This window comes from Mytilus californianus, unplaced genomic scaffold, assembly GCF_021869535.1.
Source record: "Mytilus californianus isolate M0D057914Y unplaced genomic scaffold, xbMytCali1.0.p SCAF_3, whole genome shotgun sequence".
Lineage (NCBI taxonomy): Eukaryota > Metazoa > Mollusca > Bivalvia > Mytilida > Mytilidae > Mytilus > Mytilus californianus.
The window spans coordinates 112,847,533-112,909,115 of record NW_026262679.1 but is presented as its reverse complement, the minus strand read 5'-3'; the positions used below and the strand labels follow the sequence as shown (position 1 = coordinate 112,909,115).

Here is a 61,583-nt window from a genome sequence, read left to right as displayed (position 1 = left end):
TATGTGCCTTGTGATGGAGGAGGATCTGGATCGGGTTTACAGAATAGAGAATAATGGGCAAAATCTACCCAAAAATTGGACAAAAAATTGAGAAAATAGGACGAACAAATATAGAACAGAGAATAATGGGGTGCTAAAATTGAAATAAATAGAGAATAATGTCCGAAAAAATATAAAGAATAGTTAGAAATAGCTTAAAAATTTAAGTAAACAGAAAAAAAAGACACCCAAATCGGGACCCTCACGAAGGTTTATTCAGTAGATTTTGACTTTGATTGTTACCATTTTGATGATCTTTCTGTTAGTCCATTTACTTGCACTCAGTGTCTTGGCAGTTGTCTGGTTGAATTCGCCCGAACAATGCAAGAACTGTATTTTTGCCATGTGGTTGTCTGTTTTTTTTTGTTTTTTTTTCCTCTTCAATTTACTGTTTTTGGTGGTACAGTGGTCAAGGAATGTACCACTCTTTTTCATTTGGCGTTCCAAATGAAAACCCAGGGTTGTTTAAACATAAACAAAAAAAAATGTTGGCAATGGTCGCTATAAATAATAGTAATTTACATGCGATTGTTTTATATAGACTCTATATGCAGAGGAACAAATGACGTAGGTTCTCGTCGGACTGTACATATTTTGCAACAATCCTTTCTTTTAATTACTAATTTGGTTACCTAGTGTGAGAGTAAAATCTAGACGAAGTTATTGTATTTGAAAGTGGCATTTAGTACAAGTTAAATAATTCAAATATCTTTAATAAAGATAAGGCAATTAAATAAAAAAAAACAGTCCGAGTGTTACATACATGTCATCATTGTGAACGTTTTTCTTTCGAATATTTTCATTAATTTTCATGTTGAATTTTTTTCAACAGATAACGTAGAAAACTGTTGGCAAGCACACAGTCAAACCGCAGTAGTGATAGATAGGCAACTATTATTATCCAACCATAGCAAAGATTGGACACTTTATGGTATGATCATTTTTCTTCACCACGTTAGCATAGCATCCATCCATTATTATCTCACAGTCATCTGGGAAATCTGTCGGTGTACCTGCAGTCCTGTAAATATGTACACGTAAATGAGTGATCAATTATTTTGAATTATTGTCAAAATTCTTCTGATTTATCATCAAAATGACATTATATTGGATCAGTTTTTAATAATCCTGAACAGTTAACAAAGAGGTTACTTATATGAATTTATCATTATGGGGTATGCGTATTTTATGGTGTTTAAAATGACATTTTAATTACCATCTTGCTACACGTCTAAACTAAGTTGTGGCATCACATGCATTAGATATCACATTAAATAATGCATTTTGTTAGTGCTGTTGGGTTGCTGTCTCTTTGACATATACCCAAATCTCTTATTCTTCTTCAGTATATCAATTCATCATTTTCATTTTTGACAATTAAAAACATTGTTTTTCAAAGATTACAAATAAAAATGATGGTATTATGTAGGCATGACGTAACACATGTATAGCATACTGATGGTAATACATACGAACAACTACTGATTGTAATACATACGAACAACAACTGATTGTAATACATACGAACAACAACTGATTCCAGCAGAATCACAGGTACAATCTACACAATCAGGAGTCCACACTGTTATACTTCCTCTCGGAGGAATTAGGTAGCCTATCTTATCATGGTAACACCCTGTAATCAGAACATAACTTTATTCAAAAGCCATTGGAACATCCCACAAACAGTACATACCTCTTTTTAAAAGAAGTTCGAACATCCTATCAATTGTACATCACTTTTTTCAAAAGACATTTAAACATCCTACATATAGTACCTAGCTTTATTAAAGACATTCGAACATCCTACAAATAATACATAATTATTTTTTCAAAGTACATTCGAACATTTTACAAACAGCAGCGGAGGCGACCTCTGTTTTTCGCCTTGGAAATTTCATGTAAAATTTGCGAAAAACTTCGATTTCGTTTTTGTGAACTGAAAATGTCAGAGGTTCATAACGTGGAAAACCGGTCAGTTTCATAATCGCAAGTATTTTGCAGTTTAATAACGTTATTAAATAGTCTTTATACAGAAACAAACTTTGTGGTAAATTTTTAGGTTAGTTGACGCTCTCAAATATTAAAATATAGACCTAGCGACGGGCCCCGTGTATTACTTTTTTTAAGAAATCTTAAAAAATACATAATCGAAAAGTTGTAAAAAGCAACCCAACCCTCCCGGAGCACCTGATAATACCACAGTCATTTGGTAGGTTTCTCATTTAGCTCAGTCTATTCAGTTTTCTATGTTGGTGTTTGTAGACTACTGTTTGTCTTTTCGTCGTTTTTCGTTTTTACCATGGCTTAGTCAGTTTGTCTTTTCGTCGTTTTTCGTTTTTACCATGGCTTAGTCAGTTTGTCTTCGACTTATGAGTTTGAATATCAGTCTGGTATCTTTTGCCTCTCTTTATTCTTTATTAAGTTTCCAATGTTTCTTTTGTCGTTTACCGTCCCTTTTTTCCTGATTTCGGCCATTGTCTTGAGATGTTCCTTTGTTGATTTACGAATTCTAATTACAAATTGAAAACTGCCTCTTTTCTTTGCATTCAAACCTATCATTTATGTTTTAATCCTCATACTGTTTGCTAGCACTAATTTTTTTTGTTTACCTAAGTATTTTATCTCAAAAACACTTCAAACGGAATTCCAGAAATGACTTACCTTTTTGTCGTATCATAAAACAAGCGCCCGTACACAGTCTAAAGGAAACAGTTAAAATACCTAGCAAAACAAAAACCTTCATACTGTTAGATGCAAGTGTTAAAACAGATGAATAATGTTTATTTCCTTACATCGTTTTATTGCGTTTTGGGGTCACATATAATCCAAGTTTATTCGAAATCGAGTGGTGTTATTCGTCTTAAATACGTTATCCCTATTGATGTTAGTTTTAGTTACCTTTATTTATTGATAAGGTTAAAAATAAAGAGAACTATTACAAAAGTACTATTTTGTGATTAAACTGTGCAGCATTGACTGCTTGCTATCTTATTGGTGTTTACCAAACACCCCCCTTTTTTATTCTTTTTATGGAAAAGAAAGAGGTAGAGCACCCCGATTTTATTTCACAACAGGGCCCATTTTCATAAAGTCTTCCATTCTTTACTATAAGAAGTTTCACGTGTATACTTTAAGGTTTTCAAAACAATATTGGGTATTTCTGAATTATTTGCCAAACAAATGTAATTTTGGTAGACTTTAGCAAATGCTGAGTAATTATCGCAAACATGAATGACAAGGAAATTATTTACCAAAAACAAAATTAGTTAATATGTTTGGTCTTTCAGATATAAACTAATTCAAGTTGGTTAAGAATATCCTTCGATGCAATACAAAAAAAAATATGCTAAATTTATAATTTTGTGTAAAAAAAAAGTCGTCAGCAACAATTCAAACTGGCCTGATCTCATTCTTTAATACTTGATTTTTTAAGGAATTAAACCAGTGAACCAGGATTTTGATCTTATAAGGGCATTTGCCAGATTGTTTTTATATTTTTGTGATGTACTCTGCTATAAACCACATCTTGACGTCAGATGTTCTTCACATCAAACTATACCTTAAACCTGATGTTTTTAATACCAAGTTAAATGACGCTGGCAAACATAATATACTATTGTCAAAGATCTCTTCACAAAAAAATCTTACGACTAAAATTGATCGTTAGTTATCCTGAAATGTTCAAGACTTAAGAGATTTTTTTCTCGTAAGATTTATTGTGAAATTGGTCGCTTAATTGTCCGAGATTGCACTAACGTCTGACATCCATTTAAGTTCTGATTGTTTTTGTTCCTTATAAAAATGCGACGAATATTATACATGACAATTATGTGTTAAATATATAAGTACTCGGTAATCAGTAAGGTGATAAGCGATAAATGTGAAAACGCATCACACGCATTCTCACATGAAGCTTGCTACCAAAGTTCAGGAAACTCTGATTTATAGTTCCTCTGGGACGTACGGACGCAAACAAGTATACATCCTCCTTCGGTGCGAGGGTAATATAATAATATAATGTTTGTGCATTTTCCTAAACTTTGAACCACACTTGGTAATCATGATATTACATCATCCTAAAAATGTTGATAATATGAAAGAGAACCGCTTGTCAAAACGGTTTCATTGTTTTTAGAATTTTCTCATTGTAGTTTTTCAAATAAATCGCCCAAAGTTTTATTCATTACTTTGGCATGATAGTTGGCGACGCGGTCAAAAAATATAGCTTAGGCAGCCCCTTTATACTGCCACATTTGTTTGTCCTTAAATGTTAAGATCGTTAATTTAATCAAAATTTCTGAAATATTATTATCGGATGTCGCAATTTTAAAGCAAGACATGTATCGTAGTGTTTTGCTTTGATCATTTTTTAAAATTTCGTTACAAAAAACACACACAGAAAAACACAAAAAAAAAAACAAACTAACATGATACCCTTTTATACACGCAGATTATGGGCTAGCTTTTTTCTTTGGTTAATTTTCTTAGTTGTGCTAGTCTATTTTGAATTGTCTGCTATTATCAGAAATAATCTTGTTTTTTTGCTTTGTATGTTATCAAGCACCACGTGTTTATTTCCCTAACAAATTCAAGTAAAAAAGTCCACAAATCATCGGAATCCTATTTGACAGCTTTATGGTGTGGCTGGTTATAAGCTGTAATAAACAATTGAGAAAATTATTGTGGTCAAAAGAGAAAATAAGAATAATACTTTTGACCGAAATAAACCATGATGTAAAACTCTTACTGCCGATTGACACTGCACCAGATGTAAGGGCAACTCATTTTATTTTTCCAACAAATTGGTGTACAATTCTCAGAATAAATATAGTAGTTATTAGTATTTTATTGATAGAAATAAGGTACGTATACATGCAATGACATGTTTTTACTTTAAACATATAGAAATAAGGTACGTGTACATACAATGACATGCTTTTACTTTAAACATATAGAAATAAGGTACGTGTACATACAATGACATGCTTTTACTTTAAACATATAGTAATAAGGTACGTGTACATACAATGACATGCTTTTACTTTAAACATATAGAAATAAGGTACGTGTACATACAATGACATGCTTTTACTTTAAACATATAGAAATAAGGTACGTGTACATACAATGACATGCTTTCACTTTAAACATATAGTAATAAGGTACGTGTACATACAATGACATGCTTTTACTTTAAACATATAGTAATAAGGTACGTGTACATACAATGACATGCTTTTACTTTAAACATATAGAAATAAGGTACGTGTACATACAATGACATGCTTTTACTTTAAACATATAGAAATAAGGTACGTGTACATACAATGACATGCTTTCACTTTAAACATATAGAAATAAGGTACGTGTACATACAATGACATGCTTTTACTTTAAACATATAGAAATAAGGTACGTGTACATACAATGACATGCTTTTACTTTAAACATATAGTAATAAGGTACGTGTACATACAATGACATGCTTTTACTTTAAACATATAGAAATAAGGTACGTGTACATACAATGACATGCTTTTACTTTAAACATATAGTAATAAGGTACGTGTACATACAATGACATGCATATAGAAATAAGGTACGTGTACATACAATGACATGCTTTTACTTTAAACATATAGAAATAAGGTACGTGTACATACAATGACATGCTTTCACTTTAAACATATAGAAATAAGGTACGTGTACATACAATGACATGCTTTTACTTTAAACATATAGAAATAAGGTACGTGTACATACAATGACATGCTTTTACTTTAAACATATAGTAATAAGGTACGTGTACATACAATGACATGCTTTTACTTTAAACATATAGAAATAAGGTACGTGTACATACAATGACATGCTTTTACTTTAAACATATAGTAATAAGGTACGTGTACATACAATGACATGCTTTTACTTTAAACATATAGAAATAAGGTACGTGTACATACAATGACATGCTTTTACTTTAAACATATAGAAATAAGGTACGTGTACATACAATGACATGCTTTCACTTTAAACATATAGAAATAAGGTACGTGTACATACAATGACATGCTTTTACTTTAAACATATAGTAATAAGGTACGTGTACATACAATGACATGCTTTTACTTTAAACATATAGAAATAAGGTACGTGTACATACAATGACATGCTTTTACTTTAAACATATAGAAATAAGGTACGTGTACATACAATGACATGCTTTCACTTTAAACATATAGAAATAAGGTACGTGTACATACAATGACATGCTTTTACTTTAAACATATAGAAATAAGGTACGTGTACATACAATGACATGCTTTCACTTTAAACATATAGAAATAAGGTACGTGTACATACAATGACATGCTTTTACTTTAAACATATAGAAATAAGGTACGTGTACATACAATGACATGCTTTTACTTTAAACATATAGAAATAAGGTACGTGTACATACAATGACATGCTTTTACTTTAAACATATAGAAATAAGGTACGTGTACATACAATGACATGCTTTTACTTTAAACAAGTCATATTTTATTGTCAAAAAACAAGAAAATGACTAAGGGCGCACAACTGAGATTTTTCTTCTTCTATAAATTACGAGGTCCGTTACATTCGTTCAAATAAAAGGCTTTTAGTTTTTTTAAATACATATATATTTGTTGATAATTTTATAAGAAGTTTTTTGTTATCAGTATATTCAAATTAGATATGAAACAGCACCTCTTTCGTTTAAAATGGTAAATTCGTTGAAATAAGCAGGACATTTACAAATATCGGGACTTTATCTATCAAAATAAAACGGTTACCTTACTAAGTCTGCATGCTAACATGGTATTATTAGTAACATAGTGCGAAGCTCTCGCCCCATATTTAATTTACTGACCCCATGTATATCGTATTAGGTCACTAGCACACTGTGTAACGAATTTATCTTACCGACTATCTTAACATGTGGCATTTAGACTAGTGGCCTATCAAAGTGATCAAGTCTTCAATATAAAGACCCCCAAGGCTGACTGGGGAATAGAAGTATGGTCACCATTGGTCTTCCTCCGACCGGCAGTAAAACCCGTGCTAAAGAGTGGCGTCCGTTTGGCTGTGCTGGATGTACAAATTTGCAGCCACGTCCGGTCAGAATGGGGACGTTAAATCCGATGCCTCGTGTAAAGAGAGTGCCACGTTCTTTGCACGTTAAGAACCCTTGCAACAACTCTTTGAGGGGTCCGTAGGTGACCTGTTGCAAGGCTAAATTTCTGTCCCTATCCAATATACCCTCATTTCCCGTGGCAGTCTAAATTTCTCCGACCTTAATCCCGGACGCCCCTCTTACAGAACCTACCTATTGTATTTATTGTGAACTTGTTCTCGTCCTGAATATGCATGAAATATTTGCCACTGGACGTTAAGCAACCAACAATCAATCAATCAATCAATATAAAGAACCCAATTTCATTGGTATATACAAAAACAAATGCCAACAATAACAACTTGTTAGCTTTTAATGTGTTTTCTGCATTTATTTCATCGTTCATCATCAATTTCTTCGTTTGTTGAAACTTAACATTACCACACTATGTAACTAATAATATGCAAATGCTATACAAATTTATAAGCACGAGACATGACTTGCCTGCTTTGTCGATCATGAATGAATTTAATGCTGGAAATCTTTAAGAACTACAGATTTCAAACACAATTAACATTATCAATAATTAACGAAAATGAGGTCAAGGTCTGATGAACCCTGAAAGTCAGACATGTCACAAATTACGATTTTCCCAATTGGTTATAGAATCTGAAAAACGAGCATAACCACGAAAACTTAATATTGATCATTGAAAATGAAATTAATGTCAATGTCATAAAATTGACATATTGCAGACAGTATCTGAGAAACAGACCTAACCACGAACACGTAATGTTGACCAATGAACCAAGAAAATTAGGTCAAGATCAGATGAACCCTGCTAGACAAACATGTACGTCTCACAATCATTCCAAGTCTCAAATATTGTTGATATTTTGCATGAAGAATCTGTGAAATGGACCCAACCGCGAAAACTGACAAATGAACCATGAAAAGAGGTCAAGGTTAAATGAATCTTGTGTGATAGACATGTACATCTTAATCATTCCATATCCCAAATATAAGTGATCTATTGCATAAAGTATCAAAGAAATGAACCCAACTACGAAAACTTAACATTGATAAATGTATCATGTATCATGGAAATGAGGTCAAGGTCAGATGAATCCTACTAGACAGACATTTCCACATTACAATTATTTAATATCCAAAATATAAGTGATATATTGCATATAGTATCAAAGAAGTGGACCTTACTACGAAAACTTACATTTTTCAATACAACGTGGAAATGATTTGATTTGATTTTTGGTGTTTTAACGCCACTTTTAAGCACCGCTTTTGGGCTATTTCGTGGCGTCCAGTTTTTATTGGTGGAGGAAGCCGGAGTGCCCGGAGAAAACCACCGACTTTCGATAGGAAAACTGATAATCCTAGTCAATTGAGATTGGAGTCGAGTGCACCCGCACGAGCGGGGTTCGAACTCACAACCTGTGTTGACTGGCTAGTGATTACAGTAGTAATTACTTAGACCACTCGGCCACCGAGGACCTTCCAACGTGGAAATGAGGTGAAAGTCAGACGAACCCCGTCAGACAGGCATGTACATGTGCCTTACAATGATACTATATACAGCATATAGTTTTCCTATTAAGCATTTAAATAGAAAATCATGTCTGAAACAGTTTTTTAAGCAGTTGGCTTGCTTAACCATGAAAATGCGGTCGACAATGGGCACATGCTAAGTCTATGTCTCACATTCTGTGACTTTCACTGCAGATGAGACATGTCCATTTCAGTTGATATACTGATTTATCAGATACAAGATAATAGCTCACTACTTTCAGGGAAAATTATGAGTTGCACTTTTTATAAATGCAAGAAGAACTAGCTTTTCTTCAAAAACTTTCTAAGGTTTTTAAATTTCTTTCGAACAGTAGTGGCAATATTTGACGATATGTCAATTTTCTACCAGTGCACTTTGATAATACAGTCTTGATTGTTATATATCCAACATGTAATAGGAATTGGTCCTGGAAACTATTTTGTTATAAGCTTTCCAGATTTTTCATTTTCAGTAATACTGACGAATTTTAATATGGAGTCTGTTCTGCAACCATTATTTTTAAGAATATCAGTAACATTTCATTTGTACAAATTGCTAACTTTGTTTAACCTTTCAAGCATTTTAAGCTTTATTTATTTTTTTGCCTCATTTAAGCTGACTTTATACTCTACATTGCATTATTATTTTCTAATAAAATCCTTCCTTTAATCACTCAGTAGCCTCCAACTCTGGTTAAATTAAAATAATTAAATCTGTTATTTCATTATCTTGTAATTTGATTTTATGTCCAATTTCCTACATTTTTTTAAAGACAAAGAACTGAACCTTAAAAAAATAAATGAAAAACAAACAAGAATGTGTCCATAGTACACGGATGCCCCACTCGCACTATCATTTTCTATGTTCAGTGGACCATGAAATTGGGGTCAAAACTCTAATTTGGCATTAAAATTAGAAAGATCATATCATAGGGAACATGTGTACTAAGTTTCAATTTGATTGGACTTCAACTTCATCAAAAACTACCTAGACCAAAAACTTTAATCTGAAGCGGGACAGACGGACGAACGGACGAACGAATGGACGCACAGACCGAAAAACATAATGCCCCTCTACTATCGTAGGTGGGGCATAAAAAAGGAAAACAGAGAGTGTGTCTACAGCGGTGTTTTGCATTTGTGCCAATCTGCACTTCATTTACGCCAATATTTCTTTTCATTTGCGCCAATGTTTTTTTTTCATTTGCGCTAATTTACAGGTAAACACAAGTCTTCAGATATACAAGTTGATATAATAACAAAAATATAGAAGTAGGATTTCGAGCAGGATAAGTTTATTGTAAAAGTTTCTAAATCTATTTTTTAATCAAAATGTAAATGTTTGAGTAAAACTGTGTGCGAAAATTCCATCTCTTCAAAACAGAAGTGTTTAAATCAACAATTTATATAGTAAGATTATATAAATCCTTGATGAGCTCAACATGTATGTATGCACAGAAACATATACGATGAACATGAACTCATTGAACACCACTAAATGAAAAATTAATAATTGGCGCAAATGACAATAAATTGCTTCGCCGAGCGCAGCTGGATACGATCGCAGAGGTCCAACCCTGAACAGTTGGGGCAAAAATGGACACAATATTCGTGCTTGATACAGGTCTGAATTTGGACTGTAATTAAATATTTGACACATAATAGGTTTCGGACACAGAATAACTGTAGTCAAAGAACTTAGAATTGGTTAAATGATTTGAATTTATATTAATTTTTTTGCTTTTGTGCAATACACTATGCTGTTGCGAATTGACCCCCCCCAAAAAAAAAAAAAAAAAAAAAAATTACCCCCCCCCCCCCCCCCCCATTTTTTTTTGCAAAAAAAAATATATGAAGAAATTTTCTTTTTAATTTCTGAAATCTGAAATGAGAAAAAAAAATGTCCCTCCCCCCACAATTTCTTTTTTACCCCCAATTTTTTTTTCACCTTTCCCCCAAAAAAATTCTTTCCCTCAAGATATGGTCATTATCTCAATTCAATTTTCCAATGGAGTTTACAACCATAATTACTTATTTAAATACATCATAAAAGTCTTAAAATAGAAAATGACATACATAATCATGTCTAAAATTAATTTTCCTATATCAGCATTTTTAATAGTAACTTCTAAAAATAAATTGACAACTTATCACCTCAAGACAATATATTTATTTATTTATACATAATTTAAAAGCAGTGTAAGGGAGGTAATCCAAACACAAAACATTGTACTTAAAAGTAATTGCGCATTAACAAGGAAACCCTTGTTTTCCCCCTTTTTTGCCCCCAATTCCTAAACGGTTTGAGCCATAACCCCCCAATGCCAATTTTAACCATCCCTTTGTGGTATGGAAACTTGTGGTATAATTTCAGAGAGATCCATACACCATTCCACAAGTTATTGTCTGGAAACTAGAAAAATGCTTATTTGGGCCCCTTTTTGGCCCCCAATTCCTAACCTGTTGGGACCATAACCCCCAAAATCAATCCAAACCTTCCTTTTGTGGTCATAAACCTTGTGTTTAAATTTCATAGATTTCTATTTTCTTATACTAAAGTTATTGTGCGAAAACCAAATGTCTTCGGATGAGGATGACAACGACATGATACCAATATACGACCGCAAAATTTTTTGCGGTCGTATAAAAATTATATTTTCAATATTGGCGCAAATGTCATACACCTGTCTACAGGGTATGATTTACCTGCTACACATGCAACACCTACCATGCTAATCCACTCAGTAAAGATGTCACAAAAACGAATAGGGCACAATCAGTAAATTTACAGATCAGCTGATAACTGTGGTATGTTGCAGTGGTATCAAAATCAAAAGCATTTTCGATTAGGTTCTTAAGAGGTAAGCTATCATCCAAAAACTCAGCTCTATTTTTGGTCTTTTCTAAGTATCTGTAACCTTGACCTTGGAAATGTAAACCTCAAACCCATTAAGTATCTCTGGTATAATATGTGATCATATATAAAATTAGGTATTAGTGTTACAATGTATCGTCCTAAACCCTTTTCTGCACTGTTATGGATCTGCTACACATTGTGTGTGAACTATTTTAGGTTCTGTGGCCTTGACCAGGGTTTGTTTAACATCTTAATCTATTGGGATCTTTCTCTTACTGTATGTGACTGTATATCAATTAAAATCCATTGGGATGTTCCTTTCATTAAAGCTGATGAAACATATAAGTTTGATTCCAATCCCAACAACTGGTCTAGTACCAGTTACTGTCCTAAATAAGCAGTTTTTCTCAACACTTTAAAACAGGAACTCTGTTTATAAACATTGTTGTAACATATTGAAAAGGGTTATCAAAAGCAATGTTTGCATCAAGCCACCAAATATATAAAAATCTCCACTTATTCTGAACATTAATGTGATATTTTGCTGTTTTGTGACAAGAGAAGAAGATATGTCAATTTCACCAAACATTTATCATTCTGTCCTCTTCTTCTTGTCACTTCATCTGATCTGATCATGAAATCATGTCACTTGAAATCAACAAATTACACTGTATTGAAGAGGTGAATAGAATTGGATTAAAAAAATTCAAAAATCTTTTTTAATTCTATTGAAATAAATTGCTTCGCCGAGCACAGCTGGATACGACTGCAGAGGTCCAACCCTGAACAGTTGCGGCAAAAATGGACACAATATTCGCGCTTGATACAGGTCTGAATTTGGATTGTAATTCAATATTTGACACATAATAGTTTTCTGACACAGAATAACTTAGAATTGGTAATATGATTTGAATTCATATTCAATTTTTTGCTTTTGTGCAATACACCATGCTGTTGCAAAATTGACATCCCCCCTTTTTTTTTCAAAAAAAAAAAAAAATTGAAGGATTTTCTTTTTGATTTCTGAAATCTTGAGGAGAAAAATTTGTCCCCCCCCCCAATTTTTTTTTAACCTCCCCCCCCCCTTTTTCCAAAAAAAAAATTCTTCCCTCAGTCATGGTCATAATTTCAATTCAAATTTCCAATGGAGTTTGCAACCATAATAACCCATTTAAATACATCATAAAAGTCTTAAAATAGAAAATGACATACATAATCATAGCTTAAATTAATTTACCTTAATCAGCATTTCTAAAATTATCAAAATAGTAACTTCTAAAAATGAAAAGTAGTGTAAGGGAGGTAATTCAAAGTTGTGTCAAACACAACTTTGAATTACCTCCCTTACACTGTAATTTGTACTTAAGTAATTGTCCTTTAACCAGGACACCCTTGTTTTTGCTCACTTTTTTGCCCCTAATTCCTAAACGGTTTGAGCCACAACCCCCCAAAGCCAATCCTAACCATCCCTTTGTGGTATGAAAACTTGTGGTATAATTTCAGAGAAATCCATACACTGTTCCACAAGTTATTGTCATGAAACTAGAAAATTGCTTATTTGGGCCCCTTTTTGGCCCCTAATTCCTAAACTGTTGGGACCATAACCCCCAAAATCAATCCCAACCTTCCTTTTGTGGTTATAAACCTTATGTTTAAATTTCATAGATTTCTATTTACATTTACTAAAGTTATTGTCCGGAAACCAAATGTCTTCGGACGACGACAACGACGTGATACCAATATATGACCGCAAAATTTTTTGCGGTCGTATAAAAACTGTGTGTTCTTAAGCGAGCTTTGATATTACTTTGTCTGTAAATGGTAAGTTTACTAAACTCAACAGGGCTATAAAGTGAAGATGTCATGCCAGTGTATCTTCTTATATATGTAGTGTCATGTTAAAAATCAGTAAACTAAATATTTCTAATCTTAATCAGATCAAACAAAACCAAGTTTTTAAAATGGCATAAAAGTATCTGTCTGAAGATAATTGCGTTCTGCCGTATTTAAGAAATGCAACCATTATTGGATAAAATGCCAGGTGACAGTCACTTGTAACTGACGATTACTGGTCCTTGATCAGTTAGGTTCTACTGTAATCATTCCCGAAAACAAAACTGACCAACAGACTGACAAGCAGATAGGTAAAAAACATAACACCTCTGCTAATTTGTATGAACAGCTTGTAGGAAACACAAATGCTTTTATTTTAATCAGTTATATAGTGTAAGGACAGCCGTGAAATGTTCACAAAAGAAGTCATGTCAGAAAGACATTTAATAACACAGAATAATGGACGTTGTGATAGACAAACCAACAAATATATTTCCATTCATTCAATCTGATCAAAATACAGACCCAGTGTCCATGCTTTGCTTACAAGGATCTGAAAATACTTCGTTTTACGTTCTGTTTTGGTAATTATCACATAACTTATTAAGCCAATGAAATTTCAGCCTTCAAATTTTGAAGGTATGCATCATTACCACAAAGCCAGGGGATCACGAAAGGTCTCTAAAAAAGAAAGTAGAACAGAGCGTTGTCAGATCCTTTTAAGCAAAGCGTGGACACAGTATCTGTATTTAAATTAGATTGCCATTCATTCTCAAATAGTACCAGCACATTTAATAATTTTATTCCTTATTAATATCTCAGTATCAAAATGTACATTTACATAACTTGTTGTTCTATTCAGAAAATGAACGACAAAAACATTCAATCTATGGTACGTCACGTCTGTCTGACTTTTGCAGTGTTCATTAAAGCTTTGTTTGTCAGTAGAGATCTTAAGTTGGATGATGGTTCTGGGAGTTTTGATCCTGAAAAAGGAAATAACACTATGATAATGTTTAAGTTTCATTTTCATAAAAATAAATAAAGCTAATACATGTATAATTATACAGTGAACAGATAACAGTGACATACATAGTTTTGAAACATTTGTTATATAGCTTGACACTTTAAATTACATCTCACTAATTTTTCAGTGTTTTTTAGTTAACTTAAAACACATTTAATCTATTCCAATTAAATAAAGGTTGTACCAAATGTTTAATCGTACATTTTCAAATCTGATTTGATTCTTTAGAAATAACTTGTTGGAAAATTGGAGTATACATGTTCAAGTACAACAAGACCTGCTCTAAAGTCACACTTCAATTCTTTGGATGTTTATATTGATTTAACTGTAGTTTACAGGTTTTTGACATGAAGACAGCTACACACATGGATGCAAGGAATATGCAAAATAAATTTTATCATTTTTTTTTCTTGAATGACAGTATTCAACTAACAGCTGTGACTACATTTGAGCTGCGATGGAAAGAAATTGACCTTATGCAAATGAAAATTTAAAATACATCTGTTAACTTATTTCGGGTTGGAAAAATTTCAATGCAACGTCTGTAACTGTTTGAAAATTGAGTTGACACAAGAACCCTACAAATTCATCTTTCATTTCGTGTTTGAATGTTCCAAAATCGATCAAAGTCTTCTACATGTACATACTTGCATAAGGTCGATTTTCTATCCAATGCAGCTCATTTATCTTAGCTAGCTCTCTGTAGTAGTGGGCAGATTTTGACACTGCTTTCCAAATAATATAATGGGCTGTCTTTTATTTACTTATTATAGTGAGTGGTCATTCTGTTGGTACTGTGACTAACTAACCATTATTTATGACAATTTTTAGAGATGTCACTAAATAATTCACCATTATTTTTAAAGACAATTTTAGGAGCTGTGACTCACTGGCCATTATTTATGATAGCTTAAAGAGCAGTGACTAACTCACCATTACTTTAGACAATTTCAAGAGCTTCGACTTACTCACCATTATTTTAAGACAATTTTAAGAGTTGTGACTAACTCACCATTATGTAAGACAATTTAATGACCTGTGAATAACTCACCATTATGTAAGACAATTTAAAGACCTGTGACTAACTAACAATTAAGTAAGACAATTTTAAGAGCTGTGACTAACTAACCATTATTTATGACAATTTTTAGAGCTGTGACTAAATAATTCACCATTATTTAAGACAATTTAAAGAGCTGTGTCTCACTGGCCTTTATTTAAGATAACTTTAAGAGCTGTGACTAACTCACCATTATTTAAGACAATTTAAAGAGCTGTGACTAACTCACCATTATTTTAAGACAATTTAAAGAGCTGTGACTAACTCACCATTATGTAAGACAATTTAAAGAGCTGTGACTAACTCACAATTATGTAAGACAATTTTAAGAGCTGTGACAAACTCACTATTATTTTAAGACAATTTAAAGAGCTGTGACTAACTCACCATTATGTAAGACAATTTTAAGAGCTGTGACTAACTCACCATTATTTTAAGACAATTTCAAGAACTGTAACTAAATCACAATAATTTAGGACAATTCTAAGAACCGTTCGACTAACTTACCATTATTTGAGACAATTTTGAGAGCTACATGACTAACTCATCATTATTTAAGACAATTTTAAGAGCTGTGACAAACTCACTATTATTTTAAGACAATTAAAAGAGCTGTGACTAACTCACCATTATGTAAGACAATTTTAAGAGCTTGTGACTAACTCACCATTATTTTAAGACAACTTCAAGAGCTGTAACTAAATCACCATAATTTAGGACAATTCTAAGAACTGTATGACTAACTAACCATTATTTGAGACAATTTTGAGAGCTACATGACTAACTCACCATTATTTTAAGACAATTTCAAGAGCTGTAACTAAATCACCATAATTTAGGACAATTCTAAGAACTGTATGACTAACTAACCATTATTTAAGACAATTTTAAGAGCTGTATGACTAGTTGTAGGATCAAGGGTATCCATTTCTACTGCGTCAGCATTTTTATTGATTTCGAATTTAACCCATCTGTATCCATTACAACGTTTAGAACCAGGACAGCTTTGTATTAAGTTTTGTGTAACTGGATGTGATAAACCAAAGAAATCAGCTCCTTTTCCTGTTTGTTCTAAAAATTCTAATTTTCTGAAAGCAGAAAATATTGCATGGTTACACATATGATTGTTTTTTTTTCATTTCATATCCTTAAGAACAGTATCAGAATTGGGGTACATTTACTGTTGATATTCCCATTTGTTTCCAAGTTGTGCAAAATTTTATTACAACAGTTCCTACTTTACAATTTTTTTAACCATTGTCACCGCCTGGTCTTTTATTTTCTGAGACATTTTCTTACTGTTAACTCAACTATTAACAAATTCTTCCAGATAGTTATAAATTTAGGCACTTTTTGTGATATATATATATATATATATATTTGTATTCAATATTTTTGTCTACAGAGAACATATATTTCAGTAAAATGTGTTGTTTACATGGAAATCTTCTTGTACCTTTATTTTTTGTAAACTATGCAAAACATTCAATGAACCATGGCTGAAGGTGCAGCGCCAAATAATCTCCAAGGAAATGAGATGTGACAATGCTAATACAACTGCATACCAAATACCATTGACTTGTCATAATTGGTTCCCCTTAAACTGATCTTATCACAAACTTTAACATGTAAAGTAAGCAAAAGTTTCAAAGTTAATAGACCATGGCTGAGGGGCAGGGCAAGATAATCTCAATGGAAAGTCTCCTTTTTGTCAAGCCTTCGACTTTTGTCGAAAAAGTGAGACATAGCGATCCTACATTCCGTCGGTGTCGTCGTCATTGGCGGCGTCCATAAATATTCACTCTGTGGTTAAAGTTTTTGAAATTTTAATAACTTTCTTAAACTATCCTGGATTTCTACCAAACTTGGACAGAAGCTTGTTTATGATCATAAGATAGTATCCAGAAGTAAATTTTGTAAAAAAAAAATTCCAGTTTTTCCGTATTTTACTTATAAATGGACTTAGTTTTTCTGCCAGTTATCATGACATTCACTCTGTGGTTAAAGTTTTTAAAATTTAAATAACTTTCTTAAACTATCCTGGATTTGTACCAAACTTGGACAGAAGCTTGTTTATGATCATAAGATAGTATCCAGAAGTAAATTTTGTAAAAAAAAAAATCCTGTTTTTCAATATTTTACTTATAAATGGACTTAGTTTTTCTGCCAGTTAACATTACATTCACTCTGTGGTTAAAGTTTTTAAAATTTTAATAACTTTCTTAAACTATCCAGGAATTTTACCAAACTTGGACAAAAGCTTGTTTATGATCAAAAGCTAGTATCTAGAAGGAAATTTTGTAAAAATTTATTTCCTGTTTTTCCGTATATTACTTATAAATGGACTTAGTTTTTCTTCCAGTTAACATTACATACAGTCTGCAGTTAAAGTTTTTAAAACATTTATTAGATTCATAAACCATCCTGGATTTTTACCAAACTTGGACAGAAGCTTCTTACAATCAAAAGATAGTATTTAGAGGAAAAGTTTTAATAATTTTTTCCCCATTTTTGTTGACATAGCGATCTGAATTAAGGGATAATCATCAAACAATGTAAAAACTATCTTCTTTATCTTTATCATTTGTTCATTCAATCAATTTATGTTTCAACTCTTTTATAAATCTACAGATTTGATTCCATACTGTATTCATTTTTACAAGCATAACTTTTTTCATACATTTCAAACGTTTTATTTCATTAACTGTAAATCTATTATGTGCATTCCCCTATCACACTGAAAACATAGATAACAGCAAAAGTAGGCGAGACACTGGGTTCCGTGGAACCCTTACGATTTTTTTTTTAAACTCGTCAAGCAGAGACAAAAAGAAAATTACGACAAATATTATTTACTGATTGTTGCTTTTTTATTGCCTAGTGGCAAATGTGTCATGCATATTTAGAACAATTAATAATATTTAACCCCTCCCTCAAACCATTTAAAAAGACCATGAATATGAAAATCTTCTTTGAACTTAACTTCAATGTCATATTTATCATACCAGCACTTACTTGTTTTTCTTAACTGCTTTAATGAGTTGATTATGACAATCAGAGATTGATTTGCTATAAAACACAACACCAGGACTTTCTTCTGATGCTATCTCAAACTACAAATACAAACAAACTATTAAATACAACACCAGGACTTTCGTCTGATGCTATCTCAAACTACAAATACAACAAACTATTAAATACAACACCAGGACTTTCTTCTGATGCAATCTCAAACTACAAATATAAACAAACTATTAAATACAACACCAGGACTTTCTTCTGATGCAATCTCAAACTACAAATACAAACAAACTATAAAATACAACACCAGGACTTTCGTCTGATGCTATCTCAAACTACAAATACAACAAATTATTAAATACAACACCAGGACTTTCTTCTGATGCAATCTCAAACTACAAATACAAACAAACTATTAAATACAACACCAGGACTTTCTTCTGATGCTATCTCAAACTACAAATACAACAAACTATAAAATACAACACCAGGACTTTCGTCTGATGCTATCTCAAACTACAAATACAACAAACTATTAAATACAACACCAGGACTTTCTTCTGATGCTATCTCAAACAACAAATATAAACAAACTATTAAATACAACACCAGGACTTTCTTCTGATGCTATCTCAAACTACAAATACAAACAAACTATTAAATACAACACCAGGACTTTCGTCTGATGCTATCTCAAACTACAAATACAACAAACTATTAAATACAACACCAGGACTTTCTTCTGATGCAATCTCAAACTACAACTATAAACAAACTATTAAATACAACACCAGGACTTTCTTCTGATGCTATCTCAAACTACAAATATAAACAAACTATAAAATACAACACCAGGACTTTCGTCTGATGCTATCTCAAACTACAAATATAAACAAACTATAAAATACAACACCAGGACTTTCTTCTGATGCTATCTCAAACTACAAATACAAACAAACTATTAAATACAACACCAGGACTTTCTTCTGATGCAATCTCAAACTACAAATATAAACAAACTATTAAATACAACACCAGGACTTTCTTCTGATGCTATCTCAAACTACAAATACAACAAACTATTAAATACAACACCAGGACTTTCGTCTGATGCAATCTCAAACTACAAATACAACAAACTATTAAATACAACACCAGGACTTTCTTCTGATGCTATCTCAAACTACAAATATAAACAAACTATTAAATACAACACCAGGACTTTCGTCTGATGCTATCTCAAACTACAAATATAAACAAACTATTAAATACAACACCAGGACTTTCGTCTGATGCTATCTCAAACTACAAATATAAACAAACTATTAAATACAACACCAGGACTTTCTTCTGATGCAATCTCAAACTACAAATATAAACAAACTATTAAATACAACACCAGGACTTTCTTCTGATGCTATCTCAAACTACAAATACAACAAACTATTAAATACAACACCAGGACTTTCGTCTGATGCTATCTCAAACTACAAATATAAACAAACTATTAAATACAACACCAGGACTTTCTTCTGATGCTAATTCAAACTACAAATACAAACAAACTATAAAATACAACACCAGGACTTTCTTCTGATGCTATCTCAAACTACAAATATAAACAAACTATTAAATACAACACCAGGACTTTCTTCTGATGCTATCTCAAACTACAAATACAACAAACTATAAAATACAACACCAGGACTTTCTTCTGATGCTATCTCAAACTACAAATACAACAAACTATTAAATACAACACCAGGACTTTCTTCTGATGCTATCTCAAACTACAAATACAACAAACTATAAAATACAACACCAGGACTTTCTTCTGATGCTAATTCAAACTACAAATACAAACAAACTATAAAATACAACACCAGGACTTTCTTCTGATGCTATCTCAAACTACAAATATAAACAAACTATAAAATACAACACCAGGACTTTCTTCTGATGCAATCTCAAACTACAAATACAAACAAACTATTAAATACAACACCAGGACTTTCTTCTGATGCAATCTCAAACTACAAATACAAACAAACTATTAAATACAACACCAGGACTTTCTTCTGATGCTATCTCAAACTACAAATATAAACAAACTATAAAATACAACACCAGGACTTTCTTCTGATGCAATCTCAAACTACAAATACAAACAAACTATTAAATACAACACCAGGACTTTCTTCTGATGCTATCTCAAACTACAAATATAAACAAACTATTAAATACAACACCAGGACTTTCGTCTGATGCTATCTCAAACTACAAATACAAACAAACTATAAAATACAACACCAGGACTTTCTTCTGATGCTATCTCAAACTACAAATACAACAAACTATTAAATACAACACCAGGACTTTCGTCTGATGCTATCTCAAACTACAAATATAAACAAACTATAAAATACAACACCAGGACTTTCTTCTGATGCAATCTCAAACTACAAATATAAACAAACTATTAAATACAACACCAGGACTTTCTTCTGATGCTATCTCAAACTACAAATATAAACAAACTATTAAATACAACACCAGGACTTTTGTCTGATGCTATCTCAAACTACAAATACAAACAAACTATAAAAAACAACACCAGGACTTTCTTCTGATGCTATCTCAAACTACAAATATAAACAAACTATAAAATACAACACCAGGACTTTCTTCTGATGCAATCTCAAACTACAAATACAAACAAACTATTAAATACAACACCAGGACTTTCTTCTGATGCAATCTCAAACTACAAATACAAACAAACTATTAAATACAACACCAGGACTTTCTTCTGATGCAATCTCAAACTACAAATATAAACAAACTATTAAATACAAAACCAGGACTTTCTTCTGATGCAATCTCAAACTACAAATATAAACAAACTATTAAATACAACACCAGGACTTTCGTCTGATGCTATCTCAAACTACAAATACAACAAACTATTAAATACAACACCAGGACTTTCTTCTGATGCTATCTCAAACTACAAATACAAACAAACTATTAAATACAACACCAGGACTTTCTTCTGATGCTATCTCAAACTACAAATACAAACAAACTATTAAATACAACACCAGGACTTTCTTCTGATGCTATCTCAAACTACAAATACAAACAAACTATAAAATACAACACCAGGACTTTCGTCTGATGCTATCTCAAACTACAAATATAAACAAACTATTAAATACAACACCAGGACTTTCTTCTGATGCTATCTCAAACTACAAATACAACAAACTATTAAATACAACACCAGGACTTTCTTCTGATGCTATCTCAAACTACAAATACAACAAACTATTAAATACAACACCAGGACTTTCTTCTGATGCAATCTCAAACTACAAATATAAACAAACTATTAAATACAACACCAGGACTTTCGTCTAATGCTATCTCAAACTACAAATACAACAAACTATTAAATACAACACCAGGACTTTCGTCTGATGCTATCTCAAACTACAAATACAACAAACTATTAAATACAACACCAGGACTTTCTTCTGATACTATCTCAAACTACAAATACAAACAAACTATAAAATACAACACCAGGACTTTCTTCTGATGCAATCTCAAACTACAAATATAAACAAACTATAAAATACAACACCAGGACTTTCTTCTGATGCAATCTCAAACTACAAATATAAACAAACTATAAAATACAACACCAGGACTTTCTTCTGATGCAATCTCAAACTACAAATATAAACAAACTATAAAATACAACACCAGGACTTTCGTCTGATGCTATCTCAAACTACAAATACAACAAATTATTAAATACAACACCAGGACTTTCTTCTGATGCAATCTCAAACTACAAATATAAACAAACTATTAAATACAACACCAGGACTTTCTTCTGATGCTATCTCAAACTACAAATATAAACAAACTATTAAATACAACACCAGGACTTTCGTCTGATGCTATCTCAAACTACAAATATAAACAAACTATTAAATACAACACCAGGACTTTCTTCTGATGCTATCTCAAACTACAAATATAAACAAACTATTAAATACAACACCAGGACTTTCTTCTGATGCAATCTCAAACTACAAATATAAACAAACTATTAAATACAACACCAGGACTTTCTTCTGATGCTATCTCAAACTACAAATACAACAAACTATAAAATACAACACCAGGACTTTCGTCTGATGCTATCTCAAACAACAAATATAAACAAACTATTAAATACAACACCAGGACTTTCTTCTGATGCTATCTCAAACTACAAATACAACAAACTATAAAATACAACACCAGGACTTTCTTCTGATGCTATCTCAAACTACAAATATAAACAAACTATTAAATACAACACCAGGACTTTCTTCTGATGCTATCTCAAACTACAAATATAAACAAACTATTAAATACAACACCAGGACTTTCGTCTGATGCTATCTCAAACTACAAATACAACAAACTATTAAATACAACACCAGGACTTTCTTCTGATGCTATCTCAAACTACAAATATAAACAAACTATAAAATACAACACCAGGACTTTCTTCTGATGCTATCTCAAACTACAAATATAAACAAACTATAAAATACAACACCAGGACTTTCTTCTGATGCAATCTCAAACTACAAATATAAACAAACTATAAAATACAACACCAGGACTTTCTTCTGATGCAATCTCAAACAACAAATATAAACAAACTATTAAATACAACACCAGGACTTTCGTCTGATGCTATCTCAAACTACAAATATAAACAAACTATTAAATACAACACCAGGACTTTCGTCTGATGCTATCTCAAACTACAAATACAAACAAACTATTAAATACAACACCAGGACTTTCTTCTGATGCTATCTCAAACTACAATAATAGAGACTGTTTTTCAATATACGAAATTGATTAATTGAATGATTCAGTTATCTTCCTTGGTACACAATTCCCATATGTAAGCAATCTCACAGTAGTGCTCCTAACAAAAGGGGGAATATACAGAACAAGCACACATACAAAATGGTGTTCCAGAATCCAAATTGAATGGAATGGATGACAAAGATAAACACATCAGCTCTTAAACAAATTGCATGGAATTAAAGTGAATGGATATTTTTTCATGAATTTATTCAAAAATTCTTCTTTCTAGATAACTTTCCTTCTTTGAATCAGGGCAAACATTGCAATCAGAGATGGTATGACAACTGGATTCTATGAACAGAGTAAAATGTCCCCTTCATATATCACATTTCCATGTTCTTTGAACCACAAAATTTGAGTTAACATTGGTGACCATAGTGTCATGGTAAACTCTGTTTAACAAAAACTTCAACCAAATCATCGAACTGTGGGATCTGGGTGAAAATCTTAACCTAATCATGATCAGTAAACAGGGATATCTGGGTAAAAACCCTATATTCACACGTATTTTTTAAAGTGCCCATCAAGAATTCTACCAAAATTGTTTGAAATATGAGACTTGTTGAACAATTATAAATCAAGTAATGTAAGTAAACATCATTTATGACTTTTCCTACAAAATACAATATAATACTCAAGGGTATATTACATTGGCCAATGTTATTTAATAACTAAAGCATTGGTCTTGGAACACTGGGTCATGTAAGAAGTACAAGCTAACTTGGCTGCCTTTAAAACACTTGACATTGTACTAAAGTAATCTTGATCCTTGTAACAGTTTGTGTAGTTGCTAATCTAAACACTGTGAATTATCTTTGAGACATTGTTGACCTGCTGTCAGTTCGGAACTTCTTGAGCATGTTGCAGGTGCTTGAAGGTTTGCATTGGAGTGTGAAATAGTGAGCATTTCTTTGCTGAGTTGAAATTTATTTGTTTTCTTGTTGCTAAATTAGTCTTTGTTTTTGCTTGTCGTTAAAATATTCTTCTTGTCACTAATTAGTGAAACCCTCGAATTTTACTCTGATTCCAGGAAGTCAACTTTAGCAAAGTTCATTTCGGATTTTAAAAAAACAAACCTTATCGGACCTATTAGTTCGAAGTTGTTAACCTGACTTGATAGCTTTGTCAGTTGGTCAGACGATTTTCAACATCTCTGGTTTTCAGTAAATTCCAGATCAATATTGATAGTTAAGGTGGATTTCGGCAATATTCAAGTACCAATTGTTCTGATGAGAAAAGATAAAAAAATAATCAGATTCCTGAGAAAACTGAGTTATTATTGACATGTGGCGACTAAGCATAGATCAGTTGATTTTTCACTGTTATATCAACGACTGAAACGTTCTTAAAAGCAACTAAAGATTGAAATACCACTCGAAATAAACCCGAACTCTTTGACAAGGATATTTAAGTAACAGTGTGTCAATCGGATTACTGCTCATAATGCAAAATGCAATTCTATTGTAAATTTTGAAAACTTACAAAAAACACCGATTAATTCTTTATTTCACAATGTCAATGAATTACAATAATAAGGGGGCTATATAATTTCCATGGAAATGAGACTTGCAAATGCCAATTCATTTGCATACCAAATATTATTGACTTATATATAATTAATATCAGTGGTTCATCTTAAACTGATCTAATCACAAATTAATACGTGTAAACTAAGAGCAAAAGTTTCATCGTCAATAGACCATGACTGAGGGGTAAGGAACAAATATTCTCCATGGAAATGAGATGTGCTAATGCTTATACAAATGCATACCAATTATCATTGGCCTAACACTAGTGGTTCACCATAAACTGACCTAATCACAAACTAATACATGTAAACTAAGCAAAAGTTTTAAAGTCAATAGACCATGATTGAGGGGCAGGGCCAAATAATCTCCATGTGAATGAGATGTACTAATGCTTATACAAATGCATACCAATTATCATTGACCTACCACCAGTGGCTCCCCATAAACTGACCTAATCACAAACTAATACATGTAAACTAAGCAAAAGTATTAAAGTCAATAGACCATGATTGAGGGGCAGGGCCAAATAATCTCCATGTGAATGAGATATACCAATGCTTATACAAATGCATACCAAATATCATTGACCTACCACTAGTGGTTCCCCATAAACTAGACCTAATCACAAACTAATACATGTAAACTAAGCAAAAGTTTTAAAGTCAATAGACCATGATTGAGGGGCAGGGCCAAATAATCTCCATGTGAATGAGATGTGCCAATGCTTATACAACTGCAAACCAAATATCATTGACCTACCACTAGTGGTTCACTATTAACTAGACCTAATCAAAAACTAATACATTGTTGATGCCGCCTCCGCCGGAAACAGCATACCTATGTCTTGCATTTTGACTCTGACAACGAGAGACAAAAAATACAGAATACCACAAATAGAAGGAGAAAGAATTCCACTTTTCATGATTTCAATGGTGACATATTTACCCCCCACATAGAAACAAAATGACTATTCCCCGATACCATTAAAGGCATTAAGTTACTGCCTTTAAAAACTCATCGAAATTACCAGGCTTATAATTAGTACTTCTTTTGTTTCTTTTATTACAAAACATGCAGTTAGTTTTCTCTTTTCAATTGTTTTAAACTTTTGTCATGTTGAGGCCTTTTATAGAGGACTATAAGTATGGGTTTTGCTCATTGTTTAAAGACTGTGATCTTTTGTTGCTTACATCCACGACATTTGGACAGTTTTGTTAGTTGTCTCATTGGCAATCATATCAAATCTCCTTATTTTATTTATGGCTCCTTTCAAATTTAACTCTATCAATCTATCTGGATAAACCAATATTACAACCAACAGATGGAAGCATAAACAATTTTACTTGCAAAACAAGAATGTGTCCATAGTACACGGATGCCCCACTCGCACTATCATTTTCTATGTTTGGTGGACCGTGAAATTGGGGTCAGAACTCTAATTTGGCATTAAAATTAGAAAGATCATATCATTGGGAACATGTGTACTAAGTTTCAAGTTGATTGGACTTCAACTTCATCAAAAACTACCTTGACCAAAATTTAACCTGAAGCGACTAAAAACTTAAACCTGAAGGGGGACAAAAGGATGAACGGTAGACGGACAAACGGACGAAGGAATGGACGAACGGAGGCACAGACCAAAAAACCTAATGCCCCTAGGTGAGGCATAAAAACATCTGGGTTTTTTTAATATATAAACAGTAGTATGAACAGAATATTTCAGTCTGGACTTTAGACTTACCACCGGACCTTTTCCACCATCAGATATTTTACATGTATACAAACATCTATTGTCTACATTATTAACATCAACAAACACTCTGGTACTACAGAATCCCTCAGGATAGATGTTAGATACAGAATGAAATCCTGGTCTGTCTACGACAATCTGTAAACAAAAATGTATTATTTACATAGTGTCTAAACATACACTAATATAAGTTATATGGTTCGCTACCGACCCCTACGGATCCACAGAGGGTTAGTAAAATCCATAGGGGGTGAGGCTGAAGGCCGAATCTCCTATGGATTTTACTCACCCTCTATGGTCCGTAGGGGGTCAGAAGTGAACCGTATAACGAGTTTATTGCACACAGGACTTTTCCTGTCGCGTTTTGAAGAAAAATAAACAATGAAATAAAACAACATCAATAGATGACGTCACCATTAACAGTAGATGTGACGTCACGAACGAGGGACAAATATGAAATTTACCACCCCCCTATGGATCCATAGGGGTCACCACGTGACGGCGTTTAACCAATCACAACGTCATAATTTACCCGTGGTGTGATAAAACTATTTAGTAATATAACCTGTCTAAAGTAAACACCTGTTAAATCTCCAAAAACAACAAGAATGCATACGTTGTCTTACATAGCAATCCCCTATTTGTAATTAAAAGTATCAGAAAACATGAAGTAAATGTCTGACAGATCTGAAAAGCCTGTTGAGCTGCTTACCAAATATAAAGTCATTCTGTTATGTCGTATTTAAGGAATGTGTGACAAAAATTATCAGATCATTCAACATATTGAAAATATCATAGTATCAGAAAACAGGAAGTAGGTATATGACAGATCAATAAAGTCCTCACACTTTACTACTCATCACTGTCAAGATGCTGACCAAATATGAAGTCATAATGTTTAGTTGTATTCTTTTAACATGATGAAAATAAAAGTATCAGCAAACAGAAAATAGATATTCTACTGATTCCAAAAATGCTCACATATTACAACTCATGACCAAATATGAAGTCATTCTATATCTGTTGTATGATGACAATATTTGTTTGACGGCAGGATGGACAAAGTTATTGCAATATAGCCACATCTCCTAGCATGGGGATATCAAATCTAAAGTCATGCAGGAGATTAGTTGACAGGTTTAACTGAACATACATTCTTGAAAAATAAAATATTTCTGAGAAAGCAATTCCTTATTTTCAGTCAATGCCTTGATTCCATTATATTAGCACAACCAAACTACTGCACAATAAACCCTTTACACTTTTACCACCTGTAAGGTGAATGGTGTAACATATATACCTCTCCAATGCTGTGTATTGTTAAGTCTCCTATAATTAGAGGAAACACAGGTCTCCCTAATGAATCAAGCTGTAATGGAGGTATCACTTTCTTTGTTGGCTGATTTTTACCTCCTTTCTTAGGTTTGGGTGGTGGTAACCCTTCTGTAAGTATATATTAAATGATATCATAGAAAGATACATGGCACAATCATATAAAATCAGAAAAAAAACCTCAAAGAACACAGTACTTCTTACACATTTTACATTTAAACACAGAATATCAGATTTTATCTTACCTCCTATACATTTCTAGGAATATGATTGGTTAAAAGCATCCGCGTGGAGACCGTGTATATTCCATATTAGGTTAGTAGGGAGGTGGGGCTTATTTCAATACATGGTTAGTAGTGGTGTTACGTCCAAGGATCCGGAAATTTTTCCACACAATTTCGGTCATTTTGAGATGATTGAAAAGTTGGTGCCCCTTTCCAAATTGTCGATGTCAACTTGACTAAATTCATAGCATCAACGAACTTGTATTGCTGTTCCATCGCATTTACTAATTAAATGTCTTACCATTACCATGAAGAACAGTTTAGGGAAGGCAATTGTTTAAAATTGAAATGATTTTAATGACTCAAAATGGTAAATCTCTCAGACATTGCTTACGTTTCTTTCGATTTGATAAAAGTTAAAACCAGAAGTTTGCGATAAAGTTAAAGAACGAATAATTCCGGATTCATTTCCAGGATTTGTTTTGTTTATCAAATAGACTATTTTCATATTACCGACTTTTGACTCCGGATTATATAATTTGTCGACTGGTTACCTTGGACATCATGGTACCAAGTCAGGTAAGAGCAAGCTAAAGAAGTAAAACCAAGCTTTCAATCGGTACAATTTTGGGGGAAAATTACCTAGTTAATATTTTTTTTCACTACAAAATCACCAGAAAACAGTAAACTTTCCCCTCAAATTACACCGATTATATGTTTGATTTTACTTATTTTGGTTGCTCTTACTTTACCGAGTACCATGATGTCCAAGGTAACCAGTCGACAAATTATATAATCCGGAGTCAGAAGTCGGTAATTAAACTGGTCCGCCGTTCCATCTATAGCTTCGTACCGAAGTAGCGATAAGTGAACACAACAGGGGTCCAGTTTAGTCGGTAATATGAAGATAGTCTATTGACAGGAAATCACCGGCTTTTTTATTTTATTACCTTTAAAAGTGTTTGAATGTAACAGACAATAGTTGCACTCGTTTAATTTAGCATGAAATCAATTGGCATTTTACGATTAAATATTAAATTTGCTGAAGACAATTTCACGCATGCGTATTATAAAGTAAATAAAGCACATGAAAAAATACTTTTTTCTCCGTAAATTTAGGTTTAATTTTTAAATCAGATTTGATGATTGTCTTTGCTGAAAAGTAATTGAATAATGAACACACTTGTCAGGGAATTTCAATTTTTGTTAAGATATTATTCTGAGCTTGTGATCACTGTCAGGTGTGAATTAAAACCACAGGTAAAAAGTGATTAGCGATCATTAGCCAATGATTCCCGGAGGCATTGATATAGATATTAGGAGGGCCCTCAGGATTATCAAACTACTGGAGTGGCAGTTTTATTACAGGAAAGGGATTATAAACAAAAACTAGTGATCACAACTTACATAAGACAGTGCAAAATGGCGATTAAGAAATCCGATTTCAAACATTGAGTCAATGAAATGACCGAAATTACTTCTTTAAAAAAATAAAATTTGTCCTAAATCCCAATTACTCGTTTAGGACAAATAGTTTCATCTTAGGACATGACTGGCATATATGACCGTTTCCGGACCCTTGGTTACGTCCTTTATTAAAAAAAAAACAGTACTGAGAAAAAATCTTAAAGGTTTCAACAGACAAAGAAATTGATGATGAAGATTGAAATAAATTCATAAAATACATTTAAAGCTATATATGACAAGTTGTTATTGTTGGTATCTGTTTTTGTATGATCAATGGATGTAGTTTCTTAATGCTAACGGTATTGAAGAATTGCTCATTTTGATAGGTCACTAGACTATGTCTAAATATCACACGTTAAAATAGTCGGTAAGATAAATTTGTTACATAGTGTGCTAGTGACGTAATACGGTATATATGGGGTCAGTAAATTCCATATAGGGATTCGAGCTTCGCTCTCACCCCATATGGAATTTACTGACCCCATATATACCATATTAGGTCACTAGCACACTATGTAACTAATAATACCTGCTATGTGGGCTGGAAATGACCAGAACAGTGATTTCATTAATTTTTTTAAAATACTGGCAGAATGTCAACTAGAATATAATAAATTATAACATCTACGATCTCTTTATGTTTTGCTGTTATCCATAGCTCTCAACCTTAATTACCTAGTATTTGTTTTGTAGTCGGTGGTCGTTTCTTGTCAGGTTTCTTCTTGGGTTTAGCCTTTGCCTGTGTGTCGACAGGTTCTTCCTTCACTTTGACAATTGATGGAGGAGTTTTACTGATAGCAGCTGGTATATCTGACTGGGACTGATAATGTAGAACTTTTCTCAAAAGAAATCTGAAATGACAAAAAAACATACATCTACATCATTTTGTCTCTGGTGGATAGTTGTCACATTGGCAATCATACCACGTCTTCTTGTTTGTATATTATCAAATATGGATAAGCTTCTTAATGATTGAGAGCTTAACATAAGGTATAGACATTTGTCTACCGTTGAGGGTCTATAAGAGGCTTCTTAATTATTGAGAACTTAACATACGGTATAGACATTTGTCTAACATTGAGGGTCTATATAATCAATATGGAGAAGCTTCTTAATGATTGAGAGCTTAACATAAGGTATAGACATTTGTCTACCGTTGAGGGTCTATAAGAGGCTTCTTCATGATTGAGAACTTAACATAAGGTATAGAAATTTGTCTAACGTTGAGGGTCTATATAATCAATATGGAGAAGCTTCTTAATGATTGAGAGCTTAACATAAGGTATAGACATTTGTCTAATGTTGAGGGTCTATATTCATGATATTATCAATATGGAGAAGCCTCTTAATGACTGAGAGCTTAACATAAGGTATAGACATTTGTCTAACGTTGAGGGTCTATATTATCAATATGGAGAAGCTTCTTAATGATTGAGAGCTTAACATAAGGTATGGACATTTGTCTAACGTTGAGGGTCTATATTATCAATATGGAGAAGCCTCTTAATGATTGAGAGCTTAACATAAGGTATAGACATTTGTCTAACGTTGAGGGTCTATGTTGATCTCTAGAAGTTTTTTTAGTTTAGCTGTGTCAATGAATAATTAACATTGATGTATAAAACAAACCTTTTATTCATGATATGTAATCTAATCACCATCTATAAATCTATTTCTATGCTAATCTATGACTGTGGATTCATTATCATTGGGTGGATACCAATTTTCGTGGAATACATGAGTACTGGGGAACCACGAATTTAAATGTTCCAACGAATTACTAATTTTCTTTATGAATATATGCAGACTTTGAAAAAACAATGAAATCATATATCTATGAACAAGAATGTGTCCATAGTACATAGATGCCCCATTAGCACTATCATTTTCTATGTTCAGTGGACCGTGAAATTGGGGTCAAAACTCTAATTTGGCATTAAAATTAGAAAGATCATATCATAGGGAACATGTGTACTAAGTTTCAAGTTGATTGGACTTCAACTTCATCAAAAACTACCTTGACCAAAAACTTTAACCTGAAGCGGGACAGAGGGATGGACAAACGGACGAACGCACAGACTGAAAAACATAATGCTCCTATTGGGGCATAAAAATGAAAGTTCAAGTTTCCCTCAATCCACAAAAATGTGTACCCATAAAAATAAATGAATCCACAGTATCACATCTTATTCACATCCAAACATTTCACCTCCTTTCTTCTTTGACCTTGGCAACTTTTTCCTCTACTCTCACAACTTCATCACATATGGCAGCATTAACCTGAAAAATAAATAATTACAATTTACATCAAAAATTAACTAAGACAACTTTGCTAAAATTGATAGCCTTAAGTAGCTAACGTGTTTCTCTGTTAATTATTTTCTGTTCCACAAAATTATTTCAAACCTAGTTCATGTATATGACAAATACAGAAATGGAACAATTACCATTTACAGCAGAGTAAACAGCTAAATACCACTGTACATGTACAAATCAGCATTATTTATATTGTCGTTTACAATTAGAGTTTATATCCTAATTACATGGATTAAGCTCTCTTCGTTGCTTGAGTTTACACTCTTTTTGGTGAATTTCATGTGGTGAGATCTAGTGTTTGTTGTTACCCTACATTGTATATAACCGGTACATGTACATTGTATATGTAATATTGCCTCATGTACATCTCCATACATTTGGATTCCATATTTTTTTTTTGTACATACATGATAAATATATTTGTTTGTTAACCTGAGATATTGTATGCATACAGTGAGTTCCTAATTGAATATCAAAATAAGTCTTGTGTCTTGTTTTTATTTTGCATCAAGTCATGTCTTCATAACTTACCAGAAAAAAAATTAAAAAAAATACCCATATAATATTTTTTTTCAACACCAAAATGATTCTTGTTAAATAGTAAGCAAACAACACATTAATATATTGAATGTTTTTATTTTAAACAAACCGAAAAAATTATTTAGGACATAAATTTGACTCAAGTTCAAATGTCCCCTTAAAAATCTTGATTTCTTGGCTTTCAAAGACCCCCAAAAACAAACCAGCACTGATAGCTTAAAGCTAAGAAAAACAAAACTTCTGCCTTATCTTTCAAAAGATTTTTGTAATCTTTTGGGTTAAATACCCTCCAGTACTTGATTGACTTACAAATATAAGATCCTTGACAACTTACTTTATTCATGTTCATCTTAACTTACAAATATAAGATCTTTGACAACTTTCATTATTCATGTTCATCTTAACTTACAAATATAAGATCTTTGACAACTTTCTTTATTCATGTTAATCTTAACTTACAAATATTAGATCTTTGACAACTTTCTTTATTCATGTTAATCTTAACTTACAAATATAAGATCTTTGACAACTTTATTTATTCATGTTCATCTTAACTTGCAAATATAAGATCTTTGACAACTTTCTTTATTCATGTTCATCTTAACTTACAAATATAAGATCTTTGACAACTTTCTTTAATCTTTTGAGTTTCCTGTAATACTGTTTCTGTGCAAGAGAGCGTGCTGATATTCCACTGGCTAATCTAAAAAATAAGTTTCTGGGTTTAAAACAAACATGCATATAAAACTACAATGAAATAACATAAACTGTAAAGACAGAGATATTTGACTCACCTTTTTGTAATTTTGATAACACAAATGTTGAAATTAAAATAGCAATACTTTAACATGTCAGATATGCAAATATTCAAAGTCAATGATCCATGACTGAAGATACATGGCTAAACAATATCCATGGAAATGAGATGTGCCAATACTAATACAACTGCATACCAAATACCATTGACTTATCATAAGTCGTTCCCTTTAAACAAACCTAATCACAAACATGAACTTGTAAACTATAAAAATTTCAAAGTCAATGAACCATGATGAGGGGTGGGCTATATAATCTCCATTGAAACGAGACTTGCAAATGCCAATAAATTTGCATACCAAATATCATTGACTTAACATTAGCGGTTCATCTTAAACTATCTAATCACAAACTAATACATGTAAACTAAGCAAAAGTTTCACGGTCAATAGACCATGATGGAGGGGCGTGGCCAAAAATTCTCCATGGAAATGAGATGTGCTAATGCTTATACAACTGCATACCAATTAACATTGGCCTACCACTAATGATTCCCCTTGAACTGACCAAATCACAAACTAATACATGTAAACTAAGCAAAAGTTTCAAAGTCAATAGACCATAACTGAGGGGGTAGGGCCAAATAATCTCTATGGAAATGAGATGTGCCAATGCTAATACAACTGCATACCAAATATCATTGACCTACCACTAGTGGTTCACCATAAACTAGACCTAATCACAAACTAATACATTGTTGACACCACCGCTGCTGGAAACAGCATACCTTTGTCTCTGTCAAGGCGAGACAAAAACAGTACCAGTTCACATGATCATGATGATTGTGTATATCACTAACTGTCTTGAAATAGAATTTAAGACTGTTTTTGAAAAAAGTCTCTTGAAATATGCATGATGCAAGTTTTCATCCTTGAGAAATTCAAAAGGATAAATTTCCATACCTGAGAAAACTCTTTGTACATTGTTACTAGTGAAATGATTAGTATTATTTAAACCATTATCATGACCTCAGCCTATGCATTTACCGTGGATTCTTTTTCTAGAATCAACGCTTCCTAAATCTGTTGCTTAAATGGACTCACCAAATTATATTCAATTGTTTCCTTTGTGTGCCTAATTTCATTAAGTTTGAATTGGCCAATTTACTGATTTCTGTTCACTAATGGAATTAATTTAATTTTTGCATTTTTTATATACCTTCACTGGGAATCAAACCCCTCCTTGAAATCTGTTATGTGTGACTGACATCAACACATCGACGAAACCTCTTGGCTACCAATGGGTTGCAATTTAAATGTCTAGTTTATATATATAAATGAACATACAATACACATCGGTACAACAGACACATTTATGTATAATAATAGACAATCGTATAGTATGAGTTGGTAGCCACGAGGTTAACATGGTTAATATCAATGAGTTGAGTCAAGTTAAAGGTAGAGACTTGTCGGTGTAGGTTTTGAATCCCTGTATTCTCTTTGTTGTCCCTATTCTTTATTTTTTCCGTTTTTCTTATTTTGTATGATACTGTGGATATTTTTGTAATAATAGCGGGCTTTCCCGTTTACTTTTGGATTATAATTGGCTATTTCACATAATTGAAAAGAAAATGATTACATTCAATTTGTCCATTTTTATTTTATAAATATAGTATGCTTTCATCTGTTTTATTACATATCTTTACAAATGTTTATTCGCAATGCCCTATGCGAGTAAATCGTGATGTGTCTAGAATTAGGTTTCTTGATTGAATTTTCGGTAGCACACTCTTTCTATGTATTTGAAATAAGTTGGAATATGTCTTATTATGTAAATTACGGAGGATATTTAGATGTCTGAAAATTTAAAGACACAGATGTGTTATGTTATATTTGTATTTATCCAACCAATTAATTGTGAACTTAGATTTATTAATGCATCATTGAACTTGATAACATGGTTATTTAAATTCACTTATAATACGTACTATACCTTCTAATTAAGAAAAGGCTTTAATTTTGAAAAGACATGAACACAATAATTTAAGTAAGAGATACAATGATCAAGCATTCTGTGAGTATTGCATGGCAATACATAGTCTCCAACTAGTTAAAAATTCATTGCATTGGAACAAAATTCGAACTTGATCTATAACTTGTCATGGTGTAAACTATATAACAAATATCAAGTCAATATCTTCAAGCATGACGAAAAAAAGTGTTGAAAACTGATTAAGTGAATTTTTTAAGTCCAAGGACCATAACTCTGCATAAAATCATCAGACCGGAACAAAATTTGAACTTGATCTGTAACTTGTCATGATAAAACTATATACAAATTTTCAAATCAATATCTTCAAGCATGACGAAAAAAAGTGCAGAAAACTTATTATTTGAGTGAATTTTCTAAGTCCAAGGACCATAACTCTGCACAAAATCATCAGACCGGAACAAAATTCGAACTTGATCTGTAACTTGTCATGACAAAACTATATACCTATTTTAAATCAATATCTTCAAGCATGACGAAAAAAAAGTCCAGAAAACTTTTTATTTGAGTGAATTTTTAAAGTAAAAGGACCATAACTCTAGATCTGCACAAAATCATCAGACCAGAACAAAATTCAAACTTAAACTGTAACTTGTCATGATAAAACTATATACCAATTATCAAATCAATATCTTCAAGAATGACAAAAAAAAGCGCGGAAAACTGATTATTTTAGTGATTTTTCTAAGTCAAAGGACCATAACTCTGCACAAAATCATCAGATTGAAACAAAATTGGAACTTGACCTGTAACTTGTCATGATAAAACAATACACCAAATATCAAATCAATATCTTCAAGCATGAAGAAAAAAGTGTGGAAAACTGATTTGCCAGACTGACGGATGGACAGACAGACGGAGTGCAAACCTAAAGTCCCCTTCGACTTCGTCGGTAGGAGACTAATAAGTGTTGATTCATGAAAAACAAACCATCGCCCTCTGGGCTCATGGTTTCTTTTTCAAGAATCAACGCTTATTCATTGTATCTATAATACAGAAACCCATGTATACCAACAAGCTTGTGATGATTTGAAGCTGAACACTTTCCATTTCAATGTTTAATTTACAATGAACATTTTTTAAGGATTAGGGTCATGAGAGCTAGGGTTAGACTGAAAGGATGATGGTTATTCATTTTAAAGGCATGAATTTTGAAGGATGGAAATATTTAAGAGTACAATGTAATAAGGATATAAAATTTAAAGGATTGGGGTTCCAGTATGCATAAACCCTCTAAGGAAACAATTGTGATTACCCTTGTTTATTATGAGGAATGATAAATAAACAATAATACATATACAAAAATATATCTACCTTGAAGCTTGCTGCTGTAATAAACTACCTGGCAAATTACTTCTAATCTGAAACGAATAAGATGTTTTGCTCAAAAATAGATTCAGTCTGCCATCCTTTGGTCAACAATATGAAAATTTATACCCCCTTTCAGAAGCTAACAGTCAAAGGTGATGGAGTTTCAGTTTGTTCTCCATTCCCCTATTGTATACCTATATATACATGTATCTAACTGTTCCTGGACCCCTTCACAGAACTGTATATGAAACTTTTACAGAAAACAAAAGAAGAATGTGTCTGAGGACACGAATGCCCCTGCTTAACTTGCTTATATTATTGTATAATACTCCATCTGTAAGAGTATGTCGTAACCATTCTTCTTCTGCTTCCAGTAAGGAGTTGACCTCATACTTGAGTGATTTAATACTTCAGCTCGGTAAAACAGGAGGCTTCTCCATTGAATAAAATTAGTTAGGCTGCATTTGGGTCCAGGGCACACTGGCTAATCTGGCCCTGAACCCTTCAAGTGTTGGAACAGCTGCTACTGTGTCTGGCAGTAGGTTCCAGTCTCTTATAGAGCGCGGGAAAAAGGAGTTGTAAACTTCCTTTGTTACTCTGATCTGTCTAATTCTATGGCCACTTGTTCTGCTGTCCCCAGGTGTGTAGTAGATAGCTGGTTGTATCTCCACTAGTTGGTTCTGGATCTTGTAGCTTAGGACGAGCTGCTGGTTCATTCGTCTTTGCTGTAGGGTATCCCAATGCAGTTGGTCTAATAGTCCAGTGACACAGCCTGGGGATGTGTCGGTGTACTGGTTGTATACAAACGTGCTGATTTGCACTGTACCAGTTCGAGGTCTTTGATCAAGGTGGTTTGATGGGGATCCCACACTGTGGCAGCATACTCGATCGATTGTCTGATCAGTGCACAATAGGCTGTGTTTTTGACAGATGGCTTGCAACGGCCAAGGTTCCTGCAGAGAAAACCGAGGGTCCTGGCCATGGTTGCTTATCCGGTGGTGTTGTTAATGTGTTTATTCCACTGAAGGTCTTGACTAATGGTAACTCCAAGGTATTTTCTGCTATACAACTTCTAGTTGGTGTCAGTTCAAGGTATAAGTTGTTTGCAGGGTGTGACGCTTGTTAGAAATCCTCATGACAGTTCAATTTTCATTGTTTTTCTTGAAGAAAACACATCTGCCACTTGTGTTCCCATTCTTCCAGGGCAGTGAGGTCTCTTTGGAGAGTTGCTGCATCATCTGGATTTTTAATTTTCCTGTAGACCAGGCTATCGTCCGCAAAACAATCTTACATCTGAATATGTACAATCTGGCATGTTCATTGATATAAGTAAGGAATAGGAGAGGACCTAAGACTGTCTCTCCTCCTTCTTCTTCTTCTTCCAAATACAGCCCACATTCAACATGATGAATATTTTGGATGTTTGGCAAGTTGCGCATGTTTAAAAACAGGTTAAAAACAATTTAAAAACAAATTGTTCTGTTGATTTAGTTTGAGGTTTTGGTCATTGAGACTTTGCTGTGGCGATATCTGGTGGCAGTTTGTTCCAATCCTTGACAGTGTTTATGAAGAAGGACCATTTCCTACAATCTTTGGTGGCTGGCTGTAATAGGTAAGTATGGCGTCCTGTCAGGTTTGAGCTTCTTGTTGGTTTTTGTAGATATTTATTCTTGTCTATGGCTACAAGGTCGTATGTTATTTTGTAACACATGATGAGTCGAGCTTCTTTTTGTCTTGTTTGTAAGCTTTTCCATTCTTATTCAGTTTTCATGTTGCTGACACTTAATCTATTTCTATGTCTGCTGGTTACATATCGTGCAGCTCGTCTTTGTACCTTTTCAATTTTATCTATGTGGTTTTGCTGGTACGGGTCCCATACTGTCGTGGCGTATTCCATTTGCGGTCTTACTAACATTTTATAGGCATGCTCTTTGATGGATTTTGAGCTAATGTTGAGGTTTCGATGTAAAAAAAGAAGTTCCCTTGTGGAACTCCTTTATCCAGCTTAATGTTGTTCCTTTCACCCCATTGCATGCCATCTTCAAGAGCAAGCGTTGGTGGGGTACCTTGTCGAAAGCTTTTGAAAAATCCAGTAGAATGATGTCTGTCTGGTGCCCCTGGTCCATGTTTTTTGCAATCGGGTTTTATAAATTAATGTTACAACTAATTGGGTCTCACAGGATCGGCGACTTCTGAAGCCATGTTGCTCGTCACATAGGATGTGGTGTCGATCAAAGCGATCCATTACTGTGCTGTGTATGACGTGTTGTAATAATTGGCATGATATAGATTAGTCCAAATAATTATGACCTCTTGAAAGGCTATAAGTATAATAGCCTTTCAACTTAAGGTATCATAACAACATAATGCATATGAACAAACTTTTCAGCCCCCTGCGCCGAGTTTTTCTATATATCATTTTATATGAACCCTGTGCATATTTGGAGTATTCATCATTAAACAGTACATACTTTTCCTGACAAAAGGCTAATTTGTTGCGGAGATTTATGCAGGATTTTCTGATTTGTCTGATACTCCATCAGGAAGGCCGAATCTTCACTGAAAAGTCGTTTATTTTCATGTGCCATGGTTGATTGATTCAGAAATCCTAAATTTCGATCATCAGTGCGCTTCAAAAACTTATAAAATTACGTCAAGTGACTCCGAGCTTGAATCTTAATTAGCGGGATCAATTACCAAAACTGTAAATGTAATGCAAAAAGATATTGTAAGATTACGTCAGAGGAGTTACTCTTTCTTCTTAGAAATTTTGCGGAGTTTTGAAACATAGGAAAAGATTTTTTTTTTGTTCCAGATAAGATTTAGTTTGTTTTATACCTAATACCAGAGACATATAATACAATTGTATTATATGTCTCTGCTAATACACTCTACACTCAAAACATTCTTTGTATACTGATCTATATCAGAGCCATATTCGCATTTAAAAAAAACCCGAAAATATCAGTATAAGAACGTTAAAAATTAAAAAAGAATGTGAGGTCATATGTTATAGGACCTGAGACTACTATTGATTTATAGAAAAAACTCTATTAATATAAAAATAATGAGATGTGGTATGATTGCCAATAAGACAACTATCCACCAAAGTTCAAATGAAGTGGATGTAAGCAGTTATAGGTAACCGTACGACCTTCAACAATGAGAAAAACCCATACTGTATGGTTGGCTATCATGAAAAGGCACCGACATGAAAAATATGAAACAATTCAACTGAGAAAACTAACGGCCTAATTTATAACAAAACATTTACGAAAAACAAATATGACAGACATGAACCAACAACAACCACCGAACTACAGGCTCCTTACTTGGGACAGACACATAAAGAATGTGGCAGGGTTAAACATGTTTGTGAGCGCTCAACCCTCCCCTAACCTGGGACAGTGGTGTAACAGTACAACATAAGAACAAACTATAAAAATCAGTTGAAAAAGGCTTAACTCAGCAGATGGATACAAATAGAAATACATCTAACAAAAACACAAAATGGACGTGGACGAGTACTTATACATCCCAAAAACAAAAAGACACTAAGTACCGAGATCTGAGAGTACTCGCAGTTACTGGCTAGTTCAAAGCCAATAACAACTAATGAAAAAACTCATGTATCTAAGACTAAAATATCAATCAGTACACATCCAGCATCCAATGGATTTAGTGTAAAGACGTCATTAGCAGTCAGAGAAAAACATGACCTTGTGAAATGCCAAACTATAAGTATCGACAGATTGTAGTCACGTGAAAGTACATAATTATGTGTAATATTTAGTATGGTTTTAATTTACTGATAACAAAATCATTAAGCAATTTCAGGATTGAAAAACAAAGTTATCAGTTCAAGAGGTATATGCAGTCTTGACATCCTATTATCCTTGTGCTTAAGTCTACTAGTGCCTTTGTTTGTTTTTTTTGGATATGCTTAGGTTATTGGTATGTTCTGCTTTGTAATGCTTGTTTGTGGATTATATGTATATATGCTTCTTTGTTTTTATATTGCATGTGCATAGTTTGTATTAATAATGATGACATTGTATGTGTTGCAATTGCTTGATATGTTTTTATTATATGCAATTAATTATGTTATGTTTTTTGTATTATATCAGCGTGTGATAAGAGCTCTAAAGAACTCATGTTCCAGGTTAATATATATACATGTTTATTTGAATTCCCGACATTGAAAAAGATTATTTACTCACTTATTTTTTGTGAATGGTTCGAAATGCCACTGTTTTGCAGACTATAAATCTAAATTGTAGATACTACTCAGTGTATGTGCTTTATGAAACAGTTTATGTGCTTTATGAAACAGTTTATGTGCTTTATGAAACAGTTTATGTGCTTTATGAACAGTTTATGTGCTTTTTTCAAGTCTTTTATTGCTTGTTTTACTATTTTAAGCAAAATCGGATAATCCGATTCCACGTGTGAAGCAGCAACTGTTTACTCCCGAGTTCATTCATAGCTTTCGTGTTACTTTTACTTTTGTTTACAGGGTTGTATTTTGTGTTGTCTCTATCAGTAAAAGTCTCGTTTTCGTTTCAAACTTTCACATACGGATAAGTCCTGCTTACCCTTCCTGAGCACCTGAGATCGCCCCCGGTTTTTGGTTTTGTTTAGAGAACATAAATGTACCGATTATTTTTTGGGGACTATTTGGTAATGTATTATGATCAGACGAGACATTATACCTATCCGCCATTGTTACATGCCTAACCACTGAAGATGACTCATTACTATATCAATGACGGGCGACACAATTTGAACAGGAACTGCTGACCCTACCAGAGCACACGAGTTAATCCCCTTTTTGATAGGGTTCGTGTAGCTCAGTCTTTGATTTTCTGAGTTATGTTTTCTTGTTGTTGATAAATAAATGGATTTAAGCAACTATCATAGGCCGTTGGTTTTTTTCGTTTAAATGATTAAATATTTTGTCATATCGGGATCTTCAAAGAATAATTATACGATATGGGGTTTGCTCATTGTTGAAGGCACTAATGCGACTTATATAGTTTCTTACATCTACGTTATTTTGACTCTGGTGGATAGCTGTCTCTTTGGCAATAATGCCACATCTCCTTATTTATATATTGCACATATCCTCTCTTTTATATCAGTCTTAATTCAATTTTAGCTGCCGTTGAGTTACTGGTAGGGAGCTGCATAGCCCTTTTTTGTCTTATCTGTTACGAATCCTAGGTGTTAAAGAGTTTATAGTTATGAATTCGTGACTTTCTACAAGAGGTTCAATAGTTATACACAAAATCGTTACTTATTAATGCCGATAAAAACTTGTATAACTTTTTTTACTTTTATTAATACCGATACGCAAATGTATAACGGTTGAGATAGTCATGACTTTTCTACTCTCTACACTACACTTCCACACAATCTTATCAAAAAGAAGTTTTCCTATTTAATGTATAATGGTCCTTTGAAAAATCAGATAACAAAACAATTTGCTGCAACTCATATAAGTGACCTGGATATAGAGAACAATGATATTAACAACACATGGGAACAGGCAAAAAATGTAATCCTAGAAACATGCGAGGAAACATTAGGATAGATGCAGTATAAACGCAAAAACTGGATGTCAGATAATACATGGGTTAAGGTTGAAGCAAGGAGAAAAGCCAAAGAAAAAGTCTTAAATGCCACATCAAGACAACAGAACAGACAAACACAAGACAACAGAAAAGACAAACACAAGACCTTTGTAGGGAGAAAGACAAAGAAGTGAAGAAGAACTGTAAACATGACAATAGAGACTATGTTGAACAACTAGCACAAGGAGCAGAAATTGCCTGTAGCAAAGGAGACATAAAATCTCTCTACAATACAACTAGACAACTTAGCGGCAGAAGATCCAACTCAAATGCTCCAGTTAAAGATGAAAATGGCAATGTAATTATCAAAATTGAAGAACAATTAAAACGACGGAAAGAACATTTTGAAGAAGTGCTAAACAGACCCCCTCCAACAGACCCACCTAACATAGTAGGGAGACAGGTCCTGAATATCAAGACAGGATTAAATAACTAAAACAGAGATACATGCTGCAATAAAACAACTTAAAAATTGAAAAGCAGGAGGAATTGACAACATACCCCCTGAAGCTATTAAGGCAATGGATAACATCTGTATTGATAAACTTCAACTACTTAACAAAATATGGAATGACGAACATATACCTGAAGACTGGCGTAAAGGAATCATCATTAAACTACCAAAGAAAGGCGACAACTCGATCTGTAGCAACTGGAGAGGTATTATTTTGCCTTTTATTCATAGAAAAGTCCTATGTCACATCATCTTACAAAGATTAAAGAAAGAAGTTGATTATTTGCTGAGAGATGAACATGCAAGAGAGATCATGTATTGACCAAATTGACACACTAAGAATCATCATTTAGCAAACTATTGAATGGCAGACATCCCTATACCTAACATTTATAGATTTTGAGAGGGCCTTTGATAGTATAGACCATCAAGTACTGTGGAACATCCTCAGATATTATGGAATACCTGAAAAGATCATATCCGTCATCCAACAGCTCTATGATGGATTTACATGTCAAGTGATCTATGCGGGGACCCTGAAAGATCCATTTCCTTTATCAACTGGTGTCGGGCAAGGATGTCTACTCTCCCCTCTCCTTTTTTTGATGGTTATAGACTGGGTGAGTCGGAAATCATACAATACTCCTCTGGGCATTAAATTGACATTACAGTCATGCCTCGAAGACCTTGACTTTGCAGACGATATCTACCAGCTTTCCCACCGCCATGAAGATTCACAAAACCAAGCAACCAACCTTGAAACAACTGCAAAACAAGAAGAACTGTACATAAATGCAAAACAGAAATATATGAGGGTTAACGCACAACAACTTAACAAAACCAAAGTTAGAGATGCTGAAATTGAGGATGTCCCAGAATTCACATATCTTAGAAGTGTCACAATAACATCAAGAGGAATAGATGAAGTTATTCAATCTAGAAAAAGAAAAGCACAACAAGCCTTTGCTATCCTTAAACCAGTTTGGAGGAGCAAAGCACTCAGAACAAACACCAAAATCAGGATCTTCAACTCAAATGTGAAATCTATACTTCTCTATGGGTCAGAAACTTGGAGACTAACAGTTGTGTCTACCAAAACATTACAAGTTTTAATGAACAGGTGCATAAGAAATATTATTGGAATTAAGTGGCCAAACACTATTAGCAACAAAGAATTATGGAAAAGGACAAGACAAGAACCAATAGAAAGAACGATTACAACACGTAGATGGAAATGGATTGGACACTCGTTACATAAAAACAACACACACGTTACTAGACAGGCGTTAGATTGGAATCCTCAAGGCCATCGTAAAAGAGGGCGACCAAAAACCTTCTGGCGCAGAAATGTAACTTCTGACCTACAGAAAATAGGGAAAAAACATGGGGAGAAACTAGCCAAGGACAGGAAAAGATGGAAAGCCACTGTGGTCGCCCTATGTTCCCCCTGGGACGAAGTGGATTAAGTCAAGTCAAAGTAAGTCATATAAAGCCTTCTTCTGTACAGAAAAAGTAAATATTCTAAATTGTGATGAAATTATTAAATCTGTATTTATTCCCAATGACAACATCTACGTTCGTTTCGGCAATAATGTTTATCGAGGAGTATTATGTATTCCTGTGTACACCAATTGCACTTCTTTAATAGAAGAGTCACTCGAGTATTGTTATGAATCACAATATATGCCCTAAGTCCGTAAAAAATCCGTCTAAGTTCAAAAAATGAATTACACTTACCGTTACCTTGATGATTGATTGATTGTTGGTTGCTTAATGTCCAGGTGATATTTTTGCGTTAAATAATCAGAAATTTTCTAATCATACGGCATAAATTTACACCAGAGAACTTACTTTAAAAAATATCTCCGATAAACAGTATTGTTCCTTTGAATAAACTTATTATAAAAGATAATCAGTTTAAGACCATTGAATACTACAGTATGATTCTTTACTACTGTCTTTATCGGTACGAACATTGATTTGGTTCCTAATAAATTGAAACATAACTAAATATGGATTTCTATACAGTTATAATCACTTGTGATCCTGTCGATAATCAAATTTTGGCATTACACAATGTCTTGTTTTTCTCAGACTGTTTATGAAGTCTTCCCACTTAATCCATTGGATGTATACTAGTTGATATTTTAGTCTGGTAAACATGATAATTTTAGCTGTGATTGGCTTTAAAGTAGCTTACAGCAACTGCGAGTACTCCCGTATAGGTACTTTGTGTCTTTTGTCTTTTTGTTAGTTCTTTAGTTGTTTTGTGCTTCGTGGCGATCTGAATAGTCATTTTCTTTCAAGCCGATTTTTACAGTTTGTTGTTGTGGTGCGCTGTTACACCACAGTCACAGGTCAAGTTGGGAATGGAGGGCCCTCGCAAATACGTTCAACTCCGTCATATTCTTTTTGTGCCTGTCCCTAGTCAGGAGCATGTTATTCAGTGGTTGTCGTTGGTTGCTGTCTGTCATTTGTTTTTCGTGTTTTGTTATCGCATAAAATTAATCATGGCCGTTGTTATTTCCGTTTGAATTGTTTCACATTTGTAGCTTACTATACGGTATGCGCTTTGCTCATTATTGAAGGTTGTGCGGTAACCTATCATTATTTACATTCGCGTCAATTGGTCTCTGGTGGTTAGTTGTTTCATTGGTAATCACACCACGTCTCCTTATTTTTATATAATTATACGCAAGTCGAAGGTTACAACTTCCGTCTACATAACGCACGTAATCACATTATTTCATTTTGAACCGTCCTAGTGATCTCGTGGTTGCATGCATTCTCGCACGATGCATTAAGAAAACAGTAAAGTGACCGTGTCGGATCTTAACAGTCTACCATCACTAGTATCGACCAAGTGAGGATGTAACCTTCGGTGACTAACAACACATAATCAGATGTACCGAATCAACGAGGACGTAGCCTTCTGTTCCAATGAAAACTGGCGTAATAAAAATGCATCTAAAGAAGGATAGGTATAGTTACGGTATGAAATAAATTTTAAAAATTACAAATGCTTTGGTTTTTCCTTCGAGATCGTTTTTAGGGAAAGTCTTTAATATTTGATGCATTAATAAAACGCATAAAAATCGAACCTTGATATCCGTTAAAACAATTTGACAAATGAAAGTATCTCGTTAAAAGATGGGTGAAGAAAGGTGTAACAGATATTTTTTGAATGAAAGTTAAAAGTACTTATTATGCCGGATATATGTCATAGGGCAAACCATCATAATCGACTATAAATCTCACAACTTAACTTCTGTCATTCTAAAATTAGTACGGTGACAAGACTCAAGGTCGTCGTTTATTTTACCTTATACAGATGTACATCTTAATTTTGTTTGCAGTTTTCCACTTTGCAGTGCCACACCACATTTGTAATCCTTGTGATCCCCTAGAAATACCAATGCTTGATTTAGTTAAACATGCTACAATTTGTGGCGCATGTGGGCAGTTTTATGGAGAAAGTATGGAGAACTGCTGTTTCTGTAGGTCTGATATAAGACAACTGTGTAGTATCGCTTACAACTAACATTCGACATGACAGAACGTATAGAGAGATATGGGATTCTGCGATGAAAATTAATATTCACAGATTGTCAGTGCGATGATGACAGGAAAAATACAAGAACAGTTGAGACAATGCACGTTGATTCGTGATTCTGAAATCGTTCGGATATGAACCATGTGAAGGATAACATTTGCCAGTGCTTTTACGTGTACACTGTATACACATGATAACAACAGTCTAATCAATACAAATAAAACTCATTATTTTCTAACTTATATTTTAAGAATTTACTCTTTGCTTAATAAATATATATATCGTCTTTTAAATCTATCCTTGTTAAATACTTTATAAAAAGAAAATACATATATTGTTGTTCTTCATCAAGGAAAGACTGAAAGGAACACTTACGTTTTGCTTCATTACTCTGCATTTTACATTTTTTTTTTAGGAACAATATGTACTTTGAGTTCATGCTTACTAATGATTCTTCGCTATAGATATTCGGTAAAAAGCAAATTGATACGCGATGGGTGTGAAAACCCCCCACACGCACGGATGGACAGCGGTAAACCAGTAAACTTCCTCCTTTATGTTCTTATTCGTCTACTCAAACAAACATAAAATATTTATAAATAAAAACCAAACACTATTTGGGTTATCAGCTCGCCTGGACAGTACAGTTAAGCAACTTTATTCATTTCATTTACAATGCACCAATGTTTGTCTGCACGTCCTTAGCCGCTGCTTCAACATAACATTAACCAATACACAATCTACAAAAGAAATATTTTTTGTTAACAATCTTTTCAAGCATGATTAATCTTAAAAACGTCCACTTCAACCATAAGTATGAATAAATCAATTTACAACATTGATTAAATATAAGTGGGTGGGTGGGTGGGTGGGGTCAGAAATGACCAGACTGGACTGTCCGAAGGCAAGCGTCGAATGACACATAATTAAACATAGATTTACCGTTACAATTCTTCCCGCTTATTTTGGCTCGTGAAATACTCAGTAATTCAGAGTAGACCTTATATCTAGTCATGTGACAAATGTCAAAACAAATACACGTGTTCATTATAACATTTATAAATACATTTCTTTTAAGCGGGGATTTAATAAAATGATGTTTTAGAATTGGAATGTCAATGCAGTAGCTTTATTTAAGTGGTATGAGGCTATAGTAAGATGACGGTTTTTCTGCGACATGTGAGCTCTATATTCACGAAAGTCACTCGGGGAAAGAAGATATCACAGCTTTTTCCATGAATGGTCGTCTAGAGAGTCTCTAGTAGAGACTCAAAAATTGTAACTTCTCTATGCTGGTATATTTTTCGCCCACCTTAACATGATACATCTGTGTTAAAATGATGAAATATCGTTAGGTATAGTTTTGTTTTTATAACTATAAATGATCATAAATAATCCATATATTATGGTACTTTATTTATCACAATTTTAAACGTTGAACAATTAAAAATATTTATTAACCTTTCATAGGCAAAATTCAAATACAAAGATAAATATAGAGGTAGTATAAGGTATATCGATGTTTTACTAATCTAACAATGCCAGGTACAGCACAGAGAAAATAGAGTGAAAACATTTGAAATCGCAGATGGGGAAAGAAAGAAGGTATTAATCTCATGTCTTCTAATTACCCAGAGATCGATGGACAAATCATAGTTTAAAGAAAATGTAAATAACTGAACAGTATCGGTATTAAACACATCAAAATATTGGCCAGTACATTAAAATAATACTGTATAATACTATAAAATTAAGGAGATGAGGTATGATTGCCAATGAGACAACTATCTACCAAAATTTAAAAAAAGTGGATGTAAGCAATTATAGGCAACCGTACGGCCTTCAACAATGAGAAAAACCCATACCGAATAGTCGGCTATAAAAGGCCCCGACATGAAAAGTATGAAACAATTCAATTGAGAAAACGAACGGCCTAATTTATAACAAAACAATTAACGAAAAACAAATATGACATATGAACCAACGACAACCACTGAACTACAGGCTCCTGACTTGGACAGGCACATATAGAATGTGGCGGGATTAAAATATTTGTGAGCGATCAACCCTCCTCCTTATCCGGGACAGTGGTATAACAGCACAACATACGAACAAACTATAAAAATTAGTTGAAAAAGGCTTAACTCATCAGATCGATACAAAGCAGAAAAACATCAAACATACACACAGACCGGACGTGGCAGGGTATTTATCCATCCCTCATCCCTGACAACAAAAATGACATCAAGTACGGATTTGAGAGTACTCGTAGTTACTGACGGCTAGTTTAAAGACAATAACAACTAATAAAAAAAATCATGTATCTAAGACTAAAATATCAATCAGTACACATCCAACATCCAATGGATTTAGTGTAAAGACGTGATTAACAGTCAGAGAAAAACATGACCTTGTGAATGCCAAAATAAGGGATCGACAGATTATAGTACCGTAAAAATGCATGTGTATAACAAAACTATTAGTATGATTTTAATTTACTGATAAAAAAATCAATATTTACACCAATAAAAACAATATTCAAAGATCTAATTACAGTGTTGAATTGGTAACCTTTTAGAAATCGAACATAAATATCCGGGCTCGGTTACAACAAATTTAGGATGTGCTATTCCGTCTAAAATAAGTTTTTTACAGGTACAGGCAAACTTGCAAACAAAATCTTTGTATCTGTGGAAGAATTTATTAAAGGTTTTAAGTAATTTGTGGTAACGAAATCCCTGACTTAATAATTTAAATTACCAGTAATACATAGTTTACGCTCATTGAAATCCAAAACGTCACTACAGACACGGGCATAACGAACGAGTTGGGATATATAAACACCGTAAGATGGTGCCAGAGGAACATCACCGTCAAAAAAAGGAAAATTAACAATAGGGACAGAAAAAAAATCATCCCTTTTGCCGTAAATTTTTGTGTAGAGTTTCTGGTGTAAAACTGAAATATCTAAATCTAGGAAAGGACACTGATTGCTAATATTTGATTTATTTAAAGTAAGTTGCTGTGGGTAAATTTCGGCAGTATATTTAGAGAATTCTTGATTATTTAACGAAAAAATATCATCAAGATAACGGTAAGTGTGTTGAACTTATCAATTAAATGGAATTTAGACGGGTTTTAGTCAGAGAGGTTTCGAGAGCACAAGGTTTGCAATGAAAATGTGCTTTTTGACATATGCATATACATGTTTATAAATTTATGACTGATAGATTAATAGCTAATCAACTTCCAACGTCAAATTGAATGCATATACAGGACGAGAACACGATGACCTATAACTGCTTTTATGTTCACGTTATTTAAACTCTGTTGGATAGTTGTCTTATTGACTATCATGCCACATCTTATTTTTATAATTTTATGAACCCTGTTCTGAACTAGTCTGACTCGCTGGATCGGAGTTTTAACGTGCTAGTTCACAGGAAGACACATCATCTCATCCGGAGACATTATTCAACTCCGAGCCGAACAGTCTTTGTTCTAACATTAATACATCATTGAATTTTATCAAGTTGTTTCTAAATGCCGCGTGCTCAGAAAAGATACAGCAAATAAAGATTGTCAAGACTTTGGTATGACCCGGTCGTGGATCAAGCCCACTACCTCATGCATTCGAAGCCAGCACTCTACCACGAGGCCACCGAGGCGGTTATATAAATTCATATGATAGGACAATATCAAATAGTGTAAGAACGCGTGATTGCTCTAATGAAGTTTAATTTATAGATATGCAAAAATTATCCAAACAGATTTCCTTCGTTTGAAAAGATTATTCCAATAAAACTGAGAATGGAAATGGGGAATATGTCAAAGAGACAACAACCCGACCAAAGAGCAGATAACAGCCGAAGGCCACCAATGGGTCTTCAACGCAGCGAGAAAATCCCGCACCCGGAGGTGGGCCTCAGCTGGCCTCTAATAAAAATGTGTACTAGTTCAGTGAAAATGGACGTCATACTAAATTCCAAAACATATAAATGAACTAAAATTAAAACAAACATACAAGACTGACAAAGGCCAGAGGCTCCTGACTTGGTACAGGCGCAAAAATGCGGCGGGGTTAAACATGTTTTGTGAGATCTTAACCCTACCCCTATACCTCTAACCAATGTAGAATAAAGAAACACACAGCAATACGAACAGTAAAACACAGTTTAAAAGAAGTCGAGTCCGATGTCAGAATAGGTAACAAAAGAAACTAAGCAAAATGACAATGATACATACATTAACAAAGGACTACTAGCAGTGACTGACATGCCAGCTCCAGACCTCAATTAAACTGATTGAAAGATTATGTCTTAATCATCTGAAAATCAAGCACAATCCCTCCCGTTAGGGGTTTAGAATCATACCTTCATAAAATATGAGAAGAACATAACCCGTATCCAAGTTTTATTTGTGGATTTTAGGGGTTTTTAAGCGAAATAAACACCAAAAAGAAAAGGAAAATTAAATGCATCATTGAATTTTGATGTTTTTGCTTTGAATTAAAGTTAAACAGGTATTAAGTTGTCATTCTGCCCAAATGGTAATAAACTGTCATACATAAATTCGACTGTCCGCATCCCACTGATGATTTATTCCAAATAGAATTTTTCAGAATAAAAGAGTTTTGATAATTTATAACGAGTAGTTTTTATTGTCAATGAATTGAAGAGTAAATCGAATAAAGATTACAGCTTTCATCTCCACTTTAAGTAAAGTATTATTATGTTGATTTTTTGGTTATTAAACAGTTAAATGCAAATAGTTGCGCCATTTTCCTGTATTGTCGATAATGATAAGGTCCAATCAAGTTCAAACACACCTTTAATTACAATTTTACCATAAATTGCAATTGTAAAAGTCGTTTTGTCATCAAAAATACATTGTTTCTATAATCTCATTAGTCACACGGTCCTATCAAGTACGTCATCCAGCCGTTATATAAAAAAGTATCAAAATAAGGATAAGGCATATGAAAAATGACCACGACTGAATCTTTTGATTATTCTATGTTTGTTTTTCATGATATAACTCTGTATCCTGAATATGTAATCAGTATAAAACTGTGGAAATACATACCACCATTCCTACTTCTATTTGGAACTACTGGAAATATTCTCTCAATTATAGTATTACGCAGAAAGAACCTCAAAAAGTCTGTTTGTACCATATACTTCGTTGCTTTAGCCGTCTCCGATCTTCTGGTATTATATACTGGATTATTGAGACAATGGATGTTTATGACTTTCGACATTGATATCCGCCATATTGGAAATACATTTTGTAAGATTCACACGTGGATTCTTTATTTTTCGCTGGACTTTTCAGCATGGATTCAAGTGGCAGTCACAGTAGAGAGGTTATGTGCTGTTTGGTACCCGGTTTCGGGTAAATACAAATGTTCACGACACACTGCTGTTGTGAGTTTAGTATCTATAGCATGCTGTCTTTTAGCAATAAACAGTCATATCGTTTATGGAATCGGGGACTATATAGAAATCATTAACGGCACGGAATCAATTACCAAATGTACTCACACGTCAAAAAGCTACAAGGAGTTTTTCACATCAACATGGCCATGGATTTATTTAATTGTGTTTTTTCTTTTCCCATTTTGCATTTTATTTACCGGAAATCTGTTTATCATTATAAAAGTTGTTCAGCATAAGCGTGCGATTCATCGCCATATTTCACCACTAACAACGCCATCTAGTGTCACGCAGTCCTCGAAACTAGCCTCCATGAGTATTACTCTGTTTACTTTGAACTCAGTGTTTCTTGTTTGCAACATACCAATAAGTATATATTTGATACAGTATGAACATTTGAGGGATACATTAAAAGGGAGAGATAGTGCATTTTTTAACATGATGTGGGCCATTGTCAACATTCTAATGTATTCAAACAATGCTATAAGCTTTGTGTTGTACATATTGAGCGGAACAAAATTTAGGAAGGAGTTTACTGCAATGTTATGTTGTCGAGAATCCCAATGAAAACAGTTTATGTGTTTTAACATTTTTTAAAACATCTAAATGTAGTACGATTTGTCTTAATGTATTTTATTATAGCATAGTGTCTTCTTGTAATTTCATTTGTTGATATATCATACATACCAAGACGTGTTGTTTGTCATATCACTGTCAGCCACCAAGTATTTAAACGGTAATTTTTATTGATTGATTTTTGCTTGCTTAACGTCCAGTTGCAAGTATTTCATGTATATTCAGATCGATAACAAATTAACAATTAATACAACAGATGGTTCTGAAAGGTAGAGCGAACGGGATGAAGGGTGAGGGAAATTTATACTGCTGGTAAATGGAAGAATATTAGATAGCGAAAGACATTTTGCAAAGAAAAGCATTCTTAAAATTCCAGATATCAGACTAAGGTCATTAATGCCTCAGGAAGAAAAACCTTAGTGTTTAGGTTAATTTTAACAATTATTAAAAACTTCATTTAAAATCATGTAAATAAAAATATCAATGATATTGTCCTCGCTTCTATGCTTAGTTCTGGACTGGTGATATCCTATTGGATGAAACGTCCACCACAGTGACAAGTAGATATAAAACAGTCATCGAAGGCACCATGGTTATACTTTTAGATAACCGATTGATATCACATCGTAAATACATCTTTAACGGATTGTGTAGGTTTTTTTTCTTGTTTTTAAAAAGGTATTGTAGTTAATTTGCGTCGTGTGAGAACAAGAACAATCCGAGGTAAATGTAGGTCTAGTTGGGCTGTTAGAAACGGCTTGATTTATGACAAAAGATTTTAACTATGATTGACGTAATATAAATATCAAATCCGGCACCAGAAAAACCTTTAAAATCGTTTTATAAAGATGCGGATCAGAAAGGGGGAAAAGTATTGCAACAATCACACAGCATTGCTACAAGTTGATGGATCATGAAACACTATGTACTTTTGTATTTTTTTTATCCAATGAACATATATTAAGGATCTCCTAGACTTCTTTTAAATTTAAAAAAAAAAATTTTAACAGGATTATCGAATTAAATTCTGTCTACTAATTTTAAAATCATTTCTAATACATGATTTTGTAAAATAAAATCTTATGATTGTTTTGATTGGAATGCTAGAATTTCTTAAGGAAAGCACTTAGCATTACAGCCCCTCCCCAAAAAATGGACACGGACTAGATTCCAGGATAGTTTTGGACACTGACAGAATTCCAAGATAGTTTTGGATACTGATGAGATTACAGGATAGTTTTGGATACTGATGAGATTACAGAATAGTTTTGGATACTGATGAGATTACAGAATAGTTTTAGACACTGACATGATTCCAGGATAATTTTAGATACTGACGAGATCACAGGGTAGTTTTGAACACTGACGTCATTCCAGGGTAGTTTTGGACACTGGCGTGATTCCAGGGTAGTTTTGGACACTGGCGTGATTCCAGGGTAGTTTTGAACACTGGCGTCATTCCAGGGTAGCTTTGGACACTGGCGTGATTCCAGGGTAGTTTTGGACACTGGCGTGTTTCCAGGGTAGTTTTGAACACTGGCGTCATTCCAGGGTAGTTTTGAACACTGGCGTCATTCCAGGGTAGTTTTGGACACTGGCGTCATTCCAGGGTAGTTTTGGACACTGGCATCATTCCAGGGTAGTTTTGGACACTGGCGTCATTCCAGGGTAGTTTTGGACACTGGCGTCATTCCAGGGTAGTTTTGAACACTGGCGTCATTCCAGGGTAGTTTTGGACACTGGCGTCATTCCAGGGTAGTTTTGGACACTGGCGTCATTCCAGGGTAGTTTTGGACACTGGCGTCATTCCAGGGTAGTTTTGGACACTGGCGTGATTCCAGGGTAGTTTTGAACACTGGCGTCATTCCAGGGTAGTTTTGGACACTGGCGTCATTCCAGGGTAGTTTTGAACACTGGCGTCATTCCAGGGTAGTTTTGGACACTGGCGTCATTCCAGGGTAGTTTTGTCCAGTCACATGTTTATGTTCCTATCTCAATTGAGGAACTTCATTAACTGCGGTTGCCTTTGTTTATATGTTTATGCTTTCTCTCCATAAAAGAATGTACATAAAGGATGTTTGGTAGACAATATGTTGAATCTTTTGATTTTCGTGTTGTTTTGGTTGTAACCTCATTGACGAATTGACCGCTTTCATATATCTATCAGAAAAGTGGTTTATTTAGAGTTTGAAATCTAAGGCACAGACCATTCAACTTTTGTGTTTTTTTTTGTGTCATGGGGAGAGGAGCGTGATTTATTTTTCTTAGATTAAAGTTTTTGATTCTAATTTCTTTTGAAAAAATGTTTTAAAAAGGGAAGTGAAAATGTTTAATTGAAAATTAGGGAAAAAACTACATTCAGTTTACACATTTTTTCTTTTCCTGTATGTTATTGAAAAACTTGTTTGTTTGTTATTAGAGTCGAGACAGACAATCCAATGTCCCCAACAAAAAATGTATGGTCGGTGCAAAAAGCATGTATATAAACATAAAAAGATGTGGTTTGATTGTCAATGACACAACTATTCACCAAAGACCACAAGACAAGACTGTTAACAACATGTCTCTATTGTTAAAAAGTACTGGCCATATAATAACCTAAAAATTTCATTTTTGTTCTTTTTGTGTAGCTTAGTTGTTACTCATTGATGTATTTGTACTATATCTACGCTTCAACTGAATAATGGCAAAATGACCTTGTGCAAATAGAAATAACTTTTAAAAATGTCCAATAAATCTTAGCATCATTCATCGCATAAGCATCATGTGTTTAGCATAACAATGTGTAAGGAATATAACATAAAACTCCCCGTCATTCGCGAGCTACAGGTATAATCAGTTGATTCCATATGTACTTGGACAGGACCAATTATTTTAGTCCTTTCCCTTTTTCTAAAATCCGTTATTTTTTTTAATATTGAGATACTATTTTTAATATATACCACATTTGATAAGTGTTTGGTTTGACGGTAAATTTTCATTTCTGTTTTTGTACTATGAACAACAAAATAATCTATTTTGTAAAAAATATTTCCGTACTCCATGTATACCTTACAACAAAATTATTTTTATTTACCTGTGTACGTTATTTTATTTGGCGGTATTTTATCCAAGGTTATGGTTGTCTTTCTGATATTGTTTTACATCTCCCCTCCCCCTTTTTTTTATTGATTTTGTATTAACATTGTGTCATAGGTCAATTTTATTCGTTCAATGTATGTTTACTTGTTTTGTTAATATGTCTTTTGAATGCTTTAAGCCATTTCAATTGATATTTTATAGTGTGTCTTTCTATGTTGTGATGTAACACTATTGTTTCAGGTTAGGATGAAGGTTGGCGCCTATTAAAACGTTTAAACCCGCTGCATTTGTTTGCACCTATCCTAAGTCAGTATCCTGTTGTTCAGTGGTTGTCGTTTGTTGATGTGGTTCATAAGTGTTTCTCGTTTCTCGTTTTTTATATAGATTAGACCGTTGGTTTTCCTGTTTGAATGGTTTTACACTAGTCATTTTTTGGGGCCCTTTATAGCTTGCTGTTCGGTGTGAGCCAAGGCTCCGTGTTGAAGTCCGTACTTTAACCTATCATGGTTTACTTTTACAAATTGTGACTTGGTCATTGTCACTCATACATGTACCACATCTTCTTATATCTATATATTATCAGTGACAGCTGTGGATTGTAAACTAGGAATTGAAAGTAAATAGTAAATACATGTCATTTCTAGTATATTATTGTTAATATATCACAGAAAAACGCGAAAATAATTGAAATTAAAAGAAAATAAATACATAACGGATTTTAGAAAAAGGGAGAGGATTAAAATAAATGGTCCTGTCCCCAAGTACAAAATGTATCTATGGTTGATCCTGGTACTATTTCCGAATCATTTAATAAATTGCAGACGGATATGCGTTGTGCATGTTGTGTAAGAGATTGGTAATGGATTTAGGAACTTACGTACAAGTATTTTCCACTTTATATTATTAATTTTGATTTTTAAGGAGTAAAACGTTTGATTGCCAAATACACTGTACATGTAAAAACAAAAGACAAACGAGCATTTACTTTCTCCTGTTCTATATATCGAGACATGAGGTCACTTTTACTATCAGTATTATACAAATTATACTTAACATGATAATTGAACTTGTCAGCCGCCCGCGATGAGCAAAATATAAATTGTAGGTAATGACATTTCCTGATTAACAAGCAAAAACGGCGTTTAAATGATTAATTACTAAATTTTGTTCGGTTATTTACCTCTTAAAGGAAAACAAACACGCGACAAAAGTCTCTGATTTCCAAATATTTGACAAGAATGTCATAGGACACGCCGGACTGTAAAACTGACGAATATCTGTATTCTTATTATACTTTTACTTTCTTAAGCGGGTGGTATAGGGTGATTGAGATCACTTTAATGGGACCAGTTCGTTCGTCCATTTGTCCGTCAGTCATTCCCTCCGTCTGTTCGTTCATCCATCCTTCCTGTCCAACTTTTATTTGCAACTGCCCCAACATAATTTGTGAACCTTTTACAACTTCTTAAGTACATGTACTGTTCACCTTATATTTCATTTCTCATCTCAATGGCTATGGGGTTTATATCTGCTTCTCCTCTTAAAACTCAATATCAGAATTAAATTAAATTTTCATTGTGCACTTCCAAATTTTTAATTTTCGACCTGAATATTTTTTGGGTTTCCCCTATAAATTTGCCATTACTTATGTAGTGGCAGGGTATTATTTGTGATCTTTGTTTGCAGTTTACATCAGAAGTATCTATTACAATGATTAATACACTGATTGATTGTTGTTAATGTCCAGTGGCAAACATTTTATACATATACAGTACAACAACAATGAATCATTATGTGGATTAAAGTCTATGATTGCTCAGAAGACCTATTTTTAGGACTTTCTAGGCCCCAAAATTTATAAAAAATGCCTCAGGCGTCAGAGCAATCCCGGACTACTGGGACTGTTGCTTTGAAAAGGGTATATTGGATAGGGGCAGAAAGTTTGCGTTGCAACAAAACATCCACTGTTTCCTCAATTGAATTTTTGCAAGGGACCTTTTGTGCGCAGTGAGCACGGCTCTCCTCTCTTTCAGCGTCGGATTCGACGTAGTTTCGTATTCATACAGCAAGCACAGCCTAACAGACGCCTCTCCGATTTGGAGTATTCTAGAAATAAATATGCTGCCTTGGTAAAATCTGAAAACGATAATCTTGAAGAAAGGATGCAAATAAATATGCTGTGGGAAAAAATTGTGTAAAAAGTCGAAAATATTGTTTTTGCAGCGGACAATATATAGAAGCGGACCTAGTAACAGTTGAAAATGTTTTTTCCGACCCCCCTCCTCGAATATAAAAAAAACATGGTGGTCCCCTATTCTTTGAAGGTATTTCCATAAAACTATTTTTTTTTCTAATACGTAATATTATTTTTGAGGATTATAAACCCTAAACTGGGTTTTAAAAGTGTGTCTCATAATGGTCGATATTTCGAATTTGTCCTTAAAGCTGGTAAAATTTCTCAAAATTTACATGAAATAAATACTATTAGATATATGAAGTCTAAAGCCATTCTTATTGTTAGAAATTTCCCATTTCAGTACTAATTACTTTGTAAGAATTAAACTACAGTATAAATATCTGTCTAAAAATTTCATCTTGTTTTTTCATTAAATTTTTAGATATAGAACAAACTATTGACACTTGTGTTGTTTGTTTTTATTTCATTTTTTCATCTTATTGATAGCAAGTAGTTTTCATAATTTTTATTTACCACTGTATAATAATTTAATGTAGATATCTTTTGCTTTTGTGTATCTGTAAATCCGCTTTCATATATATGATTTTTCTTTTGAAGCGCTTTGCCTAAGACTTTTATTATATCGCATTAAAACAAAATTTATGATTATGAATTTGAAAGGTAGTTCACTGTTCACTGTTTAGTCATTGTAAAATTTTGGTATGTTAAAATTTGCTTGTTTATAGCACTGTCATCCATCTAATTGATCTTACTGGTAATCCATTCAAAAAAATAATTCTATCGATCTTTTGTTTGCTCATAATTTGAACTGTTCATCCATAGTTTTTGTAAAAAGTCATTGTACAAGCTTGTATTAACATGACAGTTTACTTCCACAAACACAATAATTGGACACGAGTATGGCTTGTGTCAAATTTGACAGAAAGTACCAACTTTACCATGCTATATAAAGACAACTTTCGCTGGTTTTGAAACAGTAGTCTTCCATTCCAGAATTGGTCAGTAGCTTGCCAGTATATGTAAGTACAGTATCTTTCCATTATGGACTGTTAAGTATTAAGTATGTGTGAGGCATTCACGGTACTTGTTTCTAAATTAGAGACAACAATAGTTTACCGATGTTCAAAATTAATAAATCCATCAAGAATATACTAGTACAAATCAAAGAACACAAAAAATGAGTAAATCACATGAGCTTCAGTAATTTTATTAAAACCGTTTTGAATCTAATGTGAAATTCATGTTAATTTTCATAATAAAGTTATTCAAATAACATCTAAATTTTGAAATTTGATTAAAAACATGAAAAATACCATTTTTTGGGGGGTAAAGTTCAGTGGCGGATCCAGAAATTTTCATAAGGGGGGGGACCCACTGACTTCCTAAGAGGGAGCCCGCTGCAGTCATGCTTCAGTGATTCCCTATATAATCAACCCCTGAAAAACCCTCTAAATCCGCCTCTGAAGTTAATGTGAAATTCACGGTAAAAATTTCACATGAGATTCTCTCAATTCACTTGAAATTCATTTGAAAATTTTTACGCGAGTTTCACGTTTAAGCTCGTTTGAGGTTAATTTCACTTAAGATTCATGTGAAATTCACGTGAGCGAAATTTGCTTGTGTAATTTATCGTTTTTCATTGACTCCTTTTGTTAGTCTTAGATCATCTTTAACATTTTGGTGTGCTCATAAGAACAATCGTGTTTTAACAAACTTTTTGGTGCGTATTTTGTTGTTGAAAACAGTCTGTCCTACCTAGGAGCTGTCTATTTATATTTCCATTTGGTTCTATTTAGACATAAAGTTGATAGATAATTGTAATTTGACAACAGACTGGTTTATCCTCACTTTAATAAATAATGTATTGAATTATTTCCTTAGTATGAATGTTTATTTCACTTTAACAGTAAATGTTTTTGATTTTAGTAACCATGTGACCTTTTTATTATGATTTAAGCAATTGTATTTTTTCAGATAAGATGAGTTGTATTCTGTTTATTCTGTCTCTAGCCATTGTACTAATCAATGGAACGAACTGGGGTGAGTCATATACATTGTACTAATCAATGGAACAAACTGGGGTGAGTCATATACATTGTGCTAATCAATGGAACGAACTGGGGTGAGTCATATACATTGTACTAACCAATGGAACGAACTGGGGTGAGTCATATACATTGTACTAATCAATGGAACGAACTGGGGTGAGTCATATACATTGTACTAATCAATGGAACGAACTGGGGTGAGTCATATACATTGTACTAATCAATGGAACGAACTGGGGTGAGTCATATACATTGTACTAATCAATGGAACAAACTGGGGTGAGTCATATACATTGTGCTAATCAATGGAACGAACTGGGGTGAGTCATATACATTGTACTAACCAATGGAACGAACTGGGGTGAGTCATATACATTGTACTAATCAATGGAACGAACTGGGGTGAGTCATATACATTGTACTAATCAATGGAACGAACTGGGGTGAGTCATATACATTGTACTAATCAATGGAACGAACTGGGGTGAGTCATATACATTGTACTAATCAATGGAACGAACTGGGGTGAGTCATATACATTGTACTAATCAATGGAACGAACTGGGGTGAGTCATATACATTGTACTAATCAATGGGACGAACTGGGGTGAGTCATATACATTGTACTAATCAATGGAACGAACTGGGGTGAGTCATATACATTGTACTAATCAATGGAACGAACTGGGGTGAGTCATATACATTGTACTAATCAATGGAACGAACTGGGGTGAGTCATATACATTGTACTAATCAATGGAACGAACTGGGGTGAGTCATATACATTGTACTAATCAATGGAACGAACTGGGGTGAGTCATATACATTGTACTAATCAATGGAACGAACTGGGGTGAGTCATATACATTGTACTAATCAATGGAACGAACTGGGGTGAGTCATATACATTGTACTAATCAATGGAACGAACTGGGGTGAGTCATATACATTGTACTAATCAATGGAACGAACTGGGGTGAGTCATATACATTGTACTAACCAATGGAACGAACTGGGGTGAGTCATATACATTGTACTAACCAATGGAACGAACTGGGGTGAGTCATATACATTGTACTAATCAATGGAACGAACTGGGGTGAGTCATATACATTGTGCTAACCAATGGAACGAACTGGGGTGAGTCATATACATTGTACTAATCAATGGAACGAACTGGGGTGAGTCATATACATTGTGCTAACCAATGGAACGAACTGGGGTGAGTCATATACATTGTACTAACCAATGGAACGAACTGGGGTGAGTCATATACATTGTACTAATCAATGGAACGAACTGGGGTGAGTCATATACATTGTACTAATCCATGGAACGAACTGGGGTGAGTCATATACATTGTACTAACCAATGGAACGAACTGGGGTGAGTCATATACATTGTACTAATCAATGGAACGAACTGGGGTGAGTCATATACATTGTACTAACCAATGGAACGAACTGGGGTGAGTCATATACATTGTACTAACCAATGGAACGAACTGGGGTGAGTCATATACATTGTACTAACCAATGGAACGAACTGGGGTGAGTCATATACATTGTACTAATCAATGGAACGAACTGGGGTGAGTCATATACATTGTACTAATCAATGGAACGAACTGGGGTGAGTCATATACATTGTGCTAATCAATGGAACGAACTGGGGTGAGTCATATACATTGTACCTATAATGATACAAATCACTCTACTGGTTTCATCAAACTACATGGTCACAGAAAATGCTGCTGGATTTACTGTTTTTTTTTTAAATTCATACACGTTCTGTTATCTCCCTTCTAATACTGATTGTTATAATATTCAATCTTAACTTTT

The 61,583-nt window shown here is 33.5% G+C and overlaps 2 protein-coding genes and 1 long non-coding RNA gene across 3 annotated transcripts; 1 reads left to right on the top strand and 2 right to left on the bottom strand.

Annotated features, from left to right (window-relative positions):
• Positions 1-738: 738 nt before the first annotated feature.
• LOC127733603 (uncharacterized) lies at positions 739-2,785 on the bottom strand. The gene is made up of 3 exons (XR_007997139.1): positions 2,704-2,785; positions 1,564-1,675; positions 739-1,060 (listed from the first exon to the last, which is right to left on the bottom strand). It is a non-coding gene; the product is annotated as an uncharacterized LOC127733603 (long non-coding RNA).
• Positions 2,786-14,225: 11,440 nt separating this feature from the next.
• Positions 14,226-39,395, bottom strand: LOC127735858 (transforming growth factor beta regulator 1-like). The gene is made up of 10 exons (XM_052246255.1): positions 39,237-39,395; positions 36,769-36,815; positions 33,256-33,349; positions 32,000-32,070; positions 30,466-30,641; positions 28,068-28,210; positions 26,759-26,905; positions 18,542-18,639; positions 16,397-16,614; positions 14,226-14,425 (listed from the first exon to the last, which is right to left on the bottom strand). The coding sequence occupies exons 1-10, from the start codon at positions 39,351-39,353 to the stop codon at positions 14,337-14,339; spliced, it is 1,200 nt and encodes a 399-aa protein (XP_052102215.1). The 5' UTR covers positions 39,354-39,395; the 3' UTR covers positions 14,226-14,336.
• A 12,256-nt stretch (positions 39,396-51,651) lies between these two features.
• LOC127733724 (uncharacterized) lies at positions 51,652-52,444 on the top strand. Its single transcript, XM_052243040.1, has 2 exons — positions 51,652-51,831; positions 52,081-52,444. Exons 1-2 carry the CDS (start codon positions 51,652-51,654, stop codon positions 52,405-52,407), a joined length of 507 nt encoding a protein of 168 aa, XP_052099000.1. The 3' UTR covers positions 52,408-52,444.
• Positions 52,445-61,583: the final 9,139 nt, after the last annotated feature.

Coding starts and splice junctions, on each gene's coding strand:
- LOC127735858 (XM_052246255.1), bottom strand. CDS start 39,353: ATGGCACATGAAAATAAACGACTTTTCAGTGAAGATTCGGCCTTCCTG. Junction 36,816..39,236: donor TTAGCCTTTTGTCAGGAAAA/GTATGTACTGTT, acceptor TATTCGTTTCAG/ATTAGAAGTAATTTGCCAGG. Junction 18,640..26,758: donor ATGGTGGAAAAGGTCCGGTG/GTAAGTCTAAAG, acceptor TTGTATTTGTAG/TTTGAGATAGCATCAGAAGA.
- LOC127733724 (XM_052243040.1), top strand. CDS start 51,652: ATGACTTTCGACATTGATATCCGCCATATTGGAAATACATTTTGTAAG. Junction 51,832..52,080: donor GTTCACGACACACTGCTGTT/GTGAGTTTAGTA, acceptor GTTCAGCATAAG/CGTGCGATTCATCGCCATAT.